The 72,089-nt window shown below is 34.8% G+C and overlaps 1 long non-coding RNA gene across 1 annotated transcript; it reads right to left on the bottom strand.

Annotated features, from left to right (window-relative positions):
* Positions 1-16,105: 16,105 nt before the first annotated feature.
* LOC103100145 (uncharacterized) lies at positions 16,106-57,403 on the bottom strand. Its single transcript, XR_473268.3, has 4 exons — positions 55,337-57,403; positions 43,170-43,244; positions 31,201-31,272; positions 16,106-16,654 (listed from the first exon to the last, which is right to left on the bottom strand). It is a non-coding gene; the product is annotated as an uncharacterized LOC103100145 (long non-coding RNA).
* Positions 57,404-72,089: the final 14,686 nt, after the last annotated feature.

A 72,089-nucleotide genomic window follows, 5' to 3' on the forward strand; every position in this document is an offset into this window, starting at 1 on the left:
GTCCAGCTGACAGTTCACCATAGAATACCTGTCTTGGTATTCACTGTGGGTCCATGCGGATGACATGTCCAGACTATCGTAGCTGGGTTTTGAGGACCATGACTTCGACGCTGGTGGAGTTGGCTCTGTCGAGGACTTCCTGATTGGTGATTCGGTCCTGCCATCGGATCCTCATGATTGACTGGGGGGAGCGTTGGTGGAATTGCTCCAGCTGTTTCATGTGCTTCCGGTACAGTGTCCATGTCTCACAACCGTACAGAAGCGAGCTGAGGATCACTGCGTTATACACTTTGAGCTTCGTCGCAGTGCCACCCCAATGCCTGACTGGCCTTTTGGATCCTGGCATTAATCTCGTGGTCTAGGGACCCGTCATTGGCGATGGTGCTGCCCAGGTACTTGAAAGTATTGACGTTAGAAAGACTGCGTGCCATCAATTGTAATGCACGGCTGGTTAGTTGGCCAACCTGGTGCAGGTTGGAACAACACCTGTTTTGCTGAAGCTGATAGTCAGGCCAAATAGTTTTGTTGCGGTGGAGAACCTGTCCACAATGATTTGGAGATGATTTTCTTGGTGGGCCATGAGAGCACAGTCATCTGTGAAGAGAGCTTCCAGGATGAGTTTCTCTGTTGTCTTTGATTTTGCAGTCAGGTGGCGAAGGTCAAATAGTGAGCCATCCAGTCGGTATTTGATGTAGACGCCCAGGTCTAGATCCATCACAGCATGTCATAATAATTGGGTGAAAAATAGGTTGAATAGTACCGGAACGAGGACACAGCCTTGTTTCACGCCATTGGAGATGTTGAAGCGATCGAAAGTCTCTCCATCAGATAGGACTTCCCCTGTCATGTCGACATGAAAGAGCTGGATCAGTTTGACGAATTTTGCTGGTCAACTGAGCATGCTGAGGATCACCCACAATGCGTCCCTGTTCACTGTGTCGAACGCCTTTGTCAGGTCAATGAAGACAATGTAGAGACTCAGGTTCTGCTCAAGGCATTTTTCCTTCATTTGCCTCACTGTGAAGACCATGTCGATGGTGCTACAATCTGGTCGGAAGCCACATTGTGATTCAGGCAGGTTCTGCTCTGAAACAGATGACAGGAGTCTGTTGAGTATAACATGGGCGAGGATCTTTCTGGCAGTGGAGAGTAGTGAGATGCCTCTGTAGCTGTCACAGGCTGCTCGTGCACCTTTGTTCTTGTATAGGGCTATGATGGAGGCATCTCTGAGTTCTGGGGGCATGTCTTCCTCTTCCCATATGCTGATCAACACTATGTGGAATGCCTGGAGCGCCTTTCCATTTAAGGCCTTGTACACCTCAGTTGGGATCCCGTCTTTACCTAGTACCTTGCCTGACTTCATTTGTTTAATAGCTTTTTGGTTGTTCAATGTAGCTGTTTTGGGAGATCTGGTCAAGGGAGCTTTGGTCGACTGAAGAGGGTTGGTTGAGAAGATGACTGAAGTGTTCTTTCCACCTGTTGCTGATGCCTTTTTTATCTTTTATGAGAGTGTCACCATCAGAGGATAGCAAGGGAGTGGTGGTGGGTTTTAATGGCCCATAGATAGTCTTGAGGGCACTGAAAAATTGTTTGTAGTTTTTCATATCAGCAAACCGCTGGATTTCTTCTGCCTTTTTTCCCCACCATTGGTCTTGCATCTTCCTGATCTCACGCTGCGCCGTGGCTTGGAGAGACTTGAATCTGTCCTTTTTAGGAGCAGAGTTTGGGTTATTTTGCCACTCCATAAAGGCTTTGTTCTTCTTGCTCAATAGGTCTTCAATAGCAGTGTTGTTCTCATCAAACCAGTCCTGGTGGTTGCGTTGTTTGGGGCCTAGGACTGCCTTTGATGTTTCCTTCACTACATCTCTGAACTGGTTCCATTTCTCGGTTGAGCTTCCAATGAGTGGTCCCTTGGCAGACAGCTTGTTGTCCAGACAGGACTGGAATGTTTGCAAATAAGATGGATCTCTAAGACGACTCACATTGTAAAATGCGTGAACTGTCTGGGCTCATTTTGGATGGCGAGCTGCAATGCGCATTTGAAGAGTCGCTCTAACCAATGGGTGGTCTGTCCAGCATTCAGCTCCTCTCATGGCTCTGGTGATCTTTACATCCTGGATGTCTCGCCGGCGTACAATGATGTAGTCAATGAGATGCCACTGTTTTGATCTTGGGTGCATCCACGTTGTTTTATATTTGTTCGCCATTCTGAACACAGTGTTCGTGATGGTGAGTTCGAACTCTGAGCATTTGCTGAGTAGCAGTAGGCCATTGTTGTTCATTTTGCCCACGCCATGTTTGCCGAGCACTCCTTTCCATCTTTCATGGTCCTGGCCAACGTGGGCATTGAAGTCTCCCAGTAGTATCAGCTTGTCATTTGTGGGCACTGAGTGCAGGGCAGCACTCAGGTCAGAGTAGAACTGCTCGATGGTCTCCTCTGTGCTGGTCAGTGTAGGGGAACATGAGCTGATGATTGTGGCATGCCAGTCTTTGCTGAGAAGCAAACAGATCTTCATGAGCCTCTCGTTGATGCCCACAGGCAAGTCTGGCAGCTATTTGAGCAAACTTGATAGTCTTGATGGCCAGGTCAACACTGTGGATTCTGTCTTCACTTGTGGCTCTACCTTTCCAGAAGAAGGTGTATCCAGTGGTGGGTTCGCTGAGTGATCCCTCTTCTGGTAAGTGTGTTTCGCTTAAGGCTGCGATGTCAATGTTATATCACGCCAGTTCTTTACTGATTAGAGCTGTTCTTCTCTCAGGTCTTGGGGTATTCTCTCTGTCAAGTAATGTTCTGATGTTCCATGCTCCTAGTAGGAGTTTCTTTGTATTTTTTCTTTGATTTCGACCTCATAAAGGGGATGACCCGCCAGCCGCGGTGTGCTGACCGGGTGTTTGTAGGGCAGGCAATGTTTGGGACACCTTTTCTAGTCCCCTCCCTTGATTAGGGTGAGCAGTGCTGTCCTAGAGAGGGTTGCTCAGTCACCCAGGATGCTGCTGAAAGTCCCTGCTGCCCACAGGGCCGAGCGACCACTGGTCCGTGGGCCACCTACATGCAGGATCATGACTACAACTGCCAGTGGTCACCTCCACCTGTTGCGTCACCACTCCCCCATCGCTGCAGGTCTTAAAGAGGGTGGATGGGGTTAGGATAGATGAGTGTGCACAAAGATACTTGTGTGTGAAAGAGATTTAAGTGGAAAAGCCAATGCACAGAGACAGTCCCACTCTCTCAGCGTTGGAAGCCTGGGTCCAGTGGCACGAAAAATTGTTACACCTGGAGACTTCCTCAGCTGCATTGGATGGCCGTGTTGTCCTTTGTGCTCCAACACACCCTAAGCACTCCACAGTGCTTTGCTTTGTCGCCCTCTCAGCCGTTGAACCTTTTTATTGGTTTCTTCCGTCTGTTCAGCTGAAGCAGTCTTCACATGCTGGGTGAGCAAAGCCCTGGTTCACCAGGGGTCGACAACCCGATGGCTACCCTCACAAGGTTTAGCTTGCCTGTCGAAGCTGTTGCCCGGGGTGTGGCCGCTGCCACATGCTAACAGCTACTGGGAGCCACAAGTGAGAGCTGGGTGTCAGGTGAGGGTCAGAGGCTGGAGAGCTGCCCTAGGAGGGCACGACAAGCCCTCCATACCAGAGATACTACCCCTCCCTGAGCACCTCATACACCCCAGGCTTAATAGCATCTTAATCATCACTGAATTTTCCTTCTTCCTCACCACATTCAATTTAGTTCCCAAATGCTGTTCATTTACCATTCGCTTGGATCATTCCCTTCTTTTCCATGTTTGTTGGAACTAATTTGATTGAAGCCCTCATTACCTCTTTCTGGTTTTCTGTAATAATCTCCAACATGGTATTTCTCAGTGGTCACCTAACTCTCTTTTCTCTGTTCTATCATCATCACCACTGCCCAAAGAACTTTCTTAATGTGTGGGTCTATTCATGTGACATTATTTTTTAAAAAACGATCAGTTGCTCTCCATTACTTAACAAATAAAGTACAAATTCCTATCCTGACATACAAGATCCAAAATGATATCTCCAAACTAGTTTTCTAATTTAATACAATTCTTTTTAAAAGCATTTATGTAGCAGAAAAGACCCAGGGACATTCTTCTTTCTACTTGTTTTTGTATGTTACTCCACACAGACATTCTAAGAACATGACTAATTGACATCAGCTAGCTTGTTCTCTTGTAAGCAAATGGTTCATAAGGCTCAAAAAATGAAGAGGTTTATTTATAGGTCAAACAAAACATGGCCAAACAAGATGAGGCAAATAGGGATGAAATGCTACTGCACATAATAAAGGACAAGCAGATTAATTTTTAAAATGCAAAGACCTACATAAAATTATGAACACTAAAATGAGCAGAATCAAATGAACATTCTATATGGCAACAAAAATAGAATGATGTGTGTGTCAACCTCCAGAAAAAGATCCTATAAATAAAAATAAGCAAGACACAGTGCATCTCATTTTGTCAAATGATGCCATCCCTAATGTGGAGAGGAGAGGGAGGAAAGGAGTTATTTAGAAATTGTAATTAGTATACAATTAAAATTTAATTGGTATACAAACAAATATATTAAAAGAAAAAAGAAAACAATCAAAGACTATCCCAAATAGGAGACTATATCCCTTACTTGTAGGGAATTCTTTATTGAGAAACTTTCTCCATCAGTACAGATTGATACCTTCTTTGTAAGTTATATTCACAAAACAAAGACCTTAACCTGAGGTCTGTGAACTTCAAAAATATATTTTCATGATTTATTTTAATATAATTTTTTTTTGCTTTGTAACAATAGTTTATTTTATACATTAGAAGTATTATTTTAAGATTTCACCAGATTGCCAAAGGAGTCCAAGATACAAAAGAAAAATAAAAGAATAAACAAATCAACAAATAAATAAATCTGCCTGAGAGAGATGCCCAGAACACCAAGAGGTTAGACGTTTTGTCCAGTCTTGCAGCCAGTATGTATCAGATGTGGGGACTGAATTTAGAACTTTCTGACTATAAGGGTATCTAACTGTCCATTATGATGCATTACCTAATCTAGGAGATCATGTAAAATAATGACACCCATTTCACTCTGTATTTCTTTTCTTACCCAGCTTCTCCTCAATTTAATGCAGAGATGTCAGAGATTCCAGCAAATAGCATTGGGCTTCTTTTTTCAATTTTCAAGAAGTGTCCCAACCAAAGCCCACTCCCAAAGCTTCAGGACAAATTCCAGAATTTTCTTATCATGGCCAAACATATTTGGTTTCTTTGCATCTAGGACTAATATTAGAACAAACAAAATCTGTTGTGGATTATTCTTTTTTTTTCTCTCAATTTCAGACTTACATTGTCAGAAACACACCTGCCTCCATAAGTTCTAAAAAGGAACTCATTCTTTATACCAAGTTGAGTGAAAGTAACTCCATGTCCTTTTGTCTCCTCTTCCTAAGCACAAAGGTAGTATGAATTCTACCTCCAACAGAACCTTCCATCTTCTTTGGGGTTCAGTAGAAACCCTTGTTTCTCCCCAATGGCATTCATATCTTTGAACCAGTACCAACCAGGAAAAGTTATTCATATTACCTCTAGCAATTCATCCAGGGTAGGGAGGTCACTTAAGGTTGAAGCAACTGCACCAACATACTATTGATTTATTTCCTCTATTCCCACAATGACACTCAAGAAAAGAAAAATCTTTTCAACCTTCAAATTTATCTTTTACTATTCATTGCCAAATACTTTATATTCCAAACAAATTTGACCACTCCCTTCTGGGAGCCATCAGGCCATGACACCTTGACAGCTAAGGAGGCCACAGAGTGGCCCTTGTCAACTTGTGATTGCCCAATCAGTCCCCCTTACATGACCTCTTTCATCAATATCCCTTACCTATGGAATTGACATGATTATTATCCTCCCTAGTCTCAGAAGGAATAATGCAAGAGCAAAATACCTGCACCCTAATTCTCTAAAACATCACTAAAAGATCAGACCCTCAAACCCTATCCCAAAAGACTATCATGGGTTAACTTTTACTTAGGTACATAATCCCCAGGGAAACCACAGCTACAGGCCAAGCCCAAAACTTTCCCACTCACAGAAACCTATTCTCATGGAGCCGACACACAAATCAATCATAGAGGCCTATTCAAAACATACAAGTACATCAAGCTTCAATATGCCTCAATGACACGATTATCCAAATTTCATATTTTAGAGATAAGAATGTGTAACATACCATAGAGTCTTAATACACATTTTTTTTTATTAAGTAACTGACCCAGGGTCCCACAAGGGAAAAAATGACAGAGCTATTTTCAAGGGAAAAAATGACAGAGCTATTTGATTCCAAATCCTGCCCTCTTGCCAAGGTACCATTATGACCTCTAAATTCAATGATTAGCTTAAAAAGGTCGAGAGAAAACCCATAATTCTTCTGTGGCTTTTAAAAAAACGGACATGATTTCACGTTTTCTACATAGTTTGAGATATACTATTCATCAATATTACCTAGGTTCTGAAACACAATGTTTTAAACAGTCAATTGGGAAGGGAAAATATGAATGTATTGCCTTGAAAGAGTTTTAAAAATTAATAAACTTCCCTTATTATTCTTTAACAAATTAATATATAATATTGTGAACTTTTTTTGACCAAAAATAATTTCAGTCCTGGAGGTAAAGAAAAACAACTAGACTCAGCATGATGAATTCTCTTCAAATGTTTGAAAGACTTCTTTTTATTATGTGATGGATATGTTGACTGGTACAGATATTCCACCTTGTAGTCTCTGGCTTATTTTATCAAGCATCCAGTTAGCTATGTGATACAAAGGGGAATAGACTTACACCAGCAAATATCAACTGAATGTGTTTTTTTTTTAAGTCCAATCCAAATATGCTTGTCCAGTGAGTTTACCATTAACCTGTATAATTCCATGGCTGAGTTATACTGCTTTTCTGCTTCCCGAAAGGATATGATATGATTTTAATTAGATTGAATAAGAAGGAGCTGAAATGAACAGAAGTGGGAAGTGTCTGAAAATTGCCTGGTTCTTCAATGGAAAAGATAGACTCTTTCTTACTCCCTTTTAAGAAAAACATATTATTACTTGGCCTTGAAGTATTATGACCATAAACTGATAAAATTATCCAGAACGGCTGCAGAGATATCATAATATTCCCAGTTTAAACGGCAATATGTTGAGGAATAAATTTCCATTTTTAGTAGCTTGGTTCCCCTTACAATATCCCCTAAAAGACAATGCTGCTCAATATATCTTTGTAGGGACCAATTCATGACTGTTTAGTATGTTTCTTTAAACAGCTAATGATCATTGGTTTATCTGCCTTTTGAAAACACTAATTCTGTGAGAAGTCAAATGTTTGGTTGATTAATACCTACAGGGAAATGGAGTGGAGGACAGAGAGGTACTACACAGTTTGTTAGAAGCCCTTAGCTGGTACATTTACATGATACATGAGTTAAGAATTAACTTAATTAACTAATAATTAATTAAGAATAAACAATTAGGTGTTATTCTTAGCCACTAAAAATTGGGAGCATTTTAAAGTTCATTCAGTTTTGAGCAGCCTCAAAATTGTAATGAAACAAGTATTATTAGCAGGTTCTAGTATCCCTCCTCCCAAGAAAGAAGTTGTGGCAAGCTGTTCAGACCGGAGTCAGACTTGAAAACACTATCAAGGATCAATTATAGGCCTTTATCTTACTAAGAAGGCAACTGGCATTTGAAATAATACAAATATGGAGGCTATAGGTTCTAACTCATCAAATCTAGTCATAATTTAATCAACAAACATATTAAAGATTTTTATATCTAATGTTATTTAAAGACATGATTCATCAGCCCCATCTGTAGCAATCTATCAATCAAATATTCTCAGTTCAAAGTGGTCATAAAATAGTTATATTATCCCTTTAGTAATTAACCAAATAAAACACACTACCCCTCCATTGGCTCAGCTTCAATGGCTGAGACACAGAGAACCCATTTGACTTCCCTCAAATCCTACAGCCTTTTATAGCACTTGAAACTGAACATAAGTCCTCAGTGCTAGACTTACTGGGATATCCATCTAAAGGGGTGTCCTTAAACTTCTTGAGTTTCATACCCTTTGCCAACCTATGGATCCCTTCCCAAATAATATTTTTAAAAGCATAAAATAAAATACACAAGACAGAGAAAAACTTAATGTATTACAATGCAGTTTTCAAAATGTGTTAAGTTCAGCAAGCCCAAATTAAGAACCCTTGCTCTAAAAGAAAATCCCAGAAAGTCTTCCTGTTATTTAAACTTAAATAAGCTAAAACTTCACTAAGATATCATTGTATACTTAAGGGCTTAGTATTACTCCAGGCCATAAGAGATTCTCAATTTAATAAATAACAAAATATTAGCAAATTGTTTGGGGGAAATTTTTTAAATAAGTAGACAGCTAGTGTATCATAATTTCCTTTTTCTCTACTTACAATGCATCCAAATTAATTCATGTTCTCAGTGCCTGATTTATGGAATACTAATTCCTAATTAGTCACTCTAATCCCAATGTCTCCACTCTCAAAGAGTGATCCTTAAGTGTATGTGTTTATGTGTTTATGTTTGGGTTACAAAAAAGAAGCTGCATCATAGAGTATAGGAAAGAGGGTATGATAGCAAATGAACCTGGAAATTTAGGGTGGACCAAGGTTGTTAAGGGTTTTAAAATTTAGAGAAGAATTTTGTTTTTATTTTCCTTGAGACAATTAGGAACTGAAGGAGTTTTTTTTTTTAAGTGAGTAGATAATTGCCATTAACAGTTATATGCCTAAGGAAAATTAATAGAAAGAGAAGGCATATATACCTTCTCCATAGGTTCAATGACTTTCATGAATGGGTCATGCCTTTAATCTCTCATCTGAGAGATTTTTGTTGTTGTTTTTGAATTTCACTTGCAAAAGCTTTGCTCTCTGGACCCATTCTCTGCGCTGGATAATTTCTCCATGGAGTAAACTGCTTCACTGCAAGAGAGCATCAATACTGAGGGAGAGTCAAGAGAAATCACCTCTATTGTACTCTAGAAGGTACTCTAGGGATAAAGAGAAGGCAAATTTCTTCTAATGAACTGGGCTCTTCATCCATAGCTGACTTTCTTGTTGGAGACTGCTCTTATTTCTTTGTTCTTTTTTTGGCTATTGTTTTCTGTATTATCATAGTTCCCCCCACCCCTGCACCCCCTATACCTCTCCCTCCTCCTTGAATGACAAAGTTTATAATAAAAACTTTTTTGAATAGAAAAGAAAGAAAAATATAAAAATAAGCATAAATAAATATATTCAATATCTTGAAGAAACCAAAAATAAGAGTACTGTACAAAATTTTTGTACCTCCTACTTCTGTGAAGGGATGATTAGGAAGTGGAGATAGTGAAGAAAACTGAAGCAACTCTATTTTGCCTGTAGTTTCTCTATTTTGTCTCTACAACCATTTGTATTGCAGCACCAGCCTCTGTTTGTTATCTTCCTTACTGCTGAAACAGCAAGTATCAGAAGGGCAAAGTTATAAGAAACAACTAACCCAAATATTTGCCGTTCTTGCTTTCATATGTTCCCTATTTTATTCTCAAAGCCTCACTAACAAGCCCTGAAGATTCAAGGCTTTCATGCTCCCAATTTACCTCTCATCTAATTAAAATCTATATAAGCTTATCCTTTACTTCCTTCAGGAAGTTTCTCTACCCTCACTAATATGGCTACCTTGTTGATGAAGTCTATAAATCTTCACTCATTTTTGAACTTTTTAAATCTGCTTCTGGCTTTAGTTTGTTCCATCACAGACAATTTTATCAAAAAGAGTGTTGTCTCATATCTTTTTTTTTAAATTATGTTTATTGAACACTATCTATATCCAGAGAAAGAACTGTGGGAGTAGAAATGCAGAAGAAAAACATATGATTGATCTACATGATTCAATTGGTATATGATTCAGGATTTTGACTTCAAATGATCACTCTATTGCTAATATGAATAATATTTAAATGTGCTTTGAACAATGAAACATGTATAATCCAGTTGAATTGTTCATCAGCTCAAGGAGAGAGGAGGGAGGAGGTGAGGGAAAGAACATGAATCATATGACCATGGAAAAATATTCTTAATTAATTAATTAATTAAAAAACAAAAGAAAATGTTTATAAAATTGTAAAATTCACTTTTGATTTTTGATATGTGATTTTTCTTTCCATTTGCACTGATAGTCACTTTGGAATATTGTTTTATTGGCTCTGGTTTACATCATTCTGCATTAGTTTATGTAGACCATTCCATTATTCTCTTTATTCATCATATTCATCATTTTCTTACAGTACAGTAATATTTCATTACATTCGTATAACACAAACTGTTTGATCATTCCTCAATGAATTGGCAATTCTTTACTATTACAAAAATTACTCCTATAAATAGGTTGGTGTATATAGGGCAGTACTCTTCTTAATGATTTCCTTGTGATATAAGCCCAGTTAAAAAATAAATAAATAAAAACTCTGGATCAGAGTGTAAACATTAACTTTATTTGAATAATTCCAAGTTGTTCTCCAGAGTGATTATACCAAATGACAGTTGCATCAACAAGGAATCAATATGCATATCTTCTGATGACCATTGCAACATTAAATCTTGTCATTTTTAAAAATTAGCTTTGCCAATTTGCAAGGTATGAGATGAAACTTCTGATTTGTTTTGATTTTCATTTGCCCTTAATTTTAGTGATTTGGTGTTCTTATTTTTCAAAGGCAAAAAATGAAAGAAAGGTTGATCCTTTAGCTGGCAAAAATAGCCAGCCTACAATTACATCAAGTGGAATGAGGAACTTTCGTCTTCTAAAGAAGCAGAGAATTGTAAATACTTCTCTATCCTTCCACACATTGAGCAATAAAAGCGTGAGAGGGATACACTCCTTACAAGGAGCAAGTGGACCACTTCAGGTCTCAAAGGTCAGTAGGGTACTTTACTCTTATGATTCATTGTTAAGTTGATCTGCCTCTTTCACCCCAAAATCTTTTAATTCCAAACATTTATTAACTGTCTACTATGTTCTAGACATTGTTCTAGGTGTTGAGACTATAAAACCAGGTAAAAGGCAGTTCCTTCACTAGAAGAACTCACAGTCTAAAGAAAGAGAGAACACACCAAAATTGTGTTCTAAAAAGCTATAGACAGAATAAGTGGAACCTACACATACTGGCTCTGGGACCATTAGTGGCCCAAATACATTTCTAAAAGTGTGAGTTATAGAAAAGTTGCTGAACCACATCTGTCAAAGGAATTTTCATAAAATAGATCTCTATATAATAATTTAGAGAGTGAAAAATGTTAATAACTAGAGCATCAGAAAAAGCATCCTGTAGGTGGTGGCACCTGGGGAGTTCTTTAAAGGAAGTTAGGGGACTATTTCAGATATGGGAGACAATCTAGAAAGTATAGAAGTATAGAATGAAATATTGTATGCAGGAAATAACTTATAAGTCAATTTGACTGAAGTGTGAGGAAGTTCACAATATGAAATAATACTGGAAATGGAGGAGGGAACCAAAAAGCAAAGGGTTTTAAATGCCAGAATGAGAGTTTTTTTTCTTTTTATTTCAACACCAATCTAGAGCCAATAATGATTTTTTAATAGAGTAGGGACAAGGCCAGACAGTTGTTGTAAAATAACAATTTGGCAGCTGTGTGGAAGGGAGATTAGAAAGGGAGAAACTCAAAATGAGGGGATAAACTCAAATGCTATTTCAGTATTCAATAGGAAGATTCAAAGATAAGGTAAGAAAAATTGAAGAACCAAGAGAGATCTGTGATGCAGAAGTCAAAGGAGATAGGGGAATTTAGATGGAAGAGAGGATCCAGGAGGAGATAAAGAATATGAGACTGAAAAGTCTAAGTTTACTTAGGTTCACAAAGAACCCAGGATCTGTCTAAAAGTCCCATGCTCGTTCTAATTTTCCATGCTTCTCCAAATTATTTCACCAGATCTTTAAGTGACAAATTGGGCATATGTACAGATCAGTGACACCAAGACATTTAAAAAGCCCCAGGAAAAAAATAACTAATCAAATTGTTAAATAAATCCCCTCCTATACAATTTGCTAAAGTTCAGACAGCCCAATATCCAAGGTAGCTAATGGCTTATTTTTTTTCAGACAAAGTATTTTTATTTTCAGAAAGGAAGAAAGATTCAAAGCATTTTTCCTATAATTTTCTAAGTATATTTAATGGATTGATCATGAAAAAAATTCTTACAGAAAGTTAACCTGAAAATAGGTGTTTAGCTCTAATGATATTCCAAATCATACATTTGTAATGTAAAACGTAAAGAATACAAGTAAAGTACTGATGATATTTTCTCTAATTAATCATTGTTACCAAATTCATCACCTCTCTTCAAAATCATTTTGAATTATCACTATTCAAATGCAGATTTATGACTTTTCTCTAATTATTATGTGCAGGTTTCTTTCACTGAATAATGCATTTAACTCTTCTATAGAATCTTAAAGTTTAAACTGTTAGCACTTTTTGGTTAATACTTTCAAATATTTCAAGGGTGGGGAGTAGTGAATGTAGCAGGCCCGACAATGAACAACAATGACAAAAAAAATCGTGTAACTTAAAAAAAAACAATTAAAATTTGAGAGTGTTTAGCACTAATTCCTGGGATAAGTATGGGATCCTATTGTATTCTACAGCTGACTAAAATAGCACAGAAATAGCCATAATTGATTTACAAAAGTTCAAGGGAGCATAGAAATGCTCTGCATCAGAAGGCACCACAATTTCTTCCACCTCTTTTCTTCTGTGCTGTCTCTCCTCCAATAATCTAGGCCACATGACCACCATCTGGGAAATTTTGAGTCTATTCAGACTGCTGGTCAAATGTCTAGTGTGAATTGGGCATCTAGAAGGTGCATGACATTGTCCTAAGCATTTGGATTAGGGGAAACGAACAGGCAGAAGAGAAAGATGGTCCTTTAAAATGATGCATGATTTACTTCCCCCAAATCCAGCAAAATGGCAATACATGCCTAGGAAGCGTTGAATTCAGAAGATACTGGTTCAAATTCCAGTTTTACCATTTGCTACTCATATGAACTTGACTGAATAATTTTATCTCTTATGGCTTCTGTTTCCTCATTTGCAAAATTAGGGAAATGTATTAGTTGCTCTTTGAAATCCATCGTGTTATCTTAGTTTCCATTGAAGGGGATTGTGAGAAAATTGACTAGAGAGAACATGAGATATGATGAAGGAATGGACGATCCCTGTCATCAGAAGCAAGTAGCTCATTTGAAACCTTCTTCTGAACACTGACAGTCTTTTTAGGCAAGTTCTTTATTCCATCTCTATAAGTCGCAGATTCATCTTGAAAACTAATGTTATCACATCCATAGCACATACCTAAGAGGCTTGTAGGAAAGCTTCATTTAGATAAACTACTTAAAGTGCTTTAAAGTACAAAAAGTACGATACACATAAAAGGTCAGCCTTGCTAATACAAAAGTAGAGAAAGAATGCTTATTGTCCTGACCTCCATTACTTGGATGGCCTATCCACAGAGCTGATTCATTAGTATATATATATATATATATATATATATATATATATATATATATATATATATATATATATATATATATATATATTAAAAAAAACAAGGAAAAACAACCATGAACTTTCCTTTAATTTAAGATGAGAGGAGAAAAATAAGCAGTCTAGAGTACATTTGAGAAACTGAGCTCCATGCTCAATTTTCCCCAAGTCTTACCTCCTTACAAAAACCTAATTAGTTTTGTTCTTTTTTTTAAGAACCAATAATCTTTCAGTGATGGTATTATAGATCAAGTTATGTCATTTTACAATTTTTGAGGAATCAAATGTATAGGTCATTCAAAAGGTGAAGAACTTATAATTGATGAGAAGATTCTATAATGTATTACCAATAACAAATTAAACTCAAGTTATGCAACAGAAAGCCAACAAATAGATGTACGAGTAGAAAGGGAAGTATAGTAATGGATGGAAGGCCCATGTGCTTCACTGGTGCTCACATAATGTCAATAGACTAGAGGAAGCCCCCACAGAATGCTGAGTAGACATTAAGTATCCACTATGGAAGATTAATGCAAAAAGCATAAATAAGTATTATAAAAGAAAGGATGATATATGTGTATATATATATATATATATATGGATTATATGCTTCACTACTAGAGAAGAGACTGTATCTATGAGATCACAAATTCATTAAAGTTTTTAAGTATGAATGCCACCCTGTATATTTATCCACCTAAAGTGGGTCAGCTAAGGTACTGTGGATAGGATGCCCAGGAAGAAGGCAGGAAGAGTAATACTCACAAGTTCAAATATGGCCTTAAACACTTAGTAGCTGTATGGTCCTAGGCAAGTCACTTAAGCTCATTTTCCTCAGTTTTCTAAATCATAAAACAAGTTGGAGAAGGAAATGGCAAACTGTGTCAATTTCTTTGTCAGGAAAACCCCAGAAGGAATCACAGAGAGCTGGACATGACTGAAACATCTGAACAATAACAACAAACCTAATTGTGAGAAGACTAAGTTCTTTTGACATGTCTAAAGTTTTTTCTACTTGGGTTTGGATCGATCCACTTAAAAATATTCTCTCATTATGGACCTGAGTTTAAATCCTGCCTCTATTGATGACTCCTTGCCTGATTAAGAACACCACTTAATGTCGCTAGACCTTGAAATGAAGAGGTTCAACTAGATATTCCCTGAAGTACCTTCTTGTCTCTAGATCTATGATCCTATGACTGAATATGGACAGAGATGAAAAAGAGAATTGTGTTTCCTTAAACAAGAAAGGACTGAATTCCAGAATAACCCAGGAGGGAGAAAGGGAACTAATTTTAATGGCCAGACTTAGAAAAGTTTCAGTCAGATAAAGGGAAAGGTGAACTAAGAAATCATTTTGTTTGCAGAACCAGGGCGATCCTTTGTATTTGTCTGCAGGAAAAATCTGGTGTTGCCAAGAATACCTGTCTTAAGATTGAATGATTTGTTGTTGTTGTTGTTGTTTTTACTTTAGTCCTCATAACGAGCTCTCAGTGAGTAACTTCCCTCTGCCAAGGGGGATCAGAACTTGCTTTGAAATATGGTGACTCAGAATTACCTGACTCACTGAGACATTAAGTGACTTTGTTTCAGTGATCTGAACCCAGGCTTTCCTGTCTCAAAGCCAGATTTCTATCCTCTTTGGCCATTTTTCTTTCTACTTTCTGCTATCTATCAATTCCTAATAGTTAAAAATGATTCCCAAGTATAGTAGGTCTATAGTACCTAGTGGACTAGCGATTGAAATCTAAGGAAGGGAGAGGGAGATAGGGATCTCTGTACAGATGGATGGCAATCATAATGTGTTTCTTCCTTTTTCTTTATGGTTTGTTTCTCCTCAGACAGCAATTTTTTTTCTCTTTCCTCTACATGTCTTCCACTAACTAGCTGTGGATGTAGGCATACCCAAATCCCTTGGGGCTTCAGTTCCACCTATTAAATGATCAGAGTAGGTTAAGTGATCCCTAAAGTCTCACTAAACAACAAAAATAACAGTGATCCTAACTCTGCTTGCTTCTTTTTGAGCACTTGTGACTTACCTTAGAATTAGCCTATAGTTGGGAAACCAGTACTCAAATGATCTATAATGTGGACAAAAGTAGACTGGTAAATTATCAACAAGTTATAATAGAAATAGTAAGAGATCAATGTATACTATTTCTTTGCCTGCATTAATGTTTTAATACAGAATATGCTTAAGATTTTTGTTGCGTTTTCTTTACACACACACACACACACACACACACACACATATATATATATATATATATATATATATATATATGTTCTGTCAAGAAAACATATAGCAGTGTCCACATGATTTGTCATTTCCAAAAAAAAAAAACATGCTCCCAAAAGGACTATGACACCAATAAAAAGAATAAACTCAACTCCAAATGCCAGTATCCAGGAAATAAGGGAACATTAAGTCAGTTTAAATTATTTCTGGCATTTATTTTTAAAGATTTTATTAGTTTGGTGACTTTACATGAAGTCTGATGAATATTGAGTCACCTCTAGGTACATGGACAAAGAAGATTAAAAGATTCTTCATTAGATCATGCTGACTCTTAAGTGGGGAACAAAAATTTTGAAATGAAATTGTATTCATATTGCATATGGAAACATAGAGGAATAATATGAAAATATACTGGTGGTTTCTCAAAAATATCCTTTAAAAAGTTTATAACTGCTATATGCTAATTTCATATCTCTGGAAAACTTTTCATGTGATAAATTAACACTAGAAGAGATACAAAGTGAAATGAATGATAGTTTGTAGAGAGTGTGTAAAAGTATACACACCTAAGAGTTCTCTAGATGACAGACTAGGATTTCTTCTGTTGATGTCTTCTCCATTGCTGTGTTGAAGAATTGAGTTGCTTTGATGAACTTTCATCTGCAGGTGGTTTATGATTCTGCTGAATAAATGAATTCCCAGGACTCTCAGCATTATATCTTTTATTGATAGCCTCCTTGATTTTCTGAGACAAATTCTCCTGAGATTCATATAGAAAAGAAAGAATGGTAAAAATCTCATTTTAGTTAGTGTGAAAACTTATAAGCCAATGAAGACCTTTTTGGTAATCTCACTGAATAATAGGTTAATTATTAATTTTGGAGGTGATTTTAAATATAAATAATTTGTGATAGTATGATTTGTTATCCCGAGGTACTGCTTACAATAATCCACATTATTTAAACAATAAAAACTCCAAACATAAATGGTTTGCTACTAAAACCATTTGTATAATAACAACAAAGTATGACTGTTGAGGCAAATTTTGGTCTAGATACTTGCTCCATTAGACTGCAAGCTTCTTCAGATCAGGAATGTTTTAGTTTTCTTTGTATATCCAGCACTCAATCAAGTATCTGGCACAAGATAGGAAGTGAATAAATATTTGCTGACTCACTGACTAATACCATTGCCCTGGAAAAGGGGAGTATGTGATTCCTCTCAGACTATGCCTTTTTCCTTCCATTTCCATTTCCATTTCCTTCCATATCTTGGGGTGAATCTTATCAGAGCTTTCCCTCTGATATTCTCTTCCTTTTATTCTAAATAGAAAGATAGACATATATAGAACTAGATAAAGAGATGTATATATGAGTATGTGTGTATATATATTCATATAAATGTTTAAGCACAGTAATATATATTTGTACATATTTCTTTGTGTATATATATTCTGCACATGGTATATATACATAGTTATTTGTGTGTTGTCACCTTCATTAAAATGGGAGCTCTTTAGTGGACAATGAATTTTGCCTTTTTTTTTAAATCCTCAGTTTTTAGAACAGTGCCCAGAGTATATTGTAAAAGCTGCTTCTGAGTAGTTGAATGACTGACTGATATTCCCTAATATTTTGAAGTTTGTAAATAGTAGTTATTAATAAAAATCATCACAACAAAATATTATGATACACATTATTAAGTCCCAAGTTAACATTCAAAGACCAAACTAGACAGCGATTTGGATCTCTGACCTTTATACATTCAGTGAATTAGCTGATTATCTATTGGCATCTTCTTCTAATACATTCATCACACCCCAATTCATATATACAATTATGAAACAAATGAAATATATATAATAAATATATTTATGTCAAGGGAATTTTCAAAGGAATGGATTCTATTAAAATTCATGAAGAAAATAAAAGGATGCAAAATAATTTATTTTTTAAACTGCCAACAGGCTAAATAGAAACATGGAATTGAGTGGAGTTGAAGTATATCAGCAATTAAAGCAGTCTTTCAGAGAAAATCATTTGTCAGCAAAGTTACTTCAATAAGTGGATAAATATTGACAAATACTAGACTAGCACAGATTAGCAGAACAAAAACCAGAGAGTTTAAATAACCCAGTGTTGAGGACAAGGAAGCAACAAGTAATAAATGAATTCTCACAAAAAATAAAACATAGAACAAAATAGATTTTTAAGCAAATGTTATCAAACATTTAAAGAAAACTTAATTCTAATAGAATACAAAATTTGGCAAACATAGAAAACCAATGATTTTTTTCAAATTCCTTCTATGGCACAAATATGTTCTTTATATATAAACCAATGAGTTGAAATAGATAAATATAACTTTAATCAATATCATCGAGGCACATTTATGCAAAAGCTTTTGGTAAAATATTAACAAAACTATCTACCTGAATAAGAGGAATTTACATCTAAACCAGTAAAATCTTTTAATTCACCACAAACCAAATAACAATATAGAAATTCAATGAGAACATAAGGTACTTCTGCCTCAACACTATATAAAACATTGGGCAGAAGCCAGTGTCAATAACGAAGAAGAACTATATAGCAAAGTAACTGAGAGGACAGGAAGCTATATCTTGTTAGGTTGAGTGTCACAAGGCAGCAAGAACATGAAATTCCCTTGAATCTGAATGTGGCACTGGTAACTCTATTAAGCAACAACAGGCAATGATTAACTGAGAATCTGATGATGACCAGATCATCATGGTGTACAAGTGCTCAAACTGGGCTGTCTCAAATTCCAGAATTTTGAGATCACTAACACTGCTATAAGATGAGAGAAAGCGTCTTGAATATCTAGTGCTATGAACCTCAAGGATCTAAGAAGGCTTCAAACCAGGAGGTAGAAGTCAATATAATAACTAAAGTGAATGAAGCAAAGCAAAGCATTCTTCCCAAGAGTGGAAGAGGGGGAAGAGCCTGCCTCTGATATGTCATAATTGAAGAACTAAAATTGGAAAGATGAGAAAACAAATGTTAGAATATGTATATATATATATGTATACATATGTATATTAAAGATTAAAAGTAACTCTCCCCTGATAAAGAAGATTAAAATTGTAACCCCTGCCTATTTTTAGATTTAATCCCCAAAACTGTAAACATCCCACTTAATCATTAAGTGGGAGGTCTGTGACCCACGTGTGCAATATTGGGTGACAAATCAGAATTAAACTACCTAACCCTGGGCAGTCTTAAAACAAAGCTTCCACTGTGATTGATAGACATAAAAGTAGGGAGACACAGGAAGTGATGCAAAAGAAGCATCTTTAAAAGGAGCTGTCACTTCCTGTGAGGAACAGTTCTTCATTCTTTGGAAGTGGAGATTGGAGACAATTCTTCATTCTTTGGAGTGGAGGCTGGGCCCGAAATCCTGTTCCTGATGAGGCTGTTCTAAAATCTCTTCCTTTGAACTGACACATGGTGAGTGAAAAGCTGACTCTTAACCTTTGGATTTTCTGAAAAAAACTAACCTCAGGAGCAACTTACCTCTTGAGAGAGACTTTCCCAGGTCCTCACCTTTGCTGAGGCCTAAGAATAACTCTCCCTGTCTGGGTTGAGGCAGGGGCTGGAAGTAAATTACTCAGTGCTTAGGCTATTTGTCTTATCTTATCCTCTCTCTTATTTTCTTACATTACTTTCTATATTTTGTAAACAAACTGTAAATAAATCTCTTTGGAATCAATTAAACTCCTGGTAACCACTCTTAAATAATCCAGTCCACCCCTTTTAAAATTAAAATTAACCCTTTCCCCCCTTAGTAAACATATATATGTGTGTGTGTGTGTGTGTGTGTGTGTGAAAATGACAAAGACTACTTGAATAGCTAGAAGAAATGAAACAAAGGATTAAAAATTAAATAAATTGCTTAAAAAGAGAATTGGAAAGATAAATAGTTTAGAAGTGATAATGACTGATAAACATTACCCAAGAAACGTGAATTTTTTAAAAAGGGTGGGTGCAAATAGGTGGCTCAGTAGATTGAGAGCCAGTACTAGAGATGGGAGGTCCTCGGTTCAAATCTGGCCTCAGACACTTCCTGGCTCTATGACCCTGGCCAAGTCACTTAACCCTCATTGCCTAACCCTTACCACTCTTCTGCCTTGGAACGAATACACAGTATTAGTTCTAAGACAGAAGGTAAGGGTTTAAAAAAAAACAGAAATTAATGTTTCCTAGGTACATCAAGAAATATTAGATGAAAATTAACATATTTTAATAGAAGAATATGTAAGATATTTAACATGAAATAATTCAACTGGAAAGTAAGTAAATGAAATGTAATTTAAGATTTATTGGACTCACTGAAAATAATTTTGGAAAAACTTGGACATCAAATTAAAACAGGTATATTCTCTTAGAGGGTTATGTGAAGGATAATATGAAGAAAGAACAAACCCAATAATTACTTTCTGAAAGAAATTCAAAAGAAAACATCTAAGAAATGTGACAGTCACAATCCATAACTCCTGAAGGAAATAATAAAATTCAAGGAAAACTTTCAGGAAGCATCCAGAAAGAAGTACTACAAGTACCATGGGACAACAGCAAGTATCACATAAAATCTGGAAGCTTCTAAAAAAATTGAAGATCTTGGAATACAATTTTACAAAAGCCAAAAGAGAATAGTTAACAACCAATAATGGTTGTTGGCCTTCAAATGTGAAGAGTGCCAAAATAGCAACACTAGGTTGAGGTAAGTTCACGTTGTGTCTCACTGTGGTTTATCTAACTACTACAAAAGCTAAGAAAGCTGTATCAACCAATTGTGCACAAAAAGTCTTTATCAACATCTGGGATGGAGATGTATTTAATTCTTCACATCTCACCTTTTTTTTAGTTACTACAATTCTGCTTTTCATGTGGAGTAGAGCAGCTTCTTTGATATGAATACACAGTGCTGGGTGGTCCTGTGCCAGTGTCTCCCAATCAAGTCTCAGGTTCTTCAGAGACACCTCAGGAACATCCTAGTATGACTTCTGGCCACTGTATTAAAAATTGTCTTGTGTGAGTTTTTTGAAACCCTCTTTTAGACAAAGTTAAGTTTGGCATTTGAAGTCATGTATGCACCAACTCTGCCTCCACTGCAGTCTTGGCACACCCTAAAAATTAATAATAACTTACTATTTAAAGAGTAGGGAAATAAATTAATATTTAATGAAAGAAGACTTTCAAACACTTCTGGTGAGAAAAAAGCTAAATAGGAAAAATGTAATACAAACACAATAATCCAGAGAAATCTAGAAAGCCAAAATTTATTTGAATAGGAAGGAGTTATGATAATACAATGCTGACAGCATAACGAATGTTAATGTTTTCAAGAAGTATTGAAGAAGCTAATTAAGAAACAAAACAGACTAGACACTATTAAGACACCTTAGGTTGCCTCTTGGGCATCTGGGAATGTTTAAACAAATTGTGCTGAATCAATGCTATGGAATATTATTGTGCTGTAAGTAGTGAGGAAAGAAATGATATCAGGAAATTCTAGGTAATGTGAACTGATGCAGAGAGAAGGAAACAGAACCAAGAGAATAATTTTTATAAGGAAAATATTACAATTATAATAATGAAAGACTTAAGAATTCTGATTATTTCAATGACCAACCATGTTTCTATAATACAGATGATGAAGAATGTTACTTGCTCACCTACCTTCCTCCTGACAGAGGCAAATGATAAAATTTTTTGCATATAGTCAATGTGAGAACTCATTTTCCATGACAATATATATTTATTACAAATGTAATTTTTTCTTCATTATGGGTGGAAAGAAAAAAATAAATTCCTGCTAATTGAAAAGATAATTGAAAAATAAGTGGATGGCAAAGCAGAGGAAATAGCTTCATTAAGACTCAATGCCAATTCCAATTCAATGTGTCTAGTAGTGTTCTCCTATTGAAAACTAGTTAATCCTCAACATTCATGCATTTACCTTTGGGAATTTCAAACATTCATATGATTTTATTAGTAATCTTATTTTTACTTTTCTGTTGGCAACCAAATTTATAACTGTGCAGTAGAGAAAAATAATTTATTTTGCACTCAGTTTCCAAGTTTGAAGGGTAGCTTAGCATAATTGACTATCATTCTAGATACATCAAGATTTCTGATTCCATCTTTTATCAAAGCCTCAGTGTCATATATGAACTCTCCTCTGCTGTGCTCCCATACCCCAAGATACTTAAGGAACTCAAACATAACATAGAACAGACATTGTTGATGAATTATTTCAAGTTGGTCTGTCATTCACAGTCTCCAATGCCATCCACCAGCTGTGAAGGACAATGCTCATAGGTGATGTCCAGACCTCATCAGTCTCAATTTCTTCTGACATTCATGACCTAAATGCCAACATTCTCTCCCTTGGTTTTCAGAAATCAGCCAAGTTATAGGGTTTACATTAATATGCTGCTGTTATTTTTATTGTTAATGTTGTTCATCATTTTTCTTTAATTTTTATTATGCTTTTCTTCTCCAGATGTAATCACAAAAATGTGGGTTTCAAGACTGTGAATTGCCAACACTGTAAAGATAATTTTTAGTGTCTTGTTTTAAATCAAAAATAAATGGTCATCATGGGAAAAATTCCCAAATATGAAAATACCCAAGTGAGCTGGGTTTATGGAGATTTTTAATTAATTCAAATGAAGGAATTAAGGAAAGGGAGAGAGAGAGAATAAGAGAAAAATAGCATGAAAGGCCTAGGCCAAATGGCCTAGGCCTGAGTCTTAAGAGAGACTAGTCAGTCTTTAATCATTCTTTACCACTAAAAAAAGATCCGACATAAATAATTTTGTACAAGTAGGTAATTTCCCCCTATATTTGATCTCTTCAGGATGCAGACCCAGTAGTGATATTGCTGGGTTAAAGAGTATGGCCAATTGCATAGCCCTTTGGACATGATTCTAAATTGGTCTCCCAAATGGTTGCATCGATTCACAGTTCTATCAACAGTGAACTAGTGTCTCAATTTTCCCGCATCACCTCCAACATTAATCATTTTCTTTCTGTTTTGTCATAGTCTCATAGTTTTGAGGTGGTGTCTCAGAGTTATTTTAATTTTAATTTCTTTAATTAAAAGCATCATCCTTCATTTTTGAAAAGGATCAATAACATTATGGCATGATGTCTTGACTCAAGCATAAGTCAGGATTTAAGTGAGACAGAGTTATAGAAAGTCATATTCCTCATTCCCTCTTCCAAGTCACTGAAATCCAGTGACAAGAAAAAAGGGGCAATGGCTTGGGATTCAGTTCATAACTTTGACACCTGCAGTATCTGACCAAGCTCTAATCACTCCATATTGCCTGCCATAGCTATCTTCGTGGCCTTTGTTCCAGTCTACCCATTCCACCAGTAAAAGATAAATGCCAAAGATGTTTATAACAGTATAGTATGTAATACAATGCCATCACACTGCTATATGAAATAGTAAGAAGGTAGGATTCAGTTTAAAAATATTTTAGTTTTAAGAATCATATTTGCTGCACAGATTTTTATGGTTATTGTAGATTTTATGTCTTATGAAAAGTTAATATTATCTGAAAACAATTTTATTGAGACTTTAGCACAAAAGATCACAGAATTCTCAGGATTTACCAACAAAAAGTAATGTTTTGTATGCTACCAATTTTCTTTTGTCTATAGCACTTTATGGGTTATTTCATAGTTACTGTTATGGAAAGTGCATATTATATAAATTAATGTTTTATTAATTATTATTATTAAATGTAATTATATTCAGAAAGATATATTTCCAACAATAGCAAAAGATTACAGTTTTTTAAGGTTGCAGGAACTTGCCTTTTTTACTTTTGTAACATTTCCAAGGAACATTATCCTTACAAAAATTAAGGATTGACTATACCTCCATCTCTCCATGTACATCTCCCTCTATGTATATTCGTATCCCTATCATTATGATTCCAGTGCTCCAAAGGAAACTGTTCTTTATCTCCATATCCATGGTAAATCTCCAAGCACATTAGAATGTGGAAATGACTGCCCATTCCTCCAAGACTATAATTTCAGAGATGCTTATCTAACGATAAGATGACTCCTCTATAGCTTGAAGAAGAATTGACATTTCCCAATAACAGGAAGTAAAATAGATCATTTTGGTTGCATTAAATCAAAAATCATTTGCACAACAGGAAACTGGAAAATTTTACAGCAAATGTCTTTGATAAAGTCCTCATTTCTCAAATATTAAAAAAATAACTGAGACAAATTTGTAAAATTTGTAAAAATAAAAGTCATTCCCCAGTTGCTAACTGGTCAAATAAAATGAACAGGCAGATTTTAGAAATAGAAATCAGTAATCAATTGAAAAATTATCTTAATCATTACTAATTAGAGAAATACAAATGAAAATAGTTCTCATCTACAACTTCTGTCATACCACATCTATCAAATTGATTAACATAACAGAAAGGGAAAATGAGAAATACTAGATGGAATAACAAAATATTGAGGACACTATGTGAAATAACGCAATCATTCTGAAAATAAATTTGGAACTATGTTTAAAGGGCTATAGGACTATGCATACTCTTTGAACTAGCAGTACCTCACTAGATTTGTTTTGCAAAGAGATAGAAAAGCAAAAAGAACCAATTTATATAAAAATATTTGCGGCATCTCTTTTTTTGTGGTGGTGGAAATTTGGAAATCAAGGGGATGCCTGTCAATCAGAGAATAATTCAACAAATTGTAGTATGTGATAGTGATAGGATATTATTAATGCTTTAAGAAATGATTATCAGGAACAAATTGTGGTATATGATTGTGATGCAATATTATTGAATCATAAGAAATAGTGAACAAGATTTCAGCTAGAGCTGGAAAAACCTATTTGAACTGATGCAGAGTCAATGAGCAGAACAAGGAGAAATAATGAAAACAGTAACAGCAATATTGTGAAATGATCAACTGAAAGACTTGGCTACTCTCGTCAATACAATGTTCAGGACAATTCTGAAGGTCTTACGAAAAAGAATGCTATCTACCTCAAGAGAAGGAACCGTGTGAGTGGGAATGCAGATCAAAGCACACAATGTTTCACTTTAGTTTATTTGGGTAATTATTTTGAGATTTGGGTTTTATGAATTCTCTCACAAAAATGAACACTAAATCAAGATACTCTATATGACTTTTGAGTTAGTATGGTATAATAGCTAGTCTTTGGAGTCAATATTCAAAAGTGTAAACTCCTTTTCCCTCCTCCACAATAGGAGAAATTTTAGTTGTAGTTAAGCCTAAAATACAAATTCCAAAACTATCTTCAGTCCTTCTTCAGTCCTATCTAAAGTCCTTTATGTTATACCTAGGAATGAATTAAATATAATTTTCTTTATTTTTTTTTGGGGGGGGGAACCCATACCTGTCTTCCACAAAGATATGCGAATGAATTTAAAATTCAGTAATGCTTACATTTTATTACTATGAAGAAAAAGAAATTTCCTAGCTCAGAAATGTATCCAAGGTTAATAAATTATATCAGTATTAATAATTAATTAAAGTAAAATATTTTGTATTTGAAGTATTTATCCCAAGAACTGTTCATTTGTAAAGTCAGAAAACATAAATATGTCAATCCTTATATGTTTTCATTTAGACCTAGACTTAGTATATTCCTTTCAAAGAATTGTAGGACCAAATTTACTATTCAGGTATAATGTGCTTAATCAACTATTGCAGATCATCATTAACATCTCAATATTTTTAGCCAGTTAAATTAATCTGTTAATCTCATTAAGTCTAAGGAACTTTTCTTGCTTTGAGAAATTTCACTTTATTATCATTAGGTTCCACTTCAACACTATACATTATTCAAGCAACATAATAATTCCATAAAAATATGCTTTGCTAATGAAATTTTTGAACATTCCCTTTAGGGAAGGTTTCATTAAGTCTTTCTGAAAAAAAAAGACAAATAAATAAGAAGAGTAAGAAACAAATCTTTGCATGGGAAACAATCCTTAATTGAATCTCCTTGGTCTGTTGATTTACTGTTGTAACATTTAAAAATTGCATTAAAATATTCCCCTACAAATAAAACCAATGTATTTCATGTATTTTAAGATGCATCAAAGTGAGGGCCATTTTGGTTCCAGTATTCATCTTGGAATGTGAAATACTTGGGTTTAAATTCTAATTTTATATGTATTAGCTATAAGACTAAAACAAGTTACTTTACTTCTCTGAGCCTCAATTTCCTCATGAGAAAAACTGGAATGTTTTCATACTTTACCTCACAAGATTGTTGTGAAGCCAAAATGAAATAATCTCACACACACAGGTGTGTGTTTGTATCTACACATATGCATCTGCACATATACACGCATGTGCACATGTGTGCTTTCACATGTATTTGTGTGTCAACTAAAAGACAACATGGCCTAGTGGATAGATAGTGGAATTTAGGATCACCTGTGTGCCAATACCATCTTTGACATTTACTAGTGATGTGGCCTTAAGCAAACTATTTGATCTTATGTGCCTCGAGTGCTCTCTAGTATTCATCTACTCAATTTGTCATAACTCAGTGACAAACAGCAAAAGAAGTTCCCACACTGGGATTTTCCATTTGATGATGAAATCAGATTTTTTTAATGAACATAAAATTCAATAAATCTAAGTACATTTAACAATGAAAGATTTCCTGGTATCATCTTTGTTTCACTAAATCTGTAACTATATCAGTGATTTTGCCACTCCTGTGAAAAATAGAGAAAACCCTTCTCTTCTTCCTTAAACTAGAACTAGAAGTAAGTTTAACTATTCTATTTTGATATGCAGGATCTGATTAGCTGTCACTGCAGTTGTCATCTGCCCATGTTGTATGTAAATGCTAGGGCCAGTAACCTGTGAAAACAAATCTATGAAAATACAAACACGAGAACAGATTTACTCTGGTAGCATCTTCTACATAATCACTCTACTCTAAGGACTTTCCATCACTCTGGAGCAGCAGGTATCTTCATCCCCTAAAACATCACTAGGATGGTTTTACTATCCAAGAACCATTATTTTTACTCTCCAAGGAGAATCTGATCTGCAACCCCACTAGGAATGCCGATACCACCATCTGCTCCTCTTCGTCATACGTTCTCTTAGCTCTGAGATGTGAGTCGGGAACTACATCCCTAAGCGTATGAAGGTTAAACACCTACAAAATGCACTTCTCCCCCACTTCCAGTCCTTGTACTACAAAACCTCAGCTTACCGTAGACATTTTGTACGGAACAATTTTGTTATGGCGTCTCAGCTTTTAGTTCCAATGCACAACTCCAAAGAAGAGTCACAGGGAAGCCCGAAAACAAAATTATATATTGCTTGACTTGGAGTTAAGATTTGGGTTCACATCCTGCTTTTCAATCTTGCCTAGATGTGTGACAATGATGATGTCACTTCAGTTCTAAAAAACCTTTGTTTCCTCATCTTTTCAATAGGGACTATAATAACTGCCAACCAAGGCTGAAAAACTGAAATGAAATTTGCAAAAATTAATGATATATAATTCTCTGTTGTTTCCTTTCTTCTTCCTACTTTGTTTCCTTTCACTTTCCAGAGCTAGTGTGAAGACAATGAAGTAGTAAAGCACTTGCAACTTATTACTCACAGCATCTCTGAGAGTCTTAGATTGTTACTCTTCCATTTTACAAATGGGGGAACTGAGCATAACAGAGATTCACTGACTTGCTCAGGGTCATATAGCTAGTAAGTATTTTTGTTGGGATTTGAATCTCTTACTTTATCCCTGATGTATTGAAATAAGCAATAGTCAGGCAGTGTGGACATGAAAAAACCTCATCCATTATTACATGCAACTTTTGATTTCCTTTATAGCAGGTCTACAGAGTATAAGAACAGGGTAGGTTGGTTCCAACTTAAATCAGCTCACTTGTTAAAAAACACCACTTAATTATTATTTTATTGATCTATAGATTTGAAAATGTGACAAAGAAAACATTACTAGAGATAGACCTAGGAGATACTGTTGGGTTTCTTTTCAGACCAATAAAATAAAGCAAATATCCCAATAAATAAGTCATAGAAACATTGTGATTTCCCTGTATATGAAATAGTTGTATCAACACTATATTGTAATCTATTAAGTGTGCAATAGCATTATGTCTAAGAAAAATATGCATAACAATTTAAAATGCTTTATTGCTAAAAAATTCTAATCATCATTAGAGCCTTCTTGTTGATCTTTTTGCTGGTGAAGGATCTTGCCGTGATGTTAATAGTCACTGAATGATTAGGGTGGTAGTTGTTGAAGGCTGGAGTGGCTGTGGCAATTTCTTAAAATAAGAAAACAATAAAGCTTGTCACATCAATTGACTCTTCCTTTCAGGAAAGATATCTTTGGTTGCATGAGGTGCTACTTGATAGCATATTACCCTCAGTAGAACTTCTTTCGAAATTGGAATCAATCATCCCAGCCTAGTTACAGCTCTATCAACTAAGTTTATGAACTATTCTTCTATATTATTGTGTCTCAGGGAATTAAAAATCCTGAGGAGAACAAGAATGATGGGGGAATAACTGAATAATAGAGTAGTCAGAACACATATAACAATAGTCAATTAACTTTGCTCTTTTACATTGGTATAGGTCAGAGTACCCCAAAACATTACAATAATAATATCAAAGATAGTTATTCACAGACCAACATACCAAATATAATAATAATGAGAAGTTTGAAATATTATGAGATTTTCTAAAATGTGACATAGAGACATGATGTGAGCACATACTGTTGGAAAAATGGCACCAACAGACTTACTTGACATAGAGTTGCCACAAATCTTCAATTTGTAAATTAAAAAAAAAAAGGAAAGTGCAGTACCTGCAAAACTCAATAAAGGGAAATAAGGAAAAAGAGGTAATACACAACCTAAAAATGTGTTATGAATATTTTTCAGAGAGTTTGCTCTTAAACATTTTCTCAGAATCCCTTCATGCCACACAATGCTTCATCTAATAAAGTCAAATGGAATATAAGCATGACAAGTCTAAAATTCATATAAACATTACCATCCTCCTCAATAATTTTGGTAATTCAGGCCAATGAAGAGTTTCATGTTCAAATAATTTGGGGCCTAGTTTAATCTAATCCCCAAAGATATTAATTTAGACATGATATACAAATATGAGAAATGAAGGGCATAACAATTTTTTAGAAAATCATGGCATAGTAGATTTTTTTTAGAAGACTAGTAAGGACTAGGCAATGAGAGTTAAGTGACTTGCCCAGTCTCATCATGTAGTTAGGAAGTACCTGAAAGCAGATTTAATCCCAGAACCTCCCATCTCTAGGGTTGGTGCTCATTCCACTGAGCCACTTACCTCTCCCCATTCCCATAATAGATACTTTCTAACTAATAATTACTAAAAAATAATAATTTAAAAGAAAAGTTGGAAAATGGGCTCTTGTCTGGGGACTACTAGTGCAATACATATGGGGTAATGCCAATTCTATATAGGGGCTTCATACTTCTCATAAGAAAATGTGAAAACCTACTTACTCTCTAATCTGACTTACTCCAACTCCAAATGTAGCTTTCCAGAAAATAATCACTTCCATTAAAGTTACACATTCAAATACTCTTAGGATCCTAAAGGGAACACCACTGAAGAGGTATATATTCCCCCTACTCCATAATCTAGTGTTTTACTCCCCCCCTCATTTACTTTAATTTCTATAAGCAGCCACTCACAATAATTCAATTTTAATCCTTAAATATTACCATTTGTGTAATAGTAAGGTCAAAGTATACTACAAATACTCATAGGAAAGTACACAAATAATATAAAAAATATATAATTAAAATAAGTCACATTCTGCCTTACAGTATTTAAGAGGAAGAATAGGTACACATGGATAGGAAGTTGTCAGGTCAGTAAATGAAAAGAATAAAAATCCATATGTTTGAGGTCACAACTCGGGTCCATTTAGGAGCTTCAAAATCACATGAAACCACTTCTTTCCTAAAAGACTTTTTTTGATGATCTTGACCACTCCACTCTTATAAATGCAAATGTAACATTTATAAGCTCTTGAACCTTAAAATCACCTTAAAATGGAGTTTAAAATGTATTTTCCTCTTAATATAATAATTAATTAATTCAATAGCTGGTCACTTTAAACCAGGAAAATATAAAACTTAGCAGATTGACTATGTTAAGGGTAACAGTTGGGGTCCAGCTAGTTATTCCCTCACCAAGTTGTTTAATCAGAATATAACTCACAACAAAAAACATAGTTGACTTTCTAGGCAAGGTGAATTAGTCTTGCCATTTCATCTCATACAGAAAGACAACAAAACCTGTCTTTCCTCTTTTGTCTTTTCCTTCTGAAACTAGAAGAGAAAGAAAGGGATCATAAATGCATTAAACAATATTTACTCCTTTAATTTCTTGATAGTACTGACATATAATAAGTGGAACTACAATCTTTATTTGAACAGTAACTTTTTAAGTCAATCAAATTCATACTAGTAGGAAGAGTCTGAGATCAGATTTGATCCTAGGACCTCTCATCTCTAGAGCTGGCTCTCAATCCACTGAACTACCTAGCTGCACCCCTCCCCCCAGTAGATGCTTTATAATTTATAATATTACACAAAAAAGAAAGGTGGGAAGATGGGCATCTAATATACCTAAAAAAATATTTCTTCATTAAACTACAGTTGTTTTCCTTATCTTTTAAGATACCAAAATTGTTACCTGTAACAGATAGATCTTTTTAACAGTTGTTTTATTTTTTTTAGTTTAAGTTTAATTTTTTAAACAAATAACAAAAGTTTTTTGTTGCTTTTTTAAATACTGAATGGCTCCATTTGTGAATGGCCTTAGAGGGATAGTCATAGAAGTCCATATCGGGAAATGGAAGAAATGGCAACTTTCAAGAAAGTCAGAGATATATAAATAAGAACTATTTTGTTGATAATTTATCATAGCTCTCAAAAATGTTTTAAATAAAGGAGAGGGGAATGTGTTCTTATCTTTAAAATATGTAAGGAAAATATAATGGCAAGGCTATGGATGCATTGCAGATACTTATGTCTATATGCTGAATATTTGCTAGCTCATTTTTGCCCAACTTTCTGAGGAACAGGGAAGAAAATGTGGATAAAGGGGCAGGATATATTTACCTCAATTTCATTTCAAAGCAATAGACATTTATAAATTTTAAGTAAAATTATTCAGTAATAATTACCATTACCATTAATTTTTTTCTACTTACCCTTGATTATTCCTGCTTCCATTTGAAATTAGTTAAGCCAGATAATTCTATCTTCATAAGTGAAGCTTTCTACTAGAAAGATGACAAACCACACCACAATCACCATGAAAATGGCGGAAAGTACAAAGAAATTAAGACTGACTATGTAAATAATTATTTCCCCCCTTCTCATATCCTGATGTGTATATTTTGCTATTTTCAGGAATTACGTTAATTTGTCTGTCATTTATTTTCATTCAAACCAGGATTAATGTGGTTCCCATAGGTGAGGAATATCATTAAGTTCTCCTCTATCTGCCAAGTCTCACTTTTTAAGAAATTGACTTCCATTAGCAAGTTCTTTAAAAACACATAATTACTTTTTTGACCTCACAAGGGGTGGCATAACCAACACTTTGGTCGTTAGTAAAAATCTGGTTGGTGGAAAAATTAAAGGTGAAGAAAAGATGAGTTAAAAATATCTTCCTGGTCACTGGGCCAATATGTAGATTGCCATCAATGTCTTCAACAACCTTTGGAGATGTTCATAGAACATGAATTTTCAATAGCCCAAAAATCAATGATAGGTGATATCTAATAAGAATTCTGACAGACCAAGATCTCTAGTGACTTCTTAGTTGGATTCTGTGATATTCATTTACTGTGTAAATAAAGTTCTTGATCTAGTTTTTTTAAAATACCAAGTTATTTGAAATGCCATCCAGCTTGTAAGAAATAAACCTGGTATATATTATTTATCAATTGCAGAGAATCGGGATGTTTATTATTCTGTGTGCTTGTTGGAGGGATGGGAAGCAAGAGTTTCTTACTCTATTAGATAGAACACTTCTGTCCAAACCATCTAGAAGTTCTGTGGATCTAAACGAGTGAAATAAACTGCTGTCACATTTTTCCCCTTGAAACGAAAACACATTGCTCAGGTTTTACATTTATGGCTGAACTTGAGTTGTGATCAGAGAATACTGTCAAATCAATAGAATAATAGTAGGCAAAGGAGAAAAAAATCACAATTTTCTTCATATAGCTTGAAGCTTATATAGCTAAGACCCCAGGAAGTCATTTATTTACATATATGTATATATATATATATATATATAATAGGGAAAGTTAGATGGGGAAAGTGAGAGACAAAGATGAGGGTGCAAAAGAAAAATTGTATATATTTGATAGCCCAGTTAGCAGATGCTATGAGATATATGACCTCTTTACAGCATTCTCTTACTACTACTATATACAAAAAGTATTTCTTACACAAAGGTATCTCTTAAAATGAAGTAGATAAAAATATATAGTTTGTAAGAGTGTTATAATAAAGGCAAAAGGCATCATTTATGTTCTCCTAAGCTTAAAATCTTGTAGGTAAGATACATCTGTCTACTTTGCTTTGATCAATATGTGGCTGTAGTACCAGGGCAACGTCTGCATACTACACTTTGGTACACATATTAACAAATGGAAATATGTGCTGAGGAGTGTTACTAGTATTTAGAAAACTGAAGATGATATTTAAAAGGAATTAATTGAAAAATTTGAGATTCAAATATACCCAATAACAGTTCCCAAATATTTTATTTCCTGACACAGAGAGGTAGATTAATACTATTTAGAGAAACAGCTCATAGTTTAGTTTGACTGACACACAGTATATATGAAAAGGAATTATCTGCAATGAAGCTGGAATTATAATTGTGAGGTAGCTTGCAGAAAGCCTTGAATGCTAGACTGGGGATTTATATTTGACAAAATAACCCCTCAGATTCCCTCCATCTCTCTGGTTTTGTGATATTTGTGCACATTAATTAATTCTGTCATATTTTAAGATTTTATTTCACTTAGATAAATTATACATTGCACAAACTGATCCACAGTGACACAAAGAGATACATATCTTTGCTTGGTTTACTATATCTTTTTGTGGAAAGGTAAACTGAATCAATCTCCAATCTTTCTGCCACTGGGGTGGAACAAACAGCTGTTGGAAGGTTAGAGTGAAATTGATGGACAGTAATGACAGTTGGTGGGAGGAGGGGTGTCTTGGAGAGTGACAGTTGCTCTAGAAGGATTCGCTCTCTTTCCTGGCCCTTGGACTGGAAAAAAGAGCTCTCTCCCTGTCTCTGGATAGAAGTACTTCTATTTTCCCAGCTGTGTGCTCTACCTAGATTCCTGTGATCCTATCATTGAACAAAAGGATTTAAGAGAAGCAGTTTGAACTGTAAGGCCAGTCTTGAGGGGCATCAGCCTTAACTGACAAGCCTAACCAGCTCTGAAAGTCAGAACCTTTTCTTCCTCTTTCTGTCTACTGCTAAAGACTTTGAACTTAAGAAAACTGGCACAGATTAGCATAGACAGGAATAAAAGAAACCCTCCACCAGCCTGTGAGGCCTGACCCCAGCTTCAAAGCTGAGAGAGACTCAAACCCAATCTAGGGAAATCTGGATTCTGTCTTCCCTGATATCTTCCCAATCCAAATTAGTTATTAAATTCATCTTGAGTTAAATAACCTTCAGTCAGATAAGAGGACCACCATTTCAGGGGGACATAGAGGCAGATGAACGTAAGGAAAGCCATTCAACCATAAATGGTCCTTATTGGATCCCTGCTGGGTGACCTTGGTCTGGGGGAAGGCTTGTCCCTCAGGAGGGTCCATGCTTACCTGCTCTAGGGTACCTTCAACATCAATCAATAGAGAAGACATCCCCTCAGGCTATCATAGTCAGCCCATTTCTTGGGAACCCAATTTTTCAAAGAGAGCCTCTCAGCAGGGGATATCTCTTCCCTTTCACATCACCAGCAGCCATATTCCCTCTATCCCTTCAACTCTTCTATTCCCTGTTACAAAACCTTCCTTCTCTCCTGTACCTTTTCAATCTTCTATAATTCCTTTAACTATTACAATTTTCGTGTTGGGATAAGGATTTTTGAGTATGACTACAGATATATGGAATTAATGAAAAGAGGGTTCTAAGTAGAGTCCAAAAATTAAGGCCATTTGTTTCTTTAACTCCTTCCTTCATTATTGATTCACAATAACACTGGATGTTAAGAAACAAATATAGATATCAGAGATTATCTAATATACTAGTGCATTTAAACTCATGGCATTGTTTTGTATTCACTTATATAGTTTCTAATTGGTTCCCCTGGTGGACTGTGAGCCTCTTGAGAGCAAATAATATTTCATTTTTGTCTTTGTATGACCAGCATCTAATACAATGCCTACAATGGAATAAGTATTTAATAAATGCTTGTTGACTGACTTACTAAGTCATATATATATATATATACATATACATTTGTATATGTGTATGTATATATATATATATATATACACATATAAAGAGTGACATCTAATCAATACACAGTATTGATTCCAAGATGGAAGATAAAGGCTTAAAAAAAAGTCCATGGGGTCAAGAACAGTTGGAAATAAGTGAGCAACTGAACAAAACAGAAGGCAAGAAACCAAGATTATATAATCACAGAATTAGAGCTAGAAGGGATCTTAATAAAAATCAAGTATAGTCCCTTAATCTCACAGATGAGGAAAGCAATGTTCAATAGTCAATAAACATTTATTAACTGCTTACTATGTGCCATGAGTTGTGCTAAGACCTGGGGATACAAATATGGAAAAAGAAAGATGAAATAAGAAAAAGCCTTCCTGTAGGCTCAGGGGGGCTAAATGACTTTTCCAAGGTCACACAGTAAGTAAATGACTAAGTCAGGATATAAATTTTGGTCTTTCTGACTCTAAGACCATTATTCCTCTTGCTGTGCCACCTGGAGTAGATTCATTAGTGAATTATGTGGTTTGGCTATAGCTTAAAATGAACAAAGAAATACTCTACTGAGAGTTTATTGAAACTTGACAGCAAAGAGCCTTAAAGGCCATTTTAAAGAGTTTGTATTTGATTTGATCCATGGGGAGACACTGAAATTGTCTGAACAGGGAGGTAACTGATTTAATTTGCTATTGTGTAAAAAGAAAATCTGAAGTAAGAAGGGCTAAAAAAAAAAGGCAACTAGTTAGGAGGGTTTTAGGTAACCCATATGAAAGGTAAGAGAGACCTTAAGTGAGATTTTAGAAAGCTTCTAATCTGATCTTTAGCTGATTGGCTTGGCAAAAATGAAAGTAAGGAATATTTAGGAGCGAAATTTATGTTAGGTAAATGCCTGACTTAGAATGATTTTCTCTTAATAACAAGTATCAGTCATGCTTGAGTGGCCACTTTCCTTTGAATAACAAATACTGATTCAGATGAGGTTGTTTTTAATATTTAGTGACTCAGTTCTCACTAAAACCAAACAGATATACAAAAGGATTCTACTTATAAAAGAGGAGTTTTGTTTGTTTTTGCTTTTGTTTTTCCACTTAGTTTAGAGGAATATCAGGCTTGGCTAAAAAGAGACGCAGATCCTTATACCAGTTCAGTTGTAAATGAAATGAGTGAATTTGACCAAGTTACTTCACTTTTAAGAATTTTGCTTTCCTCTTCTCCAAAATGATGGAGTTGGACTAAGTTATCTCTAAAGACCTCACTGGCTCTGTCTTCTATGGAATTATGTTCTTTATGGAATTATTCAATTGTCACCCCTATAACACTTAGAGTACCTAACCAATAAATCAATCTCAGTAACAGGCTTCAGTATAAGTAGGAAAAATCGTTGAAATTAGAATTATGTTGCAAAGTAATTATATTTGGATAAGATAAGCAATCTTGAATCATTTATAAACTATTAAGCTAGTTTAAAAGCAGACACACTGATAAGCAAACATGACATTCTATTAAGACTCCAAAGCAGGAACCATTTGGGGGAGAGAGGTGAAGGAGAGACCATGGCTTTGCACTTGGCCTAGGTGTCGTCCTCTCATACTCTTCTTTTGTCCAGAGGAGGACCTTATTAAGAGCTACAAAAGGAATAGGAGTTGTTAAATTTCTCATCTTTAAATCAGTGTTTTAGTAACATTCCTAGATTAGTTGATCTCTAATGAGAGCCAAGAAAAGATTTATTTTTTAGAGGTTTGTTATCTTCAAGGGAAGATTTGATGTAGATTCACAGCTCCACAAGGAGGCCAACAAAGAAATCACAACATAGCTCAGATAATTTTTTTGATTATCTCACAAATGGGAAAAAAGGACTTTGCACCATCAGAATTTATGATTTCTCCTTTTTTATATGTGTTCTCTAAGTTTGAGCCCACCCTTCCTGGATATTTTATGTTCTTGTGGGAGACTTTTGAGGGATATGTTTGCAACAATTGTTCTTGCTACACAGTACCTCCTTTTAAAATGCTCCTTTCTAAAATCTACTTAATGTTGGCTGACTAAAATAAGACTCAACTGAGAATTATGGAAGGAAGCATACTGATGGAGGTCTGAACTGTATCATCCCTTTTTAGGGGCACAATTACAATTCTGAGTCTTTTTCCAGAACCAGAGATCCATCTTTAATAGTGGAAATTAGGAGAAGTAGCTTCAGAGGTATGGCTTACATACTCTAATGTGACTGTAATAATTTTGTAAAATATCTTTGGAGATCTGGTCACAAAATTAATTCTTTTACATATTGACAAAATAACTATCTCTTTGATCAGGACCATGAAGGTTTTGTGAATTAAAGAGTTCATGAAAAGAAAACTTCATTATTTTAACCTCAAAGCTTTTTAGAAATAAACCTAAAGTACTTCTCTGAGCTTTTTCCATTCCTCCTTTGAATATGTTTTTCTAAAATAACATAGAAAAATAAAGCAGTTCAGTTTGTCTCTTATGATCCTATCCATGCAAATATCTTTGCTTAATCATGCATTAAATCTTTTTTAGTTAATCACTCAGCATGAAATCATGTTGGAAATAGGAGTGCCTGGGAAACCTGTCTAAAGGACTGTCTGTCTGCCAGTCAACGTGACTGTCTATCTAAAGATACATAAGTATGCAACTCTATTTACCTACATGGACGTACCATAAGAGACGAAATTTGTATAAAGCATTTGATAACCATTATCTCATTTCATCATTGTGTCATGGAAACGAGCTTAGAACTTAGAAGGTCTGGATTTTAAAACTGCTTTGTTCCTTACTGGACCTTCAGCAATTAATTTAGCCCTTTGAGGGTGAATCTTCTAGCAAAATGAGAGGGTTGCATCTGGTGGTCTTCCAATTCCCTCCAAACTCTAAATATATGGTCCAGTAGACTCTAAGGTCTACTGACCAAACTATCATCTGCAAGGATCTATACACATTTACATATACATATCATATAAATGAGCATTTACTTGTCATTTGTTGGTTATCATTTAAGAAATTAGTATAGGGAGACTTTTTTAAAGCTAAACGCTCATATATCTGCTTTCATTATATTACATTTTTAACATCTCAAGAGTGTTAAAACAAGTAACCATAGAAACAAGTGTGTAAATACAAACATATCTTTTTTTTGTTTTTTTCTCCAGCATAAAAGGAATTTACAGTATACAAATGTCTTCCAATAAAGACAGTAGTACACATGCTAAGTGAAGAAACTCACACAGAAACCTCAAGCTGAACAACATTTATTAATTTACTTATCTGACTCACTGATACCTCATTTACTAACTTATTTACATTTCTCCCCATGTTTGTTCTTTTGTATCCCAGGTACTACAATATCCAGCAATAATAGGTATTTAATAAAATCTAGCTAACTTGAATCCAGATATGAAAGATCAAGGCTTTGGTCAAATTTGCTTCTTAAAAGAAACCTTTGAAAATCATGGGGACTTCCCAGTTTGAAACATAAGAAAGGAAACATCTTTTGGTTTTTAAGATCCACTAATAAAGTTTCATATACCTCCAGTTACCACACAAAAAGAAATATACTATGAATATAACTGTCTTCAAGGAAAGACAATCCAGACACCAGTACACTACTTGTATCCAAGCTCAATACATTACTTGTTTCTTTTATTTCCTCAATAAACAGGGGGGAAATCAATTGAAGGGGGAAAATGACACACATACCAAAAAAATACATTACATTTAAACGCATACTTTCTCTTATACAATACAATAAAGAAAAAGCCCTCAGTATTCTGCTTTTATCCCAGATTGCTGCAGCATTCTTTTTCACTAAAGGCCTAATAAACCAAAAATAAAATAATAGTTTCTCTTTGAAATGTATTTAGTGGGTTTTAATTTTTATCTTCACATATTTATCCACATTTCTTTTGGATATCAACTTCTCCATGACATCAACCAAATTGTGCCTTCCTTTTTCTGCCCCATTTTATTTTACCTGGATTTCCATCATGAATAGAGAATATATAAAGTAGAGAAGAAGAGGAAAGAAGAGGCAGTATAGAATTGGCCCTAACCTTTTGGGGACATCTATGGTATAGTTAAATGCCTTTGAAATAGAAACTGGAATCAATATATCTGCTCTCTACCTCCCATATTCCCCTACCCTAAAAACAGTCTGACAGACATAAAAGACACAAATACACACACATATTTTTAAGAGAAGGATAAAGGGCTTAGATTAAGAAAATTACTAGTCCTACTTGCCTCAGCTACTTATTATTTTTTAAAGTACTGATATGTGTAAATTATCTTGATAATTTTCTTGATATGCTCAAGTTGCCCTACTGTGTTTAATGAAGATGTGTAAGATCAATTCTATTTACCCAGGAGAGAGTGATTTGAAGAAACTGATTGTCTTTTGGACTCAGAGTAACAAGAAGAGACTTTCTTTGAAAGTAACAGCCTGACTGAGGTAACCATGGAAATCAGTCCTCTGGAATACCATGGTTGGACAGCCACTGGCTCATTCCATCTCAATCCTTGTAGTCTCATAGATGAGATAACCAAAATCATTGTGCTTTGCCTAGTCCCAGACTTGGTATCTCTCGTCCCAAACTCTCTGTCTTCCTCTTTATCCCTTGGTCTCATCAAAGGGACTCCTGATCCATAAATTCAGTGAGTCATTGAACCGCTGAAACTTTGAGACAGAATCACTTCATACACTTATCTTGCTGTCTAGGGCTAAAAATGCATACCAGAGACATCTTTCTTCCCCTTGTCCCTGGGACTTTGTCCCCCTGTTCCTAGAAACTCTCCTCTGATCATGCCACCCCAGATCCCTCCTTGGATCAGCCCCTTCTAGCCTCTTTTCCCTCAGCCTTTCATGAAGAATTGAAAAATTGCTACCAGCTGACTATATATATCATGCTTTTTGGTACTAGACCAACTTGCATCCTTGCTTAATAAAAATTGTCTTAATCCTATAGATATTTGATATCTCTTGTTTTTCTTTCCTATTCAGGATCAGAAGTCTCCAGCAAGGTCTGGGCTTGTCACCATGTCCTGAGGTACAACTTCCCTTTGGGGGAAGAGAAATCTAAGTGACATAGAGTCCTGGCTCAGTTTACTGATGCATCTCTTTATAACAACACTTATCAAAAATAACCAAATAATCTGCCATAAATCTCATTAACCAAAAACTAGCTAATAATATAGTTATGACTCAGTGAAGTAAATTGGCACTCTTGCTACTTAATTCAACCAAATATTCCAGGTTATTCCACTCTCAAAAGCTGATCTTTGCTATTATTGGTATTAGATTTTTAAAAGCCATCCACTAGTAATCTGAAAACTTCTTACACCAAGAGGAAATCTGAGATTTCTGATGCTGAGAGATATTTATGGAAAGTATTGCATGCTTACCACCTCAACTTCCAACCCTATTGAAGGTATCCTGCTGTCTGACTAATATGATTCACATGAAATTTGTTTATAAGGCATAAAGGAGTTATGAATACTTCTAGATTCTACTTCCCCTCCAATAGCTTTTACACCAATAGCTAATATTTATTTATGTGTGCATATATTATGTGCACACTTATGTAAATAAATATATGTGTGTGTATATATTTGTTTATAGACTTGCAAGTTTTTTACATATGTTCATTTATTTGATTCTCATAAAGCCCTGGAAAATGAATGCTATTATTATCTCCATTTTACAAATGAGAAAATAGGAAAAACAGAGAAGTTAAGCAATTTGCCCAGGACCACACACCTAGGAAGTGTCTGAGGCAGTATTCAAACTTATCCCTTTCTGACTCCAAATCCAAGGTTCTATCCACTGTGCCACTTGGCTTCTTGGGAAGGCTAGGAAGGGAATTTTCTTATAAATGATCCGGGAGGCTTTCTGAATAAAGTCAACTTCAAAAACAAGAGCTATTGGTTTTAAGATATGGTGCATCGTTCCTGTGATTCTGGAGAAGAAATGGGGATTTGGACACCATAAATCATTAAGTGATAAAAATGACAAGGAATATGCAACAATAAGAGCAATGTAGGATGAAGAAGAGAAACTTGAACTAGGAGGAATGACCAATGTGGATTCCATATGTAAGTAGGTGCTATAGAAAATATGACAATATAAAAATAGTCAAAGAAGGCAGGGAGGGGAACACTGACAAATTAACCATTAACATCATTCCTGTTTCACCCTTGCTTCAAAATTCTACTCTGATAAGAAGACATTCCAGTTCTTTGGTGAACCCCTTGCTTCTCGAAATTATTGATTTTTTCTCTCTATTCTGTTGTTAATTCTATTACTTAACCAGGAAATGGACTTGTTCATTCTTTGAGACTTATCAGCCTTTGTTGGTCTCTGAGCACTGAGGGGATCTAGTTTCTCAAAATAAAAAAAAATAATAATTCCTGCCCTCAATAAGCTTATGTTCTTTAAATACTTCACTAAAAGATCTGTGATTTCACTGGCGAAGATATGCTTTCTTTTGTTAACTGAATATTACAATCCTTCTGTATTAGTAAATGGACTTCTTGTATTGCAATAGATAAACAAACACATTCTTCCTTGGAAAAAAAGACACACACTAAGGCCCTAGGGCCATCCTTAGTCTTTCCAACACTGCTGAACCTGACAAAGCTTTAATGGTGGGGTCTTCTAGAATTCAGGATCACCTGTTTAATATACTATGAAGTTTTGGTTAAAGGCTCTATTAGAGGAATTCATCAACAAATAAACTTTAAAAAATTATATCATCTTAGCTCCTTTTATTCTCACAAATTAATGAAGCCCTCTTTCTATATATGATGAATACATAAGGACATACTACATAAATATCAGTTGCCACCTGAACTGATGCTTTTTGTTTCCTGCTTCTATACATTGGTTCTTTAATTCCTTCAAGGTGGAAGACTTGAGATTTTTTGAAAATGAAGAATGAGAATCAGCAAATATTCCCAATCCATTTCCATGAATCTATAATAATTAAAAGCATGAAATGCATTGTAAAAATACTCTTTTGGCCCTAGAGAACCATCTTCTCCCTCAATCTTCTGTCATTCACATAAAAAGATAGCATGCAATTTGAATTCATTTTTGGAGTAATGATGGATTTTTAAATGATCTATCTACATTCTGTAGCCTGGTGTAACCCTTATAACTAATAATATGCATTTGCAAGTTTGTATGGTCAAGGTTAGAGGTGCTGTCTCTCTACACACAAGAAAGAAAGAAAGAAAACTAGAATACATATAAAACTTGTGCTTTTGAACTCATTAACCTCATGCTTTAACTAACTGTACTGAAATCAGACCTCATGCAGTGCCATCAATATTAGTGAACAAAGAACTCTTACTTGAAATAAGGATTTCTGAATGAACATCAATAGTACAATACAATCCTTTAGTGTAGACATTCTCCATGGATAAATGGGGAGGGGCATCAGACCCATTGACTATTTGAGAAGCTATAATGCCCAGAAATTATGGTTGTATTTTGCAAAGAGCAGTGATTCCACTTACACTAAAAAACTGGCTGTTTCCAATTCAGAAATGTCTAGCTTCAACAGAATCTGTTGATGTAGAAACAGTCTCACACCATTAAGAAAAGGGATGCATTTCCTCCCTAGTGATCAGTAGCAGTTACCAATGTCACTCCTTCACTCTAGATTCATTACAGTAGGAAACAGACACAAATGAAGCCAAAGTAGGCCTGACCACAGTCGAATTATCTAGGTGATGCCTGACTGGTGCAGGAAACCAATTTTTTTTCCCTACTAAGATGCCTCTAACAAATTTTGTATTGATTGGTGTCGTGAACTTCCATTTAGGTGTTCTTTTTTCCCAGAGATTTCTCCCCCCCTCAGAGTGAAATAATGGCTCTCTGCTCTATTAATTTTTTCTGTACAGGGGGATTTTTCAATTACTTATGTACCTTTTTGAAAATTTACCAAAGGAAAAAAAATCCTTAAGATTTTATTTTCCATATGTGTATGATAGAATACATAATGAAGAAAAAGCATAGATTCTGGTCATAGTTCTGAGAGGCTACTTCATTTATTTTAATTTGGAGATTGAGGCAAGCGAAAGAATTGGGAGATGACAAGGAACATGAATAAATGGGAGAGGGGGGGTAGACAAACATTCATTTAGGTACATACTATGTGTCAAAGATTATGCTAAGCATTTTACAAATATTATCATGCTGATCTTGCAGCCACTCTGTCATGTATAATTATTTCTCAGCTTTCATAATGGTAAGCTTATAGATAAGATGAAAGCCAAAAACAAGAATTTTGATACATTGAACCTATGGGAAATGATGGATTATGTCACCTTGATCACCAAAATTTTATAATCTCCCACTAAAGGTTATTAAAAATGCATTTTATGCATAAAATTAATTTAGCAAAATAGTAATTTTGATAATATGTACTTTTCAAACCCAGTAATAATAAAATAACCCAAAAAGCAATAGACAAAAATAAAATTGGTAACATGCAAAACATTTTTACCAGTAATTCTCTAGAATTCTGTTACCCTTTGTACTATTTAATTTAAAAATTTTGTTTTCAGACAATATTCACTTTTTATGACACATGAAGTCTTCAGCACAATAAATACTGCATAATGAAAAAAAATTCTTAAAATTAAAACATTTTTTTACCTTAATCTTACCTTCCACTGTGTTGGATGGTGGTATGAAGGTGCCATATACTATGCTGCTATAATTCTCTCTACTTTGACTGACCTCTGAAAATCAAAGGAGAAGTTGATGGGATTTTAGTTACTGCTGTCAATACTACCTATGTTTTGAAGGCATAATTATAACAAAAAACTTTTGTTTAAAGGCAAAGGATAAAAATATTCAGTGAACTTCTGGGTAGCTCATTACAAAGTTAAAGTGAACAAAATCAGTGAAGCACCTAGTATGATACCAGTCACTGCACAAACTTGCAAGTATTGCACTTCTCTTTTTTCCCCTCTTATTGTACATAACCAGGAATGTGTGGTGTTGCCAACTGAAAATGAAGTTACAAATGAAGTCACACTACTGTATCAATGTTGAGGATTAACTATATATCCTATTACTCCATTATTATATTTATTTTGCAGATAAGGAGCTACCAGTGATTAAATAATTTGTCAAGGGTCACAGAGCTAGAAAGGAACTAAGACAAGGTTTGAATTCAGTTCTTCCTGATTTCATGTACAGTTCTCTGTCCACTGCTTTACTTAGCTGCTTCCTAAATAAGTCTATACATTCCCAAATTAGAGACTATTCATATTTGTAATTACTGTCAGGAAGAAGAGGATTTAAATACAAAGAGATTATATTTTCAAGTAACTTTGAGAAAAAATTTTAAGTTCCTTTGGGAAAAGAACCGGTGCACATTTTTAACTTTCATTTTGCTTTTAAAGAGAATAATATATAATTTCATTATTAAAATGAATTCCCCCAAAAAAAGCTTTTCCTTACAATGAAAATCAACACTTTTTTTTTCATTTTATTAATCTTGGAGAATTACTTAACCACCTAGTATAGTTAAGTAACTTTCCCAGAATCACACAACCATGTGTGTCTAATGTTTTTGGCTCCAAATATGGACTTTGTATTCATTCTGCCATTGTTTCTTGCCTTATAACCTTATTGGTGCATAATAGATATTTGTTGAATTTAGAAGGATAAATGCTATATGGCTTTTAGCTGGAATGTCCTAAAGTAAGTGCTCTGTTTGAGTATCCAGAAATTCCTTTAAAAAATTAGGAAATTTAAAAAATATATTCAGTTTAGTGTCTACGAGGTAGAGAACTCTAAGTAAGCACTAGTGATATAGAAATGAAAAATTACATGGTCCCTAACTTCAGGGAGCTTTGCAGAGTAGGAGAAAAAAGTTGAGGCATGCATGAATAACCAAAAGTTTGAAAATAATTAAATGCATAAAATAGGTCAGAGTGGTCTAAGAGATTTAATGGAAAAAAACTTTAATGGGGAATTGGAGTGGGGAAGGGTATCAGAGAAGGCTTCTTCAAGAAGATACTGTCTGAATTAGAGTTTGTATTGAAGTGGAAGGATTCTGGACAGGAGTGGTTAAAAAATAAATAAGGCAGAAGAAGACAGTAAGTGATCCAGAAATAGGAAGTATAGGTTGACTGAAATTAATAGGAAATTTGATTTAATGAAAAGGAAAGCAAAAGTCTGATTCTATAGAGCAGGAAGTAGAAAAAAAGTGAAAAGACAAAATGTTAGGTACATTGGGAATCTTTTCTTTTATCATTGATTCTGTTTCTTTCTCTTCCCTCATTCTGAAGATTTATCTGATCCTGACACCGAATCCACTCTACCAACAGTTTCTTGAAAACTGGACAAACTTAGTTCCTACAATCCTTTCTTGGAAAGCATGAGAAGACTTCCAGTCAAGATGGCAGCTTAGAAGCAGCAAAAGTTCAGACCTCTAAAAACCCTTCCTTACTGATCACAAACTGAATGCTCCTAGGGGACTAAAATTCAAACTTAACAACAGGACAGAGCCGAGGAACCCTCCTTCTGGACTCAAATCAAAAGGTATGCCCCCCAAAAGCCAGAATCCTAGATCACTTGGGTCTAAGGGGAAGGCAGAAGGAAGGTCCCAAGACCCCTCCCCTCCCCAACCCAGAGCACTGAGCCCTCAGCAGCAGTGGGAACCTCAGGGATGGCTGTTCTGAACTGCACACCTTGAAAGCAATGTGGGCCAGTCTAGGAGCTTCCAACACAGAGGGCAAGGAAGTAGCCTGAGAGAGACAGGGGGAGCCTGTATCCCCCTGGCTGGGTCCTTACATCAGAGTCTCATTGGAGTTTTTTGCCTCGGGGCACATCAAGACCAACCCAGCTGAACTTAATCCCATCAGGAGCCCTCAGAGCTCAAGAAGACCAGGACCCCTCCCCCCTAGAGTGCAGGGCCCTCTGAAAGGAAAGGAACCTCAGGGCCAGCAAAAGCACAGAGGTACCTTGCAGACAGTGCTGTGCAAGGCTCAGAGGGTGGAAGTAAGGCAGCGGAGAAGCAACTGGAGGGAACTGAGAGCACAAGCACCCAAAATGCCAGCAAGCAGGGGAGGACAGACCCTGGGCTTCCCTGGGAAGACAGTGCAGCTGAGGAGAATGGAAAATTTGCCTGGGGCTAAAGCCTCGGACCATCAGACAGATGCACTAAGAGCCAGTCCTCCTCACTCAGATTTCTGACTGGAAAGGGGAAGAAAAACCATAGAGATGGCAAATAGTACAGAAGTGCAAAAGCCTCCTAACACCAAGAAAAGCAAGAAGGGGGTGACTTTGGACACATTTTATGGAGCAAACATAAAAAATACAGAGGAGCTAGAAGAGGAAATACAAACAAATGCTCTAAAACCTTCCAAAGGAAATGAAAATTCTCCACAAACTCTTGAAGAATTTAAATCAGAAATTATCAAAAAGATGGAATCCTTATGGCAGGAAAAATGGGAAACAATGCAAAAGGAACTCGGAAATCTGAGAGACCAAAATATGCAAATGCAGAAACAGCTCGAAGCCTCAAAAAACAGGTCAGACCAAACTAAAAAGGAAAACCAGTCTTTAAAGTTCAGAATCAGCAACTGGAAGAAAATGATCTTGCAAAAGAGCAAGAATTAATAAAGCAAAGTCAAAAGACTAAAGAATTAGAAGATAAAATAAAATATCTCACTGACAAGGTGACATACCTGGAAAAAAGGAGGAAGGAGAGACAATCTGAGAATCATTGGTCTACCAGAAAAGCCAGAAATAAACAGTAATCTTGATATCATAATACATGATATCATCAAAGAAAACTCCCCAGAGATTCTAGAACAAGGGGACAAAATATGCATTGAAAGAGTTCACAGAACACCTTCTAAACTAAATCCCCAAAAGACAACTCCCAGGAATGTAATTGCCATATTCCAAAGCTTCCAAGCAAAAGAAAAAATCTTACAAGGAGCCAGAAAAAGACAATTTAGATATAAAGGAACACCAATCAGGATGACACAGGACCTAGCAATTTCCACTCTGAACGGCCATAAAGTATGGAACATGATATTCAGAAAAGTAAGAGAGCTGGGTCTTCAACCAAGAATCAGCTATCCATCAAAACTGGCTATATACTTCCAGGGGAAAGTATGGGCATTCAACAGAATACAAGATTTCCAAGTGTTTGTAAAGAAAAGACCAGAGCTCTGTGGAAAGTTTGACATCCAAACACAAAGAGTAAGAGAAACATGAAAAGGTAAATATGAAGGAAAGAGAAAAGGAGAAAAATATTACCTTTTTCTTTTATTCAAATTCTCTTCTATAAGGACTACATTTATATCAATTTAAATATATTAATATGTGGGGGAAATGTAATGTGTAACTCTCAAAAATTGTATGCATCATTAGAGTAGTAAGAAGAATCACTCATAAGGAAAGTTTGGGGCATCAAGATAATATGGAGAAAGGGAGGGATAGAAAGAAAAATGGAGGGGGGAATCATTGATGGTACTAAGATATTCTCCAAGAAATAGAAAAAAAACTAAATAGAATAATCTTTCTCACACAAAGATACACATGGGAGGGGGTGGGGGGGAAGAATTTCCTATAGGGAGGAGAGGAAGAAAGTGCTAACTGGTATTACATAAACCTTACTCTCAGTGAAATCAACTCTGAGAGCTTAGAACATCTAGATCCATTGGGATCTTGAACTTGATCTTATCTAACAGGGTAATAGAGAAGGGAAAATTAAGGAGGGGAGGTGGAGGGAGTATAAAAAGGGAGGGAAGGAGAGGGGAAGGGGAAGGGAAAAAATGGAGTGGCTGGAAAGGGAAGTACATCAAGGGAGGGGACTAGGGGGACCAATCTAAAGTAATTAACTGATTTAAAGATTATAGCTAAAGAAGAAAGATCAGAATTAGGGGAGGATATCAAAATGCCAGGGAATCCAGAAGTGATGATCATAACTTTGAATGTGAATGGGATGAACTCACCCATAAAACATAGACGAATAGAAGAATGGATTAGAATCCAAAACCCTACCATATGTTGTCTTCAAGAAACACACATGAGGCGGGTAGACACCCAAAAAGGTCAAAATTAAACGATGGAGTAAGACCTTCTGGGCCTCAACTGACAGAAAGAAGGCAAGAGTTGCAATCATGATATCTGATAAAGCCAAAGCAAAAATAGACCTGATCAAAAGGAATAGGGAAGGTAATTATATTTCATTAAAAGGGACTACAGATAATGAGGAAATATCACTAATCAACATATATGCACCAAATAGTATAGCACCCAAATTTCTAATGGAGAAAATAGGAGAACTGAAGGAGGAAATAGACAGTAAATCCATATTAGTGGGAGATTTGAAACAACCACTATCAAATTTAGATTAATCAAATCAAAAAATAAATAAGAAAGAGGTAAAAGAAGTGAATGAAATCTTAGGAAAATTAGAGTTAATAGACATCTAGAGAAAAATAATTAGGGACAATAAGGAATACACCTTCTTCTCAGCACCACATGGCACATTCACAAAGATTGACCATACACTAGGTAACAGAAACATGGCATACAAATGCAGTAAAGCAGAAATAATAAATGCAGACTTTTCAGATCATAAGGCAATAAAAATAATGATAAGTCAGGGTACATGGAGAACCAAATCAAAAATTAATTGGAAATTAAATAATATGATACTCGAAAATCAGTTAGTTAGAGAACAAATCTTAGAAATTAATAATTTCATCCAGGAAAGTGACAATGGTGAGACATACTTTCAAACCTTATGGGATGCAGCCAAAGCAGTAATCAGAGAAAAATTCATATCCCTGATTGCATATATTAACACACAAGGGAGGGCAGAGATCAATGAATTGGAAATGCAAATCAAAAAATTTGAAAGTGAACAAATTAAAAACCCCCAGAAGAAAACCAAACTAGAGATCCTAAAAATTAAGGGAGAATTTAATAAAATCGAAAGTGATAGAACTATTGAACTAATAAATAAGACTAGAAGCTGGTACTTTGAAAAAAACAAACAAAATAGACAAAATATTGGTCAATCTAATTTAAAAAAGGAAAGAAGAAAAGCAAATTAACAGCATCAAAGATGAAAAGGGGGACATCACCTCCAATGAAGAGGAAATTAAGGCAACCATTAAAAACTACTTTGCCCAATTATATGGCAATAAATATACCAATATAGGCAATATGGATGAATATTTACAAAAATATAAACTGTCTAGACTAACTGAAGAAGAAATAGAATTCTTAAATAATCCCATATAAGAAAATGAAATCCCATAGGCCATCAAAAAACTCCCTAAGAAAAAATCTCCAGGGCCTGATGGATTCACAAGTGAATTCTATCAAACATTCAAAGAACAGCTAATCCCAATACTATACAAACTATTTGACATAATAAGCAAAGAGGGAGTTCTACCAAATTCCTTTTATGACACAAATATGGTACTGATTGCAAAGACAAGCAGGTCAAAAACAGAGAAAGAAAATTATAGACCAATCTCCCTAATGAATATAGATGCAAAAATCTTAAATAGGATATTAGCAAAAAGACTCCAGCAAGTGATCAAAAGGGTCATTCACCATGATCAAGTAGGATTTATACTAGGGATGCAGGGCTGGTTCAATATTAGGAAAACCATCCACATAATTGACCATATCAACAAGCAAACCAACAAAAATCACATCATAGGAATAGCAGGGTCGTTCCTAAAAATAATAAATAGTATTTATCTAAAGCCATCCGCTAATATCATCTACAATGGGGATAAACTAGATGCATTCCAAATAAGATCAGGAGTGAAACAAGGATGCCCATTATCGCCTCTGTTATTTGATATTGTACTAGAAACACTAGCAGTAGAAATTAGAGAAGAAAAGGAAATTGAAGGCATTAAAATAGGCAAGGAGGAGACCAAGTTATCACTCTTTGCAAATGACATGATGGTCTACTTAAAGAATCCTAGAGATTCAACCAAAAAGCTAATTGAAAAAATCAACAACTTTAGCAAAGTTTCAGGATACAAAATAAACCCGCATAAGTCATCAGCATTTCTATATATTTCCAACACAGCTTAGCAGCAAGAACTAGAAAGAGAAATTCCATTCAAAATCACCTTAGACAAAATAAAATACTTAGGAATCTGTCTCCCGAGACAAACCCAGGAACTATGTGAACACAACTAAAAAACACAACTACAAAACACTCCCCACACCACTAAAACTAGACTTGAGCAATTGGAAAAACATTAACTACTCATGGGTAGGACGAGCCAATATAATAAAAATGGACATCCTACCCAAACTTATTTGTCTATTTAGTGCCATACCCATTGAACTTCCAAAATTTTTTTTTACTTATTGAGAAAAAACCATAACAAAAGTTCATTTGGAAGAACAAAGGATCAAGGATAGCCAGGGAAATAATGAAAGAAAAAAATACAAGTAGGGGGTCTTGCAGTCCCAGATCTCAAACTATATTATAAAGCAGCAGTATCAAAAATAATTTGGCACTGGCTAAGAGACAGAAAGGAGGATCAGTGGAATAGACTGGGGGCAAGCGACCTCAGCAAGACAGTATATGATAAACCCAAAGATCCCAGCTTTTGGGACAAAAACCCACTATTTGATTACATATGCTAGGAAAATTGGAAGACAGTGTAGGAGAGATTAGGTTTGGATCAACACCTCACACCCTACACCAAGATAAATTCAAAATGGGTGAATGACTTAAACATAAAGAAGGAAACTATAAGTAAATTAGGCAAACACAGAATAGTATACATGTCAGACCTTTGGGAAGGGAAAGACTTTAAAACCAAGAAAGACTTAGAAAGAGTCACCAAAATGTAAAATAAATAATTTTGACTACATCAAATTAAAAAGTTTTTATACAAACAAAACCAATGTAACTAAAATCAGAAGGGAAGCAACAAATTGGGAAACAATCTTCATAAAAACCTCTGACAAACCTTTTGTCTGCTTGATGATCCAAATTACTTTGTTTTTTCTGGTGGTCAAAAGAAAATGTTTGATGAAGTAGATTTTTTTAAAAGCATAAATACCTTTTTTTAAAAATTTTGATTAATTAAAGCAATAATAATATTTTAATCAGAGAAGTTGAGTGGTCTTGAATACATGCACAGTATTAAATGGCTGCACTGTGTAATGAACTCTGCCAGGAAAAACTGGGAAATGAAAGTAAATTATATAACAAAAATAAATCATGCCAATCAGTGTTGGAGCTTAAGCAATGTAAAAAGGGGAGACAACTTCAAAACGATTAAACAGTTAAATAGCTTTTGCACATCTTGGAAATGAGTGCTCAGTTGAATTTCACTTTGTAAGCATGTTTTTATAAGAATAGTGGGTGTGCCTATCTAAACAAAACTTTTCTGTATCTTGAAAAAGTACTCTCCACATTTTAAATGTTTTGTATTAGAGAATTAAATGAACACTTGTCAAATATATATATATATATATATATATATACATATATATGTAGTACAAATGTTACGTTTTTGTTTTTAGATGTAAGAGCATGCCAGTATGTTAGGTACCTACATAAATACTGTTATGTTATTTTTCTTCATGTAATATTTTTCATTTGTTTATGTGGTATAAATATATACTTTATGCTTAAACTCACCTTTGTTGTTTTTAACAGTTGATAATATTTAAAACTGTTTTTGTTTCTTAGGTATAGATAACATTTGAATTTTTAAGTCCAGTCATGGTGGGTTTTTCTGTTTTGTGTTTTCTTTTGTTTTGTTTTGTCGTTTTTTGTTTTTTTTTAAACCTCTGTACTCATCACATAGTGGCCGGTGCAGGCAAGGGTGCTGTCACTTATAACACACAACACAAGAAAACTGGGAAGAATGTAATTATGCCTTTTTGTGACAACCTGTAGTTTTATTTCCCCAAACTGTCCTCTTACTGCCTTGGAATTTCTCCACACTTACATTAGTGAATACCTCATTTTGGCATATTCTCAGCTCCAAATGTCTGTCATAGGTTTATTAATAAAGACGTTCCAGAATTAAAAAAAAAAAACACCTCTGACAAAGGTTTAATTACTCAAATTTATAAAGAGCTAAATCAATTGTACAAAAAATCAAGCCATTCTCCAATTGATAAATGGGCAAGGGACATGAATAGGCAGTTTTCAGATAAAGAAATCAGAACTATTAGAAAGCACATGAAAAAGTGTTCTACATCTCTTATAATCAGAAAAATGCAAATCAAAACAACTCTGAGGTATCACCTGACACCTAGCAGATTGGCTCACATGACAGCAAAGGAAAGTAATGAATGCTGTAGGGGGTGTGGCAGTCAGGACACTAATTCATTGCTAGTGGGGTTGTGAATTGACCCAACCATTCTGGAGGGCAATTTGGAACTATGCCCAAAGGGTGATAAAAGACTGTCTGCCCTTTGATCCAGCTATAGCACTGCTGGGTTTGTACCCCAAAGAGATAATAAGGAAAAAGACATGCACAAAACTATTCATAGCTGCACTCTTTGTGGTGGCCAAAAATTGGAAAACGAGGGGATGCCCTTCAATTGGGGAATGGCTGAACAAATTGTGGTATTTGTTGGTGATGGAATACTATTGTGCTAAAAGAAATAATAAAGTGCAGGAATTCCATGGAGACTGGAACAACCTCCGGGAAGTGATGCAGAGCGAAAGGAGCAAAACCAGGAAAACATTGTATAGAGAGACTGATACAATGTGGTACAATCAAACGTAATGTAATTCTCCATTAGTGTCAATGCAATGTCCCTAAACAATCTACAGGAATCTAGGAGAAAAAACACTATCTATAAGCAGAGGACAAACTGTGGGAGTAAAAACACCAAGGAAAAGTAACTGCTTGACTACAGGGGTTGAGGGGACATGTCTGAGGAGAGACTCTAAATGAACACTATAATGCAGATACTAACAATATGGAAATTAGTTTGAATCAAGAACACATGTGATACATAGTGGAATCGCGCATCGCCTATGGGAGAGGTGATGGGGTGGGGGGGGGGAAAGAAAATGATCTTTGTCTCCAATAAATAATATTTGGAAATGACCAAATAAAATAATGTTTAAAAAAAAGAAAGTATAAGAAAAAAAGTGGGTCAGATGTTTAATAGACAAGAGTAGCACTTCTCTGAAGCATATCAAAAGCAGGGAGGCTCCAATAATTTAGGACTCTTGACAATGGTGGAAGTCTTTTGTGGAGATAAAGAATTCTTTGCAAGATTTCTAATGATTAAAAACCATGAACTTATACATTTGCAAATGAAATTATTCCATGTCAGTTTGTTATATTTTTAAGTCCTTTCCCTGATGTATAAACAAAGAAATCAATTTCTTTTTTATTTCTATTCTTTTTGTATCTCATATTAATTAGAATATGCTGAAACTTACATTGATTCAATTTAATTCAAGAAATATTTATTAAACACCTACTGTATGCCCATCGCTCTCATGAAACACTAAAGTTACAAAGACAAAGATAAAATGGTTGCCATCAAGGAAGATCAATTCTACTGTTTGCATCAATTACTCAATTGCTATAAATGGTCTAGGAAATGAATATGAGCATAGCCAATAATGAAAAAAATACCTATTCAGAGAATTTCCTTCATTCAAAATATTAATCTTGCTGACCTGTGGTTTTGCTATATACTATATTTATATTCCTTTAAGAAAAAATGCTATATGTAAAATGCTTGCAATTTGCTTTAGTAAGTGTATATTTTCCTATTGTTATTTGTGAACTTTGTGTTCCTAAATGTGTATTTTATATAGCTTTTGCCTTGGATCTCCCTTGTTTCAATCCTCTAAACCTGTCAAGAATAACTCCACCTGTTTTATTGTTCCCATAAATTCATAAGAAACTGGTTGCTAAATCCAATTTGTGTCATTCTGTCTTTCTTTGTAGTCTATTCTAAATCTCCCAGCATGTTTCACAAAAGTAGAATCCTATTAACACCAAATAACCACCTCTGTATTTTATTCTATAGTTATTACAGTCCTTCCAATGTCACAACTCTTAAGAATCTGGTCTCTCCATGAATCTATTATGTTGGGAACCTTCAAACTCATTATCTTGGAGGGAGAAAAAGTTTGCCATTTGTATCAAACATTATTCAAGTTTTTTTTAATAAGCTTATGTCTTTCACAACCCAAGTTGAAATATTTTGACAAAGAACTTTCAAATAGTATAGAGCCTAATAAGGCTCAACATTTATTAAAAGAAATATTTAATGCTTTTTAACCATTCTTTTAAAAATGTGAATTATATAAGAAAAATGCAACCTGAACACTTTAGCTTTGAAGATAAAATGATGGCTTAATTTGCATAAAGGAAAGTTATAAGACAAATTTTTGAAGCACAGAATAGAACAGCAGCATGGTCTTTCCATTCTGTTTATAATTGAAAAGAACAACAAGTGCTTACTTTTTAAGTGGTTTGAAAATTGAGTACAAACTCCATGTTTTATATGAATTTATCTGCATTGTCCACCATGGTATTCTGCTTAAATTCAATATGTTGTATGTCTCCAGTACTTGGCACAGTGTCATAGTGTCTGGCACACAGTGATCACTTAAATGTCTATTGATGTATTGTTAGACTATATATTAGACTACATATAGTTATGAATATACATATATTTGTATAAATACTCATGTATATAGGAAAGTATATATGTGTGTATGTGTTTGTGAGACAGGTTCATCCATCAAATATGTGTGTATACAAACTGAATAATAAAGTTAAAATAATTAAGAAAAATATTCTGAATTTTGAACTACACAATTCTAGAGTTGTAGTTATCTACCCCAATCAATGAGACACCTATGTGGCTCAATACATAGAGTATTGGACCTCGAGTCAAGAAGACCTGAGTTCAAAAATGACGTCAGATGCTTATTATCTGAGTGACCCTGAGCAAGTTATTTAACTTCTCTTTGACTTAAGCTGCTGAAGTTGAAAATGACAAACTACTCCAGTATCTTGGTTAAGAGAACCCCTTGGACAACACTGGCATGATAGGATCCATGACATCACAAAGAATCAGATACAACTAATTGGCTGAACAATGGTAACTCCAATTGATTTCTAATTAGAATCTTTTAGCAAAACCATTGTACACAGAGACTGATAGACTGTAGTACAATAGAACCTAATGGACTTCTCTACTAGCAGCAATGCAATGATCCAGGACAATTCTGAGGGACTTATAAGAAAGAACACTATCCACATTCAGAGAAAGAACAGTGGGAGCAGAAACACAGAAGAAAAACAACTGCTTGATCACATGGGTCAATGGGGAAATGACTGGAGATGTAGACTGATCACTCTAGTGAAAACATCAATACTATGGAAATAGGTCTTGACCAAAGACACAAGTAAAACGCAGTGGAATTGTGTGTCCGATATGGGAGGAGGTTGGGGGTAGGGTAGGGAAAGACCATGATTTTTGTAATCCTGGGAAAATGCTCTAAAATAATCAATTAAATAAAATTTTAAAAAAATAAATAGAATCTTCTCCATCATAACAATCTGCCCCACTTACAGCCCAATATACCCTCAAAGCCATCATCAAAAGCTCAACTCCTAAGGGGTGAGGTATAACATCCTCTCCACAATCAATAGCCACTAATGCAGTCAAGATAGACAATGGTAGTCAACCAAGGAGTTCATAGCACTACCACTACTTACTCTCACACCCAGGCATAGATAACCAAGAAACCTGGACTCCTTTGCCATTTCTAGAGCACACATTCCATTCCTTTATTAATATCTCTCTCTTGATTTACCTGGTTGTGTTTGAAGTTTTTAAGGGAGTTTTCTTTCTCCTTATATCTTTTGTAATTTCAGTCTTTTTTCCTCTCTTCTATCACCCTCTTACTCAATTCTTCCCATATGATGGTGATTTCCCACAGGACTTGTAAAAGAGAGATACCTCTGAGGGTATCTATTGATTAATACTGGATGGTTAATTCTCTCTTACACAGACTAGACCTCAAAACTGCCTCACTCTCTTCCCATTCTAGGGAATTTCTTTTCCACCAGCCTCAGCTCTACCTCAAGTGACTTCTAAAGATACAAAAATAGTTTCATCTCCGATGTCTGTCCTCTTTTTTTTTTTTTTTAGTCTTGGCAGAGATGCACAATACCCTGGATCTCTATTCTAGTTTCCTCTATTTCTTAGTTCTCTGGCTGAGTCCCCGAACCTTTGTCCCCAAAACAGCAAGATTTTGCTTTTCTATGCATCCAACTTTTCCTGTGCTGATGGGGTGAGGGAGAGGGCACTTCTCAAAAGGAGGACTGAGTAATTGAGTCATGTTGCTTATTGCATCACAATGGTAAAGTGAGGACTAGGGGAAGAAGGCAGGTAGGATTTATACTACAGTAGCATCAAGGAAATTACTGAATAGATTATCTAGATCACAAACAACCCTCTCATACCATGGAGGTTTGTGGGAGAAGCCATGGTGAGTGAATATGTTAGGGATTAGCATTTTCTGCTTTTAATTCAACAAGTTGTTAGTTAGCTTCATGAAGATAATTCTTATTTTGGAGGAGTTTGAATGTTGGGAAAAATTGGAGAAAATATCTACTATTCCATCTTATTTGTCACAAAACCACAAGTCTCATTGTCTTTAATACAACTATAAAAGTTTTTACTTTATTATTCTATAGTGCCTAAGGAATAAAAATATTATATTATACTTAAGCAAAAAGTACTAGTTCTATAATAGCTACCATTTCTTAGAACTCTAATTTTCTTACTTGTTAAAAACCTAGTGTTTCCAATAGCAGAGGGTCCCTTGATGCTTTGCTAAGGGGCTATTTCAGTGTTGAAGAGACTGTTACTTGCTCATTTCCCAATACAATTATGGCTCTCTTTGCATGAATGAGAAATTTCTCATTCAGATGCTAAAATAAATGTGCTCTGCTTAGTTTTAAATCCTTATTATGTCCACCACCTAAGATAGAATCCCACAGCAGATATATGGAATAAAAGTCAGCTTGTTTGATGGTTTTCCAATTACAGATGGTGGCTGTACAAGTGGATTGTAAAACTCACTTGGTTCAGGTCAATGGGGTTGTCCTATAGAAAATCAGAAGTGCTAGTCTATTGCTACCCCATCACATCACCAGTGAAGTAGACAGTTTTTAATTGTTTCAGTACTGAATGTACTTACATCATATGATTTGAAAGAATTCATGATTACTTAGTCTATTTTTCTAAAGCTAGCTCTTGTCCAGAATTTTATTTTCTCTTACTGTATAACTACTTTCCTATGACATTTGTTATCACCAGATAGGACTGGGTTTTGAAGTATAGTCCCTCTGAGGCTAGTATGGCTTCCAGTCATTCCATATTTCCAGGTCCATTTCCAATCAGGTCACTGCCTTATGAGAGTATCTCCAAACACATTATCTTGCAAGCATTATGAAATATAACTTTATGTTGAATGAGGATTGTGTAAATAGAATTGGTTTTAACTCCAGAGACATCTGTCTTTGCCTGTCATTTTGGCTACAGTTTATCTCTAATCTGTCCTCCCAGCCTCATTTCACACTTTTTTTCATTAAACAAAAAATGGACTATTAGTTATTTACATATATCTTTCACTTCTTGCCTCCATGCATTGATACAGATGTTCTATCATAATTGAGATGTACTTCCTCCTCATCTCTGCCTTTTAAAAAAGTTTCTTTCCTTTCAAAAATTAGAGATAATCTTCTCTATGAAGTCTTCCCTGAATCCCTTCCTCCCAATCAGAAAGTAATCTATTTCTCTTTCAAGTTTAAGATTGACATGCCTTTTACTGTTATGTATATTAGTTCATATTAGTTGTGTTTATTTATGTGCTTGTTTTATGACAAATAATGGAGATGTGGGAAAATAGGCACAACTGGTAGAGCTGTGAACTTATCTATCCATTCTGGAGAGCAAAATGGAACTATGTTCAAATTCCTATAAAAACTATGTTTATGGTTTTTCTTTTTTTTTTTTAGTTAATTAATTAATTAATTAATTTAGGTTTATTCAGACCATCTCTCCTTCCCCCACATCATAGAAGTCAATATGTGGCAAAACATATAGATTATGTCTTGTGTTTCCATTTCTCAGTTCATTCTCTGGAGGTGAACATTCACAAGTTATTCTTCAAATATTAAATCTAAAACTGTATATAATCTTTTCCTGGTTTCACTTGTTTCATTCTTCATTATCTCATGTAATTCTTTCCAAGTTTAAAAAAATTAATCTGCCCATTGTTTCTTACAATGTAGTAGTTTTCCATCACAATCATATACCACAATTTGTGTAGCCATTCTTTGATTGACGGACATCCCCTCAATCTCCATTTTTGACACCACAATGAGATCTGCCATAAAATATTTAGAACAGATAGATAATTTTTCATTTTCCATGATTGCCTTGGGAAATAGACATAGCATTGTGGGGGACTAAGGACATACACAGTTTTATAACTCTCTGGGTGTAATTCTAAGTTGCTCTCCAAAATGGCTGGATCAGTCTCACAGATCAACCAAAAGTATATGTGTCCCTACTTTTCTACATTCCTGACAAAATTTGTCATTTAAGCAAATCTGATAAATATGAGCTTATACCTCAGAATTGCTTTGTTTTGCATTTTAATCAGTATTAATTTAGAACATTTTTCCATCTATCTATATTTGGCTTTGATTCCTTTATCCAAAAACTCTATTTTTATATTTTGCCCATTTATCAATTGAGGGATGGTTGTTATTACCATAAATTTGACACATTTTCTTTGTATTTTAGATTTAGACATTTGTTTGAGAGCCTGCCTATGAAAAATTGTTCCCAATTTCCTGCTTTCTTTCAAACATTGATAATATTTGTTTTATTTGTACAAAAACATTTCAGTTTAATATACTCAAATTATGTGTTTTACATCTCACAATTGTGAAGAGTTAAATTTGGGGTGGGAGGCAGGAGTTTGATCAAAAGCCAGTGCACAGTTTATTAAAATGGATATGGATAGGAAATAGGAAGGAGTAAAGTGAAAGTAATTGTATAATAGATTATAACTAAACCCCAGATCCCAATCCTAACTAAATTTTTCTAGAAAACCCTGCATCTATCTGCCTCAGAGGGCATATCTTCTGATAGACTGTAGGCCCTTGCCTACTCTTATCTACTCTCTCTCTCTCTCTAATAATATAACCACTATCTATCTACCTGTCTACCCAAGCTATAAATGATCAATAAGGCTATTAAGACATTATTCTGTTTCTCTGTCTCCAATCAGAGAGTGTGCTAGGAACACACCCTCTCCCTAGGAAAACCAGAAACAAAAAGTTCTTTCCAATGGTCTGCAACTTACAAATCACACTCAGTCACACCCTTCTGTCACTAACTGCCAAGCAGCACAGCAGGGGGTCTCTTACTGAAAAATATTATTGCTCCTTTTTCTCTTAAATATAAAAAAGGAGAAATTAATAAAAAAAAAAACTTTCTTAACACAATGTTCTCTATCTCTTGTTTACTTATAAATTCAACTCCTATCCATAAATCTGATATGCAATATCTTCCCCATTCTTCTAATTTGATTATATTTCTCTTAATGTATAGATCATATGTTCATTTAATGTTATCTTAGTGAATGGTGTAAAACATTGTTCTATACCTAGTTTCTGACAAACTACTTCCCAATTATCCCAGCAACTTTTACCAAATAGCGATTTCTTATCCCAATAGTTTGGATCTATACTTTTGTCAAATAAAAAGTTAATACACTCTTTTGCTAATATTTGTTATCTGTCTATTCTGTTCCACTGATCTGTATTTCTATTTCTTAGCCAGAACCAGATAGTTTTGACAACTACTGCTTTATAATATAGTTTGAAATATGGTACCCCTAGAATCTCCTATCTTTATATTTTTTCATTATTCTTTTGGTATTTTTGATCTTTTGTTCTTCCAAATGGTTATTTTTTTTCTAGGTCAATATTTTTTAATAGTTTGATTAGAATGGCATTGAATATATAGATTAGTTTAGTTAGAAGTGACATCTTAATTATATTGGCTTTGGCCATCACTACTAGTTCTAGATCCCAAAGAAAGTAAAGAAAAATTAAAAAGACTTTTATAGCAGCTCTTTTTGAAATGACAAAGAATTGGTAATTCATGGGATGTCCAATAATTGGGAAAAACTGTACAAATTGTGATATATGATTGTAATGGAATAGTATTGTGTTATAAGAAATAATGATATGAATGCTTTTAGAAAAACCTGAGAAGTCCTACATGAGCTGATATAGAATGAAATTAAGAGACCCAGGAGAGTATTGTACATATTAACTACAATATTGTGAAATGATCAACTATGAATGATAGCTATTCTCAGCAAAACAATTATCCAAAACAATTCTGAAGGATTAATGATAAATGATGTTATCTACCTCCAAAGGAAAAAAAATGATGGAACAGAGTCTGAATGCATATTAAAATATACTTTTAAAACTTTATTATTCTTTCTATTTATGTTTTCTTTAGCAACATTGCTAATAATATTTTGTATGGCTGCACATGTCTAAACTTTACTTGTCTTCTCAAGGTAGAAATAGAGAGAAAGAATTTGAAACTTAAAAACTTTTTAAAGATAATATAAAAACTATTTTTGTTTACATATAATTAAGAAAAATGAAACTAATATGAAATGTAAAAAATAAATATGAAAAAATGAAATGAAATGAAAAAATAAATATAATGTTATTTTAAAAGTGTCCAAAGCATAGTGGTAAGCATTGGGGATACAAATACTTAAAGAGTTTCTGCCTCTAAAAGAGCTGATATTCTATTGGTAGAGACACTACACCCAGACTTCTAGTCAGGAATGGGCACTTTGGTTCAGAAAGTTATAGAGAGAAGAATGTAGCCACAGGAGAATACATTGATAAAGTCCATCCAGAAATATTGTCAGAGTCGATTTGATCATGGTTCATAATTCCAGAACTAAAGGTTGGGTGGTGGAAAGGGAAAGGAAAGGTAAGAAGGAAAAGAAGAAAAAGAGACAGAGAGGCAGAGACAGAGAGAGTAGTTTTTTCTAGAGAATATCATCTAGTGGGTCTCAGGATAGAATTTTCTCTATACTAGCCAACTGATCATTAAACAGAAGATGACTAGGAACTAGAAAGTGCAAATACATATTTCAAAATCACAAAATACATTTTAATATATCTTTGTAACTGAGAAGAAGAGAATCACACATTACCTCCTAGTTTATAAATGAAGGGGAGAAATTATAGCTCAGAGAGATTGTGATTTGTAAAGAGTCAAATATATTGTAAGAATCTGAGAGAATTTTAATCCAAGTCCTCTAGATTCCAAGCCGGGAATGTATTCATCCTGATTTGGTCAGAATTGAAAGAGTTAACATAATAGCTGGTCTGTAACTGTAAAAGAATATCAGTCAAGTACTATTACCATCATCCAGTCTATGCTATAAGCATAAATAAAGCATTATTTCTACCCCTAATAAGCTTATACTTGAAAATCCAAAGCACTGATTTAATTTTTTGTCCTTCCTTGTGTCAGCCTTTCTTCCCCTCCACAATTTGCAAGCTGAATAAATCAAATTAACATGTATTCTCTTTCTTCTCCCCAAATATCCCTTCAATCACAACCTTTAGTTAAATGGTACCAACGTGGAAATAGAAGCTAGCTTTGTCTTCATACATGCAAGGGCCACACATGGAGTAACCACGTCCTCACTGGAAGAGAGATACATAGTGAATTGACATCTTCATCATCAATCAACTAGTAAGTTCCAAAGATAGCATCCTACAAGGCGCTGCAAGTTCCATGACCTATAGTGAAACAGTCTTGTGAACCTGGACACAAAGCAGGGATAAGAACAGTACTGAAGGGAAAAGACTAGCAATCTTCGAGAGAGATCAGGAGAAACAAATTGGATTTTTCTCCTTGCAATACCTTCCTAGCTGTTCTATCTATATGACTTGATTGTCAGATACACACAGACAGACCCTCCTTTAGGGTAAAGAAAGTTTCCTTCCGGGGAGCCCCCTTAAAAATGGGAGCCAATTGAATTTCCATAGGACAAAAAAGACCAGCAAGCCTCCTTCACATAGTCTTAACCATGAATTGTGAATAGAACCTAATTAAGGCGCATTGTGTGTCTGTCTGATTCTTTTCCCCTAACCCAGAGGTGCTCTACTCAGTCATTGTTCTACCATCAGTCTCTCTATGGCCTCTGGGGGAAATATATAGAAGGCAAACACAATTTGACTCCACATTTCTTTCTTTAATAACTATTCATGTTTTCTATCTTTTCCTACACTCCTTTAAAAAAAAAATCACATTAGATTTCTTCCCAGAAATGGATATAAAAGGCCTATGAACAGCACTTTAAAAAGGGTTCCAAACTACAGGATTGATTTCACTAAGTTAACTTATTGTTCTTATTGTGGATCAGGTTTGACAGGAAACCTTCAGGTCTCCTGTGGTGAATGGAGGACAATATAAGGGTAATGCAATCAGGAGGATAAAAAAGAAAAGCGATGTGGTCAAGTGTAAAATGCCAAGGTTCTTAGTTAAATATTATTTCTGGTGAAAATGCAATCTAGGAATGCTTCTACTCATATTATGTCTCATATTATGGTTAAACATGAGGATGAAAACTATGCAAGCTTACCAGGGTTCAAGTGGTTGGCATGATATGAACTCAATTCTAAATGTAAGACTGATTTTATTTTTAGACGACAATCAATACCATATTGACAGAACTTTAATTGCATTGTAATTATTGGTACTAAAAGACCTCTTCCCATTCTCTGTGTAAGAGTGTAAACTGAAAGCTATTAAGACCAGAAAAGAATATTACTATCAACTTGGCCCCATCAGCCATAAATAACTTCTATGTTAAGAAATATATTTATAGTGGAGATTCCAAAAAAAGCCAGACATTTTTCTCTAAGAAAATGAAATTTCAGAAAGATATTATACTCTATTTAATTGAATGACCTTCCACTTTCATCTCCCTGAGGGTCTCGCTTTAGGGAGATGAAAGAGCTGAGACTCGGATAGAAGCTTACTTAAGTTATACACTTTCTTCATAGTATCTAGAAACCCTGAAGTTTAATGTGATAAAGCTAATGGAAGAGATGTAGATTCAAGCCCTCCCTCAGACACGAATGGACTAAAGGAATAATCATGGATGGTAATAATAATAATAATAATAATAATAATAATAATAATAATAATAGCCACAATAATAACTAACATTTATAGAGTGCCTGTGTGTGAATCAAATTATTTAAATGCTCTACACTCAAGTTGTTCTCTCCTCTCTATCAAGAGAGAAAGTTGCCACATAGGTAGGATGGAACATGGATGAAATTGCAGCTCCATACTCTCCTTCTTTACAAGGCATAGGGCAAGAAATCATGGTTAATGATGATCTCCCAATGGCACAATCTTTACCCCATGAAAATGTTTTAATTAGTTGTCATGGATTTTTAAATATATTAGAGAGTTTATTTTTTTGATTTAACAGACCCAGTATGAGGAACATAATTTAACTTTCTCTCTCTGACTCAATATCACCATTATGAATTTCAGTTACTGTAGTATGTTGTCACTTTCCTGGGCCAAATCCAAAGCATCCAATTTATATTCCAAGGATCTTCCCCAACCTCCTCTGATTGGATTATGTATCTTTGATGCTCAAATATTGTGCTTCAATAGGTGAAAATTTAACCTTATCCCACCCCTAAACAAGTACCCATATTAGCTCCTAGCCATTTTGATATCTCAATCCCTTCCAAAGGAGTTTGGTCTCTAAACTGGGACCCCAGAACCTCGTGTTCTGATAGTTCTCTTTCACCTAATAAGGTGAAACCTAGAACAAGATCTCCACATGACTTGGTCCATTTCCAAACCATGGAATAGTGCTGTGCATTCCTATTCCAGGTTACTTTCCTCGTTAGAATTGAAAGCAGGATCTACATTGCTTCATTGTACTTCTATCCCATGGTTCATGGACCACAATGAGTCCTAAAAAAGTCATTTTTCATTCATTCATTTTAAGACAGTGATAGTTTCCAGGCACTTGAGTTCTTAGGGCAATGTACTCCTTGTAGAAAGTCTTTTGTGACAGGTTTACTTCTAGAGAATTTTTTTGCCCCTTATCTGCTTTCACATGTTATTTTTCACTATATTGCTTCTTTAAAAATCTATATTTTTCCTTCTCATTGGTGATTTTGGGCTTACTTTGGTCTTAGGGTGTAGAATACTCTAATTATGATCTGAAGAACTCTCATATAAATGAAGTTCTTGAGTTTTGATGTATTAACTTAAGGGAAGCTATTCTGTTTCTTTCTTCTTCCTCCTCCTCCTCTTCTTCTTCTTCCTCACCCTTGTTAGCATTTACATGGCACTTTGACTTGCCAAAACTTTAAAGATGCAACAACCCTTAGAAGGCTCAGGCCCATTATTATGCCCTTTTTACAACAGCAGAAACTGTGGAGGGGGGAGAGAAGTAAAGGGATCACATATTTATTGTTTTATTAATCAGCTACTATGGCAGGCACAGCACTAAAAACATTTTAGAAATATTATCTCATTTGAGCTTGACAACAACCCTGAGAAGTAAATGCTATTGATAACCATATTTTACAGTGGAAAAAACTGAGGCAGAAAGAGGTTAAAGTGATTTTCCCAGGGTCGCACAGGAAGGTTCTAAGGCCAAATCTCAATTCAAGTCCCCCTGATTCAGAGTCCAATCCACTGGCCATTGCACCACCTAGCTGCCTATTTGACTCTTAGTAATTCACATTCAGTTTCTTAGCTTTGTTGCTGATAAATGAAATTGCCAGAAAGCTGTTACCACATAATGGAACATGGCAGATGGAGGTAGGGAGCCTCTGAGCTGCTTATTGCCCTAATCTATAGTTCTGTATCTTCAGACCTCTGCACACCAACATATGTAAACACATACACACACACACCTATACAAACACACACCATAGCTATCTAATTCTCTCCCATTCTTTAGGCACAATTCAAGTCTTTCCTTTTCAATGACATTTTCCCAAACCATATTCATAGCCTGTACACTGATTTGACAACTTGTCATTTACTGTTCTGTGCTTGTATTTTGGGTGTTTACATGCAGCTTAGCTTATTGTCTTACCTAGGTTCAGAGCTGGTCAAGCAAAAGATGTGATGTACTTATATGTCTCTCTACTTCTCGGTGCCTAGACTGGAGACTTGTCAATGGTAAAATAGTCAATAAACAGTAATGTGTTAATTTGTTGTAAGGAAAAGAGAAATGAAATAGCGAAGTTTGGGAATCTGGCTTACATTTCTGATTCTATCTCCAATGGGACACATGACCATGAATCAGTCAAATAACCTCTCTGGGTCTCACTTCCTCTTCTAAAAAAGTGAGATACGGACACCCAATATACCGTGGGAAAAAATAAGATAATCAATGGGAGCAAACTTAGAAAGCTATAAAGTACACTCACAGCTGTGAATATCATAAGGTTTTCTTTTAATCCAAAAGATCAGTTATTTTCTTTCTAAATATTTTTCTTTCAAATATTTTCTTTCAAAGGAAGTTTAATTACAAAAATTTTGAATATGTTATTTTGTTGTGTTGATTCATTTTTTTAAAGCAAGTATAGACTCACACTTTACTTTTGGAAGAAAGCATATGAGTTATGGATGAACTGCAAACAGGATCATCCCAGGAGCATGACCTTGGATAAATCTTATTTTTGCTGGCAAAGCAGAATGTTGAGAGTTCTCTTCTCTTCTGTTCTCTGCTCTCTTCCTCTCCCTCTTTCTCTCTCTTCCTTTCTCTCTCTCTCTCTCTGTCTTTCTCTGTCTCTCTGTCTCTCTGTCTCTCTCTCTCTCTCTCTCTCTCTCTCTCTCTCCCTCTCTTTCTCTCTCTTCCTTTCTCTCTCTCTGTCTCTGTTTCTGTCTCTGTGTCTCTTTCTGCCTCTCTCTGTCTCTGTCTCTGTCTCTCTCTGTCTCTGTATTTGTCTCTTTCTCTCTCTCTCTGTCTCTGTCTCTCTCTCTCTCTCTCTCTCTCTCTCTGTCTGTCTCTCTCTCCCCTCCCCCCTCCTTCCTTCTGCTTCTGGTTAGCCCTTTCACAAAGAGTGACAGCAGAATTCTGAAACATTTTGGACACTTCTCATCTATTTTACATATCAATACCCAGACTCCCAAGATAAGACTTGCAAAGTGATGCTGTACTCAGGGCTCTAAACTGCTAAGGAAAGTTCAGATTAAAAAAAAATTATCATTTAATTCAATCCATGTTGTGCCAGGTGCTAATCAGAATAGAGACAGAAAAATTACTTGCTTCCTGAAATACTTCCAGCTCAATTTAAGGATATTACTAACCTTTAAAATTGAGAAAGGAACAAACACCTTGCAGTAAGCTTAATTTTTGAAACAATTTGCTTTTTTTTGTATGAATGTATGAAAATCATTTAAGTGCAAGAAAAGCAAGCACTGAATTAATTTCTGAGATACAAACACAAAAACCAAACAGTTCTTGCTCTCAAGGAACTTATAGTCTAATAGGGAGAGGAAACATAGGACATTTCTTACCATAACTCTCAATGGTAATATCAAATTCAAATAGAAACAGGGGACATGAGGATCCCTATGGGCTGCATATTGAAGTGTTGTATATTTAAATTGAGATATTATCTGTTTTGTCATATTTTTATTTCCTTTACTAAAAATTTCCCAATTATGTTTTAATTGGTTCTTGTCGGTCAGCTCTATATTTAACATCTTTGCTCTAGGCAGTTCTCTAAGAAAACAACTTTTTTGCCTGTATTCTCTGAACTTTCTGGGGCTTTTTGTCCTTTGATAATTTTATTTGTATATTCTTGGTTTCTCTTAAATGCTATTTTGCATTTGAATATATTATTCTAAAAATCTCTACAAAAGCTTTCACCAGATGCCAATGGGTCATGTGGTACAAAATATCCACATTGAACTTGAATAATAGACTTTGGAATCAAGTAGTAGGTGTTTTCTGTAAATGAAGTTTTAAATTCTTAAAAAAAGAATACACTTTTGGTGAAATTAAACATACCTTTCATGAGATCTTGTTGATGATTTAGACATTATGTCAAAATCTTTCCAACATATTTCTTACTTTCAAATAACTTATACCTGAGAAATTGTAATAGGGAAAAGATCCTAGAGGGATGTGAGATGATACAACCCCCCTAGGAACTCCCCAGGGTCAGTACAATACAAACCCCTTTGCTTATAAAAAAAAAGTTTATTTTATAAAGGGAATAAGGGAAATGGGTAGGTAAGACTCTAACATTCCTAAAAACTAAGCTCCACCCAACTTCTACATCTCCTGCTTAAGGAGAGCCTTCTTTCTCTTCTCTGGGATCTGCCTATAGCTCCTTGCTCTAACTAAAAAACCCCCAGGCTATCTGATTCTATCCTGATCTTCCCACTTGTGATTAACAAAAGAAAGGGAAAAGCCTAGGTTTAACTATACTAAGTGACCCAAATTCCATATGAAAATCTTTGGATTACCTTGGCCCAAGAGGATTTCTGGCAGATGGACCACTGGCAGATGATCTCTGGACTCAGGGAAAATGGTTTCCTCCAAATAAATTCTCTACCAAGAAGTCAAAAATTCCCCATGAAATTTTGACTATCTTGGGAAAATCTCTTAGAGCAAAATCCTCTTTCAGCTAGGGTAGAAATTCAGGGAGAAAGTCAAAACCTCCTTCTAGCTTCATAGAAATCCCAGAAGGAAGTAAAGTCAGTTGTTTTCAATTCAAACTTCCACTATTCCTTTCTCCTTCCCCGAATCTTCTCCCAGGGCTTGTATCAAGCCTTGTATCCTTCTTTTAATTAATCCTTGAAACCAGTCTATCCCTAACTTATATTTCTATGGAAGGAAGATAAAAAATATACAAAATATCTCTAAACCAAACTGGTAGAGAAAGGGTTCAATATGAAAGCCAGAAATGTAACACTAAATTGCTATATTCAGAAGGAGAGAATGATCATTTCTGTTTGGAATAATTATGAAAAGCTTCATGGAGAATAAATCACTTGAGTTAAGTCTTGAAGAATTAATAAGATTGTAATCCAAAAAAATAGGAGGGAATTCAAAGAGTCACCTAGATGTCCTACTGGATTGAGGTCAGGGCCAAGAGTCAGGAAAGCTTGAATTCAAATGCAACCTCAGTCACTAACTGTATAGCCTTGGATGAGTCATTTAATCAGTTTGTCTTGGTTTCTTCATGTATAAAATGCAAATATCAACACTAGCATTATTATTAACATCTACATCCCAAAGTTGTTGACATATTTGAAAAGCAACTAGCACACAGGGTTTGGCACAAATTAGGTGCTCTATACATATATATATATATATATATATATATATATATATTCCAGATATTATTTTTACTATTATTGTTATATTAGTATTGGTGGTGGTAGTTTTACAAAACTACAGATCATTTAATTTTTTTTAAAGTGATGAGAGGGAAAATATATATATATTCCATATATATATATATATATATATTCAGGGAAAAGAAAGGAGGAAAAAATAAACATACACTGTACAAATGGGGAAGCAGTCAACTGAAGTAAACAGCGGATTTGAGGAATGGAAGGATATATACAGCTCTCAAGAACAAATCCTGGAAGATGTTGTCAAGGATTATCTTGAAGGAGCTAGCTTTGGTACTCAAATTTATGGAAAAGGAATAGATTGGGAAAAATGAACAAAATCAATGTGGAAATGAAAGAAAGTTATGTGTAATTTTGAGTGTATATTCTGTGAAATGTAGTTTTGCTTGTAGACTAAATTTCTATAAGGAAACTCTAGGAGATTTAAAAAAAAAGCACTTAGGGTTTGCTTTATCCTCCAAATATGGAGAAAAAATTGAAGAAGGAAAAGAGTAGAAACTGGAACTCCTATAACAATACTATTGATATCATATTATTCAGAGGGGAAAATAATATGAGCTAATAAGGGGACTCTTTGAGTTCAGAAGACAGGTTTGAGAAATGTTGCAGAGTTAGATTAAATGTGATTTGGAAAGTGATTGGATATGGAAAACATGAAAGTGAAAAATTAAGAAAAAGAATGCGATTTTGAATGTAAAAGATTATGTCAACCTTGATAGAAACACGGAAGTATATTTTTTAAAAGGTCAAGTTTAGAATGAATGATAATGCATTCTATTTTCTAACTGGTTATATAGTTGACATCCCATTTGTGTATAGTAGGGCATATAACTGGGGAGTGGTGAAGTGGATAGAGCATAGGGCTAGAGTCAGGAAGGAACTCATTTCCCTGAGTTTAAATCTGGTGGTTTACACTTACTAGATGTTTGACCATGCATAAATCACTTAATTCTGTTAGCCTCTGTTTCCTCATCTGTAAACTGAATTGGAGAATGAAATAGCAAACTGTTCCAGTATCTTGATGAAGAAAACCCCAAATGGGGTCATAAAGAGTTGGATATAACTGAAATGACTGAACAACAATATAAGTATGGGAACCACAAAAGGAGTATATGGCATATAATCAAAAAGATGTGGGATTGATTAGATACCTGTAAGCTAATATGACCTTGAGCAAGAAATTTAACTTTTGAACTTCATTTTGTACATCTATTAAAATATGGGTAATAGTACATATTTCACAGGGTTGTGGTGAGGTTCAAATGACTTAGCATATGTAAAATGTTTTGTTAACTTTAGTGAACTATATAAATGTTCGCTATTAAAATTAATATTATTCTGTAAGAGTAGATATCTAGCAAGCAGATGATGATAAGGGACTGAAAAGATGAGGTCTGAACACATGTATAGCCTTGGGATCCTCTAAGTATGGCTAGAAAGATGGTTTGGATCTTTAAAAATGTTTAAAACATTCATTCATAGAAACACTTGTAGTGATTTACTTGGTGTCACAAAATAAGTCTAACAAGCCTAAAGACTTATATATCATACCTTCCACATTCCATTTCAAGAGTGACCAAGGATAGAACAGAGCCAGCTTAAATCGGCATATGAGACCCAATTTTTACATCTTCAATAAAAACATTTACGCCTCATAAATTGGCAAACACTATAAATTAGGACATGATCCATTGCTGTGTTGCTCATCCAGATTTAAGAAAATGATGGAGAAAACAATGCTTCAAGTTTAACTTAAAATATTGTCATGAGTATATTCTTTAATCAGACCACTAATAATTAAACATTTATAGTGTCATATTACTTTAGTTATGATTTCAAGCCAAAAAGACATGACAAATCAAATATGAACTGATAATTTGTTGTAATTATTTTGCATGGACTTAGTAATTTCCTGAACAAGTAATGTTATTCAAGCTAGAAGATAAGAAAGATACAAAATTTGGGGACAAAAGAACTTGTTTTGAAACTTTAGAATTCGAAGAAGGATTCAGTCCAGATATTTTGTCTTCTGCCAACCCTTTAAAACTTGTTCTTATATAGAATGACAGGTTAAAGAGGTGTCATTCTCACACTATTTAACTTTCTTTCAAGGAACATTTCACTGTCAAAAAAATGAACCTTTCCCCTGGTTCAGAGCACCTCAGTGCAACCTGTGAATCAGATAATCACCCAGAGTGCTCTCCTCTGAAGAAAGACAAGATCATTCATCATAAAAAGTTATCTTACATTAATATGTTCCTGTTAGTTTCACTTTGATTGTAGGGTTGGTATGATCTGTTTATTTCACTATAATATATATTGTGCATATATATACCTATAATAATATATACATTATATATAGCATGCATAGAAGCATATATAACCTATGTCTATATAACAATAAGTACACTTTTTACTCAAGTAAATTGATGACCATAAAGTCAGTCTATTTCTTCCATGGCACCTGTGACTCCTGATGAATTAGCCCTTTTTCATTTAGTGGCAAAAAAGATGATTCATTTATTTGCTTTTCAATTTTTTTCATCTTCCAAAATCAGGAATAATTTGACTACTCAGAACAGGATTAAATCAAACATTCATTGTGTTGTGAATTAGTGGCAAATAGATGATCTGAATTAATCAATTAGAATAAGCAAAAACTCAATAATTCTGTGAGGTTGATGGGAAACAAAGAGAAATAAGAGAGAGTAAAGGAAAGTAAAAGGGCAAAATTCTGTACATATTTGACAATGTTAGGCATCAAATTGTCTCAGTTGCCTTCATGCTGTGAAACCCATACCTAGTATTCTTCTGTGTAAATAATATATATATATATATATACATTGTTATCCTACACAGCCTGATTTGATACAACAGAATAAAGTCTCATTATATTCTATCAGGAATGTACAATTCCAAAATACTACAAAAACTATATAAAGCCATTCTATCTCAAGTTTCCCATCTGTTTTTGTACTAGACAAATTCAATTAAAAAGAATGATCAACATCAAAAACCCATTTAAAAATATTCATGAAACTAAAAGTTAGTATAATGAATTTAAGTGGAAAATTCCATTGCAACTGGGTAGGGGAAAATGTTTAAACTCTATATGAAAACATTGGTAAACTTTAAAAAAATTAAGTAGACAAAGTTAAAGTATGCAATAGATAATGACTGTAGACTAAATCCCTCAAGTTTGCAGGGTTGCATAGGGGAAGAGTATTTCCAAAATTTTTCAAATATCTCCTTTTAAGCCAGAAATTTTTCTGATGTGGAAAGAGATTTTTCTTTCTTTTATGAAAAGGAGAATTAGTAACAGTTTAAGGCACACAAAAAGTACTCAAAAAACACTTAATCAAATGAAGGAAATAACTATTACTGACGCTTTTAGAGGCCATTGTTATACAAGTTAGTTTTGCTGAAATGATGTTTTCCCTCCTCTTTTTTTTAAAGACCTTTAGCTCCTGTCTTTGAAACAATACTATGCATCAGTTCCAAGGCAGAAGAGCAGTAAGACCTAAGAAATGTAACTTAAGTAGCTTGGCAGAGTCTGAGGTCACATTTGAACCCAGGATTTCCCATCACTAGTCCTGAGCCTTTATTTACCGAGCCTCCTAGGTGCTCAGTTGCCCCTTTCTTCGTCTTTTTAAAAGTATCCTTTGTTACAAGGAAGAGAATATTTAAGGAAAGGAGGTATATTCCAAAAGGAAAATGAGGTCAAAACAATTGTTTTTTTTTTTCCTTAACTAGACCACATTATTTCCTTTATCCTATTCATCACTTTTCTTCTAACTTATAAAAATTATATTTTCAGAGCCATATAATTATTATACACATATGTGTATGTGCCTATTTTTAAATTTCTTATTAGTTCCATAAGCTTTAAAGCAAAGAACAAAGAATGTCCTTCTTCTCAGATTCACCATGGCCTAAAAATCTGAACTGTCTCTTTATATTCTAATCCTTCACAGAAAGATTTTTCTCTATTTCAATAAGGTGGGAAGGAGGCTACTCTTTTCAAATAGACATAATGTGATTTCTTAAGTCTCTTTCATTCTTTCAGATCA

Source organism: Monodelphis domestica, chromosome 5 (assembly GCF_027887165.1).
Source record: "Monodelphis domestica isolate mMonDom1 chromosome 5, mMonDom1.pri, whole genome shotgun sequence".
Taxonomy (NCBI): Eukaryota; Metazoa; Chordata; class Mammalia; order Didelphimorphia; family Didelphidae; genus Monodelphis; species Monodelphis domestica.